This window comes from Cebus imitator, unplaced genomic scaffold (assembly GCF_001604975.1).
Source record: "Cebus imitator isolate Cc_AM_T3 unplaced genomic scaffold, Cebus_imitator-1.0 Scaffold191, whole genome shotgun sequence".
Taxonomy (NCBI): domain Eukaryota; kingdom Metazoa; phylum Chordata; class Mammalia; order Primates; family Cebidae; genus Cebus; species Cebus imitator.
The window spans coordinates 2,339,859-2,411,947 of NW_016107506.1; positions in this window are offsets into that span (position 1 = coordinate 2,339,859).

The following is a 72,089-nucleotide window of genomic DNA, read 5'->3' on the forward strand; positions in this document are numbered from 1 at the left end:
ATTTAAATTGTTCAGATGCCTCAAGACAGTTTCATGATTCTTGCAATGATAACATGGATTGATTCTTTCCTAATATCTTGGGTGAACATGGCAATGGAAAGAGGAAAGTAACGTGGGCATGTAGATTTAATGGATTTTTTTTTTTTTCTGTTGAAGTATGGAACAGCCATGGTCTTTCAACAGTCCCTTCTGTACGACGTTAGAGCACCAGCCATTAAAAGTCTACTGAAAGTGTGGTCCTCATTTTTGGCCTGGTAGCTCCCTGAGTGATTTGAGAGGCCCAAAGGGAAAGAGAGAGGGAGAAAGAGTGCAGACCTCGTGTAGAAGTGCCTTAAGAAATAATCTAAATCATTCCGTTGGCAAATGTTATCTTGAAAATCAATAAGCGCTATTATTTTACTTGTGCCCTTCATAATTATAGCTTTAATACTTATATAAGTGTACTTCAGCTACAGCATCATGATTTTTAACATTTTAATGTGTATCTTCATAAACATGCCCTAAATAGGTTATCAGCTTTCAGGGCATTGCTTTTCTTAGCAGAATTATCTAGTAATCTTTGCCAATAGCTCTGAGTTTCTGAAAAATATAATTTAAAACTCATTAGCAAAATCCTGTAATGTATATAATGCTTCATGGTCTATTTACTTATTGTTTATATCATTATCTGTCTTATTTATCTTACAAAGACAATTTTATCAGGACATTTAAGCACTGTAATGTTAGTTATTCCAAATTCTCCTGTGTGTTTTATCAGATACAATCACAAGAATGTGTTGTCAATGAAATCATTATAATTTTCAATCTTTGATTTTTTATTGAAAACTATTAATTGTATATATTTATAGGGCATATATTTATATATGTTTTGATATCTGTATACATTGTGGAATGATCACTTAATTCAGATATCTATCACTTCAGCTACTTATGTTTTTGTGGTGAGGGTATTTAAAATCTATTCCTGTCAGCAATTTTGAAGTATACAATATACAACTTGGAACTATAGTTATCATGCTGTGCAAGAGATTTCCAGAACCTGTTGTCTGACTGAAACATTTTGCTCTTCAATCAATATTTATCCTTTCCCCATTCCCTCACTGCCCCCCACCTGCCAGACTCTGGTGAACAGACTCTGCCCCCCCACCTTCTACTCTCGATGTCTGTGAGTTCAAATTTTCTAAATTTCACATGTAAGTGACATCATGCAGTATTTGTTTTACTGTGCCTTGCTTATTTCACTTGGCATAAGGTCCTCAAGGTTTATCCTGGTGAGGATATGGAAAAAAGTGAATCCTTTTACATTGTTGGTGGGAATGTAAATTGGTACAGCCATTATGGAAAACTAAAAATAGAATTACCATATCATCCAGCAATCTCACTTCTGGGTATATATATCTAAAGGAATTAAAATCAGTATGTTGAAGAGACAAATTATTACAATTTTATTGAAGACTTTATTTATTGGAAGTTTGACAATGTCTAAAAAATATTGATGAAACTTTCATTATCAAAAGGTAATTTGCTTTTCTGAAAACACTGTATATATTAATTCATTTTGTTTATAAGGTAATTCTTTGAAAAATAAATTGAAATAAGAAGTGCACTATGGCAAAATTGCCTGGTGAAAGAAGGATAATTTTTTTTTTTTTTTTTTTTTTTGAGATAAATTTTCACTCTTGCTACCCAGGCTGGAGTGCAATGGCGCGATCTCGGCTCACCGCAACCTCCGCATCCTGGGTTCAGGCAATTCTCCTGCCTCAACCTCCTGAGTAGCTGGGATTACAGGCACGCACCACCATGCCCAGCTAATGTTTTTTGTACTTTTAGTAGAGACGGGGTTTCACCATGTTGACCAGGATGGTCTCGATCTCTTGACCTCGTGATCCACCTGCCTCAGCCTCCCAAAGTGCTGGGATTACAGGCGTGAGCCACCGCGCCCGGCCTAGAAGGATAAATTTTAACTACACTGTTCTGACATGAATGGTGACTGGTGACAATAGTGAAAATAATATATAATACAGTCAGCCAGAGTAATATGGAGCTTAACATCACTAGGAGATATAAGTTTTCATCAAAAATTTACCTTTAATTAACAGTTGTCTTCAGGCAGGTTATTTAACAACACTAGGCCTCAGTTTCTCTTTTTGATAAAAAGATGGTGTTGAAAAGATTGTTTTTCTGATTCTTTGCACCTCTGTATTACAAGTAAATATAAACAGCTAGATAAATATAAACATGTAGAATATCCATGTTGGTTTGGGGAGAGATTTATTGCTTAGAGAAAGTTTCTCTAAACTATTGGCATTGTGGCAATACAAGGCTGGACACACCTGACATGTAATTTTGTTGCTGATCTGATCTCATTGTTATCAATGAGATGGCTTTATTTATTTTTTTGACAAGTTAGTACATACATTGATTTGTACTAACACATCTTAATTTGTGTTGCACATCTTAATCATCCCCATCCCCCCTAAATTGGTGCATATCTTGAATTGTTTAAACACCTTTGCAATGCCTAGGGAAATGATGAGGATTGAATTTGACTCAAACTGATGATTGTTAATTCTAAAGCTAAGAAAGTTTAAAATACTTCATGTATTAATATAATCAAGTTTGTGCAGAAAGAAGTTGAAGACTGGTTTGTTAAACTATTACTTAAATTATTTTAATTAAAAATTTAATAATTTAAAATTAATTTAACTTAAATTTATTTAAACATCATTTTTTGGTAGTAAATTATAAGAAAACCTTAGAATTTAAGAAGGGAGTTATGTTTGAGTTTTGCTCTGACAATCTATACCAAAATTAATCCTATCTGTACTTCAGTGTCTCTCAAACTGTTATGATAATTTTTCTGATTTTAAAAGTCAAATTTTTAAAAACATGTTGGTGTATAAGTTTGATGGAATTAGATGTTATCTTTGAGCTCTGCATGACAAGCCAATATTTATATTGGGTTAGTAAATCATGATTTACTAATGGAAAAATTTCACTAGGGACACCTGGAGGCCAAACTTTATGTAAAAGAGGAAGATTCAGAGTGCTCACAGGTATTGATGATTTAACTGTCACAATGTAGTTTTCCCAATATGAATGGGCTAGGACAGCAAAAGCAGCACCTCCTATTCATCTAGAGACTATTAATCTTATAGGAATGTATAAGAAATATTATTGGATAAAATTTGCTAGAATTTGGAATAGCTAATATCTGTTACAATAGTAGCAAACTGAATCAATGGGAGTTACATTGACTTAAATGAGAAGGAACTAGAAAAATAATTCTGGTAATATGATAAAACAAGATTCTTTAACACCCCCAAAAAATCACAGTAGCTTGCCAGGAATGGATCCAAACCAAGATGAAATTTCTGAATTGCTAAAAAAATAAATCATAAGCTGAACTATTAAGCCAATCAAGAAAGCACCAGAGAAAGGTGAAATTCAACCTAAAGAAAAAAAATTTTTTTAAGATGGAGTCTCACTCTGTCACCCAGGCTGGAATGCAGTGGTGTGATCTCGGCTTACTGCAACTCTGCCTCCCTGGTTCAGGCAATTCTCCTGCCTCGGCCTCCTGAGTAGCTGGGACTACAGGTGCCCACCACCACACCCAGCTAATTTTTTTGTATTTTTAGTAGAGATGGGGTTTCACCATATTGGGCAGGCTGGTCTCGAACTCCTGACCTTGTGATTCACCTGCCTCAGTCTCCCAAAGAAAGACACTTAAAAAAAAAAAAAAAGATACAGGATGTAAATAGAAAAATTCCCAGAGAAATAAATAGAATAAATTTTTTAAAATCACAACTTCTGGAAATGAAGGATACAGTTCAAAAATTGCAAAATGCACTGAAAAGTCTCAGCAATAGAATCCAACAAATAGAATAAAGAACTTCAGAGCTTGAAGACAAGGCATTTGAATTAACCCAATTCAACAAATACAAAGAAAAAATAATTTTAAAAAATGAACAAAGCCTCCAAGAAGTTTGGGATTATGTTAAATGTCCAAACCTAAGAAAAATTGGTACTCCCAATGAAGAAGAGGAATCTACAGGTTTGGAAAACATGTTTGAGGGAATAATCGAGAAAAACTTCCCTGGCCTTGCTAGAGATCTAGACATCCAAATACAAGAAGCTCATAGAACACCTAAGAAATTAATTGCAAAAAGATCACCTAGGCACACAGTCATCAAGTTATCTAAAGTTAAGACAAAGGAAAAACTCTTAAGAGCTATGAGGCAAAAGCATCAGGTAACCTACAAAGGAACCTACAAGAGTAACAGCAGATTTCTCAACAGAAACCTATAAGCTAGAAAGGATTGGGATCCTATTGGCCTCCTTAAACAAAAACAATTTGCCAAAAATTTTTTACCTGGTAAAACTGAGCTTCACAAATGAAAGAAAGATAGTCTTTTTCAGACAAACAAATGCTGAAAGAATCTGCCACTACCAAGCCAACACTATAAGAACCGCTCAAAGGAGCTCTAAATCTTGAAACAAATTCTCAAAATACACAAAAATAGAATATCCTTAAGGCATAAATCTCACAGGACCTATAAAACAACAACACAATGAAAAAATCCCAAGATATTCAGGCATAAAGAGCATGATGAGTAGAATAGTATCTCACATCTCAATACTAATGTTGAATATAAATGGCCTAAATGCTCCACTTAAAAAATACAGAATGGCAGAATAGATAAGAATTCACCAACCAAGTATGTGCTGTCTTCAACAAACTCTCCTGACACGTTAAGGACTCATGTAAACCTAAGGTAAAGGGGTGGGAAAAGAAATTCCATGGAAATGAACACCAAAAGTGAACAGGAGTAGCTATTCTTATATCAGAAAAAACAAACTTTAAAGCAACAGCAGTTAAAAGAAACAAAGAGGATTTTCATATAATGATAAAAGTATTAGTCCAACAGGAGAATATCACAATCCTAAATATAAATGCATCTAACACTGGAGCTCCCAAATGTATAAAACAATTATTACTAGACCTAAGAAATGAGATAGCAACACAATAAGAGTGGAAGACCTCAATACTCCACTGACAGCCCTATACTGGTTACCAAGATAGAAAGTCAACCAAGAAACAGTGGACTTAAACTATACTTACAACAAATGGACTTAACAGATATTTACAAAATATTCTACCCAAAAAATGCAGAATATACATTCTATTCATGGAACATTTTCCAAGACAGACCATATGATAGGCCCCAAAACAAGTCTCAACAAATTTAAGAAAATCAAAATTATAGCAAGCACTCTCTCAGACCACAGTGGAATAAAATTGGAAATCAACTACAAAAGGAACGTTCAAACCCATGCAAATACGTGGAAATTAAGTAACCTGCTCCTGAATGATCATTGGGTCAAAATTGAAATCAATATAAAAATTAAAAATCTCTTTGAACTGAACAATAAGAGTGACAAAATATATCAAAACCTCTGGGATATGGCAAAGGCAGTGCTAACAGGAAAATTCATTGTCTTAAATGCCTATATCAAAAAGTCTGAAAGAGCACAAATACACAATCTAAGGTGATACCTCAAGGAGCTACAGAAACAAGAATAAACCAAATACAAACCCAGCAAAAGAAAAAAAATTAACCAAGATCAGAACAGAACTCAATAAAACAAAAAGAAATACAAAAGTTTAATGAAACAAAAAGCTGGTTCTTTGAAAAGATAAATAAAATTGATAGATCATTGGTACGATTAACCAAGAAAAGATCCAAATAAGCTTGATTAGAAAATATTTTACAACCAATACCACAGAAATACAAAAGATCATTAAAGGCTACTATGAACAACTTTATGCACAAACTAGAAAACCCAGAGGAGATGGATAACTTCCTGAAAATATACAACCCTCCCAGATTAAACCAGGAAGAAACAAACCCTGAACAGACCAATAACAAGCAGGGAGACTGAAATAATAAAAATATTGCCAACAATAACAAAAAAGTCCTGGACCAAGTGGATTCACAGCTGAATTCTATCAAGCATTCAAAGAAGAATTGGTACTAATCCTATTCACACTGTTTTAAAAGACAGAGAAAGAGGGAATCCTCCCCAAATCATTCTATCCATGCAGTATTACCATAATAACAAAACCAGGAAAGGACATAACAAAAAAGAAAGCTACAAACAAATATCTCTGATTAATATAGATGAAAAAATCCACAACAAAATACTGGCTCACCAAATCCACAGCATATCAAAACGATAATCCACCATGATCAAGTGGGTTTCATATCAGGGATGCAGGGATGATTTAACATACACAAGTCAATAAATGTGACACACCACATAAAGGGAATTAAAAACAAAAATCACACCATAATCTCAATAGACACAGAGAAAGCACTTGACAAAATCCAGCATCCCATTGTGATTAAAATCCTCAGCAAAATTGGTGTACAAGGAACATACAGTACATTAAGGTAATAAAAACCATTTATGACAAACTTACTTCCAGCATTATACTGAGTGGGGAAAAGTTGAACCCATTTCCCTGATAAGTGGAACAAGAGAAGGATGCCCACTCTCACCACTTCTATTCAAATAGTGCTGGAAGCCCTAGCCAGAGCAATGATACAAAAGAAAGAAATCAAGAGCATCCAAATTGGTAAAGAGGAAGTCAAACTGTCACTGTTTGCTTGCGACATGATTATATACCTAGAAAACCCTAAAGACTCTTCCAAAAAGCTCCTAGCCTTGCTGTACATGAACAGTGACCAAGCTGAGAATCAAATCAAGAACTCTACCCCTTTCACAATAGTTGAAAAAAAAAAAATACTTAGAAGTATACCTAACTAAGGAGGTGAAAGGTCTCTACAAGGAAAACTACAAAACATTGCTGAAAGAAATCATAGATGACATAAACAAATGGAAACACATCCCATGCTCATGGATGGGTAGAATTAATATTGTAAAAATGACCTTACTACCAAAGGCAATCTGCAAATTCAATGCAATTCCCATCAAAATACCACCATCAGTCTTCACTGAACTAGAAAAAACAATATGAAATCAAGCAAAAATTCATATGAAACCAAAAAGAATCCACATAGCCAAAGCAAGACTAAGCAAAAAGAACAAATCCAGAGGCATTTCATTATCCATCTTCAAACTACACTATAAGGCCATACTCACCAAAACAGCGTGGTACTGGTATAAAAACAGGCACATATATCAATGGATCAGAATAGAGAACCCAGAAATATAGCCAAATACTTACAGCCAACTGATCTTTGGCAAAGCAAACAAAACATAAAGTGGGGAAAGGACACCCTATTCAACAAATGGGGCTGGGATAATTGGCAAGCCACATGCAGAAGAATGAAACTGGATTCTCATCTCTCATCTTATACAAAAATCAACTTAAGATGGACCAGAGACTTAAATGGTAGGAAAAAAACCTTTCTAGACACTGTCTTAGGCAAAGATTTCATGACAAGAACCCAAAAGCAAACACAACAAAAACAAAGATAAACAGATGGAACCTAATGAAACAAAAAAGCTTCTGCACAGAAAAAGAAATAATCAGAAGAGTAAACAGACAACCTACAGAGTGGGAAAAAATCTTTGCAAGCTATACATCTGACAAAGGACTAATATCCAGAATCTACAAAAAATTCAAACAAATCAGCAAGAAAAAACAAATAGTCCCGTCAAAAAGTGGGCTAAGGACATGAATAAACTATTATAGAAGATATACAAATGGCTAACAAATAAAAAAATATGCTCAATATCATTAATTATCAGGGAAATGCAAATCAAAACCACAATACAATACCTCCTTACTCCTGTAAGAATTGCCATAATCAAAAAAAAAAAAAAAAAAAGTTCACCATGTTGGCATGAATGTGGTGAAAATGAAACACTTTTACACTGCTGGTGGGAATATAAACTTGTGTGGAGATTACTTAAAGAAATAAAGGTAGATCTACCATTTGATCCATTAATCCCACTCCTGGGTATCTACCCAGAGGAAAATAAGTCATTATATGAAAAAGATACTTGCACATGTGTGTTTATAGCAACACAATTCATAATTGCAAAAATATTGAACCAGCCCAAATGTCCATCAATCAAATAAAGAAATTGTGACATTTATATATACCATGTAATACAGCCATAAAAGGTAGCAAAATGATGGCATTCACAGAAACCTGGATGGAGTTGGAGACCATTATTCTAAGTGAAGTAGCTCAGAAATGAAAAACCAAACATCATATGTTCTCACTCTTAAGTGGGAGCTAAACTGTGAGAATGCAAAGGCATAAAAATGATACAGTGGACTTTGGGGACTCAGGGGAAAGGGTGGGAAGGGGTTGAGCAATAGACAACTACATACTGAATACAATGTACACCGCTTAGAATTACAACATCTCAGAAATTACCACTGAAGAACTTATTCATGTAACCAAACACTACCTGTTCTACCAAAAACCTATTGAAATAATAAAAAAAAAATCACAGATGGAAACAGTCTAATTATAAAACATAATATCAATCACCAATTGTGGTAGGACAAATAGTTCCCTACTACCAACAACAACAGATATCCATACCTTAATCCCAGAAACCTTTGAATTATAGCTTATATGGCAAAAAAAAAAAAAAAAAGGTACACAGTATCTTGAGAGGGAGATATCATCCTGGATCATCCCAGTGGGCCCTAAATACAATCACAAGTATCTTTATAAGAGGAAGTCAGAGGGATATTTGACATATATAGAAGATGATGAGGTAATGTGACCATGGAGAAGACATTAGGGTGATGCTGCCACAAGCCATGGAATGCTAGCAGCCACAAAGAGCTAAAAAGGAAAGAAATTGATTATCCTTTAGATCTTTGAGAGGGAGTGCAGTCCTGCTGACACCTTGATTTCAATCCAGTGATACTATTAATAATTTTAGACACCCAGCCCTCAGAACTGAGAGAATAAATTCATGTTGTTTTAAACCACCCAGTTTGTGAAAATTTGTTAGAGAAGTCCCAAGAAACTAATACACCAATATAAACCTCAGTTTTTCATCTAAAAGACTGTGGAACCCCTAATACCAACTTCACGTATCAACAAATTTAGACACTTTGATACTTATCTGATGACATATGAATTATCCCAATTTTATAGTAGAAATAGTTAAAAGAAGTTAATAACTTTACAATATTTTCATAAATTATTTCATGCTTAATAGTTTCATAACATTCTATGGTATAAATTACCATAATTAAGCCATCTCTGATTTGTGGGCATTTGTATTTTCAGTTTATTATTAAAAGTGTATAATTGAAGGATATTCTATTAGCTAAATCCTTGTCTATATCTATCATTATTTTCTAAAGACACATTTAATAGTATTACTAACATTTTTTTTTCCAGAACGAGTGCAATAGGGTACCTTTGGGAAGGCGCAAAAATTTTCAATGAATATTTAACCAAGTGATTTATTACTGTGGTTCTAAATCTGATCCTAGATTAGACTGGATATATTATTTGCATTATGGTAAATTCACATTTGGTATAGAGAATATGTTTTCACTTAAACAGCAGATTATCACTTGAAGCCAAGTACAATATTGATAGTTTCTGTTCTGAGTATATCAGGAAAGTGATTTTCTTTTTCATTGTGGACCTTCAAATCCTCTAGGCTCATACATTAAGTTGAAGTGCAGTTATTCTCAATTAATAGGTTTCTCAAGCATTACTTCAATGCATTTCATATCACAAAATCATTTCCTGTGTTCATTTATAAGCCTGAAAGAATTGATGTACAAAACCTAAAAATATTTTTTTCTCTGCTGCACATTGTTGGGTGGATTAGACTCATCACTGAATGGTGTTTCCTGTCTACTAGTTTCAATTCTATGTAACACTTGTATTTCATAATCAAGTTAATAGATGTGACACTTCTGATTGAGAGGTCTTTTTAAATTTGATAACATTTAATATTAAGTTTTGGGATACATGTTCAGGATGTTCAGATTTGTTACATAGGTAAACGTGTGTCATGGTCGTTTACTGCACCTATCAACCCATCACCTAGATATTAAGACTTTCATGCATTAATTATTTATCCTGATGCTGTCCATCTCCTTGCCCCACTGACAGGTCCCAGTGTGTGTTGTTTCTCCCTACATCCATGTGTTCTCATTGTTCAGCTCTCATTTACAAGTGAGAACTTGTAGTGTATGGTTTCCTGTTCCTGTATTAGTTTGCTGAGGATAATGGCTTCCAGCTTCATCCATGTTACTGCAAAGGACATGATCTCATTCCTTTTTATGTTTGCATAGTATTGCTTGGTGTATATGTACCACATTTTCTATATCTAGTCTATTATTTATGGATATTTAGATTAATTCCATCTCTTTGCCATTGTAAATAGTGCTGCAATGAGCAAATGCATGCATGTATCTCTATAATAGAATGATTTATATTCCTTTGAGTATGTACTCAGTAATGAGTTTGCTGGGTCAAATGGTATTTCTGGCTCTCAATTGTTAAGGAATTACCACACCGTCTTCCACAATGAACTAATTTCATTCTCACCAACAGTGTAAAAGCATTCCTATTTCTCCACAGCCTTGCCAGGATGTGCTGTTTCTTGACTTGTTAATAATCGCCATTCTGACTGGCATGAGGTGGTATCTCATTGTGGTTTTGATTTGCATTTATCTAATGATCAGTGATGTTAAGCTCTTTTTTCATGTTTATTGGCTATATAAATGTATTATTATTATTATTATTATTATTATTATTATTATTATATTATCATTATTCAAGACAGAGTCTCACTCTGTCACCCAGGCTGGAGTGCAAAGGAATGATCTTGGCTCACTGCAACCCCCACCTCCAGGGTTCAAGTGATTCCCCTGCCCTGGCCTCCCAAGTAGCTGAAATTACAGGCACCCACCATCACACCCAGCTAATTTTTGTATTTTTGGTACAGACAAGGTTTTGCATGTTAGCCAGGCTGCTCTTGAGCTCCTGACCTCAGATGATCCTCCTGCCTCAGCTTCCCAAAATGCTGGGATTACAGACGTGAGTCACCATGCCTGGCCAAATGTTTTCTTTTGTGAAGTGTCTGTTCATGTCCTTTGCCTACTTTTAAATGGGGTTGTTTTTTTCTCATAAATTTGTTTAAGTTCCTTGTAGATTCCAGATATTAGACCTTTGTCAGATGGATAGATTGTGAAAATTTTCTCTTCTTCTGTATGTTCTCTGTTCACTCTGATAATAGTTTCTTTTTTTGTGCAGAAGCTGTTTAGTTTAGTTAGGTCTCATTTGTTGATTTTAGCTTTTGTTGCAATTGCTTTTGATATTTTTGTCATGCAATCTTTGTCCATGAATATGTCCTGAATGATAATGCCTAGATTTTTTTCTTAGATTTTTATAGTTTTTGGTTTTACATTTAATTATTTAATCCATCTTGAATTAATTTTTGTATAAGGTGTGAGGAAGGGATCCAGTGTCGATTTTCTGCATATGGATAGCCAATTTTGCCAGCACCATTTATTAAATGGGAATTCTTTGCCCATTGCTTGTTTTTGTCAGGTTTCTTGAAGATCAGATGGTTGTCGATATTTAGTCTTATTTCTGAGATCTCTATTCTTTTCCATTGGTCTATGTGTCTTTTTTGGTACCAGTACCATGTTGTTTTCGGTGACTGTAGCCTTAGAGTATAATTTGAAGTCAAGTAGCATGATGCCTCCAGCTTTGATCTTTTTGCTTTGGATTGTCTTGGATATACATGTTCTTTTTTGGTTCCACATGAATTTTAAAGTAGTTTCTTCTAATGCTGGGAAGAATGTCAATGGTAGTTTAATGGGAATAGCATTTAATCTATAAATTACTTTGGGCAATATGGCTATTTTCACAATATTAGTTATTCCTATCCATGAGGCTGGAATGTTTTTCCTTCTGTTTTGCCCTCTCTTATTTCCTTGAGCATTGGTTTGTAATTCTCCTTGAAGAGATCCTTCTCATCTCTTGTTAGCTGTGTTCCTAGATATTTTACACTCTGTAGTGTGAATGGGAGTTCACTCATGAATTGGCTTTCTGCTTGTCTGTTGTTGATGTAAAGGAATGCTTGTGACTTTTGCACATTGAATTTGTAGTCTGAGACTTTGCGGAAGTTGCTTATCAGATAGATTAAGGAGATTTGGGGCTGAGATGATGGGGTTTTCTAGATACAGGGTTATGTCATCTGAAAATAGAGAAAATTTGACCGCCTCTCTTCCTATTTGAATATCCCCCCCTTTTTTTTTTTACTTTAAGTTCCAGGATACGTGTGCAGAATGTACAGGTTTGTTACATAGGTATACATGTAGCGTGATGGTTTGCTGCAACTATTGATCTGTCCTCTAAGTTCCTTCCCTTTGCTCCCCATTCCCCAGCAGGTCGTAGTGGGTATCGTTCCCCTTCCTGTGTCCATATGTTCTCATTGTTCAACTCCCATTTATGAGTCAGAACATGTGGTGCTGGTTCTCTGTTCCTCTGTTAGTTTTCTAAGGATGATGGCTTCCAGCTTCATCCATGCTCCTACAAAGGACATAATCTCATTCTTTTTATGGCTGCATAGTATTCCATGGTGTATATGTACCAGGTATTTTTTATCCAGTCTATCACTGATGGGCATTTGGTTTGGGTATCATGACTTTGTTATTGTAAATAGTGCTGCAACAAACATACGTGTGCATGTGTCTTTATAGTAGAATGATTTATATTCCTTTGAGTACATACTGAGTAATGGGGTTGTGTAGGGAGCCAGCCCTACATCACCCATGGGTACTCCAAGTTTGGTGACAACAAAGGAATGAGAAAAAGACAGATTAAGGGAAAAGGGGGACCAGGGGTCCATCACTTTATTACCCTGGAGGTGACAGTGAAGGCCCCGAGCTCTGATCAGCCACACTATTTATTGATTACAATCACTTTGATCTATAAGGTAGGGATAGAGTGATGGTGGGGAGTGGGTGACATGATGTTGGAGTGAATCAGTGAGCCGGAAGTGAATCAGTGAGCCAGAATTGGTGTGGCATCCTAAGGATTGATAACAGTAGCAGTTTGGGAGTTTCACAAAACAAGAACATGTGGTTATCTTGAACTTATTATCTATGTGCAGGTGGTGGAACTCGGGCCTTAGAAGGAGCCTACAAATCTAGCTACATCATAGTGCTAAGAAGGGGTTTTACGTCCTTGAGCACAATGTTTGCAGTAACAGAGCCGAGGTCACCCTGCACTGGAACATGAGGCATGAAGAGGCCTTCCTCTTCAGGTGCCTCCTGCAGCCTTCCACAGTTTGTTGTTCCTTGTTTATGTTACTCATAACCAATTTATGTAGGCACTCTGTAAATCTTTTCTCCTTTGAAGACTTTCCCAACAGGATTGCTGGGTCAAATGGTATTCCTGGGTCTAGATCCTTGAGGAATTGTCATGCTGGTTCCATAATGGTTGAAATAATTCACATTGCCATCAACAGTGTGAAAGCATTCCTACTTCTCCACAGCCTCACCAGCATCTATTGTTTCTTGACTTTTTAAGAATCACCATTCTGATTGGCATGAGATGGTATCTCATTGCGGTTTTGATTTTAATTTCCCCAATAATCAGTGATGCTGAGCTTTATTTTTTGATGTTTGTTGGCTGCATAAATGTCTTCTTTTGAAAAGCATCTGTTCAAATCCTTTGCCCACTTTTTGATGGGGTTGTTTCTTCTTACAAATTTCTTTAACTTCCTTGTAAATTCTGGATATTAGACCTTTGTCAAATGGGTAGATTGCAAAAATTTTCTCCCATTCTGTAGGTTGGCTGTTCATGCTGATGATAGTTACTTTTGCTGTACAGAAGCTCTTTAATTTAATTAGATCCTATTTGTCCATTTTGGCTTTTGTTGCAATTATTTTGGGTATTTTCATCATGAAGTCTTTTCCCATGCCTCTATCCTGAATTGTATTACCTAGGTTTTCTTCTAGGATTTTTATAGTTTGGGGTTTTACATTTAAGTCTTTAATCCAACTTGAGTTAATTTTTGTACAAGGTATGAGGAAGGGGTCCAGTTTCAATTTTCCGCCTATGGCTAGCCAGTTTTCTCAGCACCATTTATTGAATAGGAGATCCTTTCCTCATTACGTATTTTTCTCAGATTTGTTGAAAAGCAGAGGGCTGTAGATGTGTGGTGTTATTTCTGGAGTCTCTGCTCTGTTCCATTGGTCTATATGTCTGTTTTGGCACAAGTACTATGCCGTTTTGATTACTGCAGCCTTGCAGTATTGTTTGAAGTCAGGTAGTGTGATGCCTCCAGCTTTGTTCTTTTTGCTTAGGATTGTCTCGGCTAGATGAGGTCTTTGAATCCATATGAAATTTAAAGTCATTTTTTTTTCTAATTATATGAAGGATATCGATGGTAATTTGATGGGAATAGAACTGAATCTATAAACTACTTTGGGCAGTATGGCTATTTTCATGATATTGATTCTTCTTATCCATGAGAATGGAATGTTTTTCATCTGCTGTGTCCTCTCTTATTTCCTTGAGCAATGGTTTGTAGTTCTCCTTGAAGAAGTCCTTGACTTTCTTTGTTAGCTGTATTCCTAGGTGTTTTATTCTCGTTGTGGCAATTGTAAATGGGAGTTCATTCACAATTTGGCTCTCTGCTTGTCTATTGCTAGTGTACAGGAATGCTTGTGATTTTTGTACATTGATTTTGTATCCTGATACTTTGCTCAAATTGCCTATCAGCTTAAGGAGTTTTGGCTGAGATAATGGGGTTTTCTAAATATAGAATCAGGTCAACTGCAAACAGACAATTTGGCTTCCCCTCTTCCTATTTGAATACCCTTTATTTCTTTCTCTTGCCTGATTGTCCTGTCCATAACTTCTAATACTATGTTGAATACAAGTGGTGAGAGAGGTCATCCTTGTCTTGTGCAAGTTTTCAAGCAAAATGCTTTGAGCTTTTGCCCATTTAGTATGATATTGGCTGTGGGTTTGTCATAAATGGCTTTTATTATTTTGAGATATATTCCACCAATACCTAGTGAGAGTTTTTAACATGAAGGATGTTGGATTTTACCAAAGGTCTTTTCTGCATCTATTGAGATAATCATGTGGGTTTTGTCTTTACTTCTGTTTATGTGATGAATTACATTTACTGATTTGTGTATGTTAAATCAGTGTTGCATCCCAAGGATGAAGCTGACTTAATCATGGTGAATAAGTTTTTTGATATGCTGTTGGATTCCATTTGCCAGTATTTTACTGAGATTTTTGCATTGATGCTCCTCAGAGATATCGGCCTGAAGTTTTCCTTTTTGTTGTATCTGCCAGGTTTTGGTAGCACGATGATGCTGGCCTCACAAACTGAGTTTTGGAGGATTCCTTCCTTTTCAATTGTTTAGAATATTTTCAGAAAGAATGGTACCACCTCCTCTTTGTAACTCTGGTATAATTTGGCTATAAATCCATCCGATCCTGGAATTTTTTTTTTTTTTTTGGTTGGTAGACTTTTATTGTTGCTTCAATTTCAGAAGTTGTTATTGGCCTATTCAGGTATTCGGCTCCTTCCTAGTTTAGTCGTAGTAGGGTGTATGTGTCCAGGAATTTATCCATTTATTCTAGATTTTCTAGTTTATTTTTGTAGAGGTATTTATAGTATTCTCTGATGGTTGTTTGTATTTCTGTGAAGTCAGTGGTGATATCCCCTTTATCATATTCTATTGTATCTATTTGATTCTTCCCTCTTTTCTTCTTAATTAGACTAGTTGGTGGTCTATTTTATTAATTTAAAAAAAAAACAGTTCCTGGGATTCAATGATTTTTTTGAAGGTTTTTTTTTTTTAATGTCTCTAGCTCCTTCAGTTCTGCTCTGATCTTACTTATTTCTTGTCTTCTGCTAGCTTTTGGATTTTTTAGTGCATGTTTCTCTAGTTCTTTTAGTTGTGATATTAGGGTATCAATTTGAGATCTTTCTAGCTTTCTGATGTGGGTATTCTGTGCTATAAATTTCCCTCCTAACACTGCTTTAGTTGCATCCCAGAGATTCTGATACATTGTTACTTCATTCTCATTGGTTTCAAAGAACTTCTTGGTTTCTGCCTTAATTTCATATTTACCCAGGAGTCATTCAGGAGCAGGTTATTTCAATTTCCATGTAGTTCTGTGGGTTTTGAGTGAGTTTCTTAATCTTGAGTTCTAATTTGATTGCCCTGTTGTGTGAGAGACTATCTGTTATGATTTCAGTTCTTTTGTATTTGCCAAGGAATCTTCTACTTCCAATTATGTAATTGATTTTAGAGTGAGTGCCATGTGGCACTGAGAAGAATGTATATTCCATTGTTTTGAGGTGAAGAGTTCTGTAGATGTCTGTCAGGTCCACTTGATGTAGAAATGAGTTCAAGTCCTGAATAGCCTTGCTAATTTTTTGTCTTGATGATCTGTCTAATATTGACAGTGGGGTGTTAAAGTCTCAAACTATTATTGTGTGGGAGTCTCTTTGTAGGTCTTTAAGAACTTCTTTTATGAATTTTGGTGCTCCTGTATTGGGTGCATATATATTTAGGATTGCTAGCTCTTCTTGTTGAATGGATCCCTTTACCAGTATGTAATGCCAATCTTTGTCTTTTAAAAAAAAAATCTTTGTTGGTTTAAAGTCTATTTTATTAGAAACTAGGAGTGCAACCCCTGCTTTTTTCTGCTTTCCATTTGCTTGGTAAAATTTCCTCCATCCCTTTATTTTGAGTCTATGTGTCTTTTCATATCAGATGGGTCTCTTAAACACAGCACACTGATGGGTTTTAATCCTTTATCCAGTTTGCCAGTCTGGGTCTTTTAATTGGAGAGTTTAGCCCATTTACATTTAGGGTTAATATTGTTATGTGTGATTTGACCCTCTCATCATAATTTTAGCTGGTTATTTTTCAGACTAGTTGAGGCAGTTTCTTCATAGTGTCATTGGTCTTTGTACTTCAGTGTGTTTTTGAAGTGGCTGGTACCAGTTTTTTCTTTACATATTTAGTGCTTTCTTTAGGAGCTCTTGCAAGACAGGCCTGGTAGTAACAAATTTCCTCAGAATTTGCTTGTGTAAAAATGATTTTATTTCTCCCTCATTTATGATGCTTAGTTTGGCCAGATATAAAATTCTTTTCTTTAAGAATGTTGCATATGGCCTCCACTCTCAAGGCTTCTAGGATTTCTGTTGAGAAGTCCACTATTAGTCTAATGGGTTTCACTTTGTAGGTGACCTGGGCTTTCTCTCTGGCTGCCTTAACATTTTTTCCTTCATTTTGACCTTGGAGAATCTGATAATTATGTGTCTTGGTGTTGATCTCATGGAGTATCTTACTGAGGTTCTCTGTATCTCCTGAATTTGAATGTTGGCCTGTCTTGCTAGGTTAGGGATGTTCTCCTGGATGACATCCTAAAGTATGTTTTCCAACTAGGTTTCATTCTTCCTGTCTCTTTCAGGTACTCCAATCAGTCATAGGTTCAGTCTTTTTATATAGTTCCATAGTTCTTGGATGTTTTGTTCATTCCTTTTTATTCTTTTCTCTCAAATTTTATCTGCCTGCCCTGTTTCAGCAAGATAGTCTTCAAACTCTGATATTCTTTCATCTGCTTGATTAATTTGACTACTGATACTTGTATTTTCATCACCAAGTTCTCATGCTGTGTTTTTCAGCTCTATCAGGTTATTTATGTTCCTCTCTAAACTGGTTATTCTAGTTAACAGCTCCAGTAACTTTCTGTCATTGTTCTTAACTTCTTTTCATTGGGTTAGAACATGCTTCTTTAGCTCAGTGAAGTTTGTTATTACCTACCTTCTGAAGTTTACTTCTGTCAATTCATCCATCTTGGCCTTAGCATCCACCTGTGCCCATGCTGGAGAGGTGTTGTGATCATTTGAAGGAGAATAGGCACTCTGGCCCTTTGAGTTTCCAGCATTTTTTTCATTGATTATTCATCTTCTTGAGTTTGTCCAGTTTTAATCTTTGAGGTTGCTGACCTTTGGATGGGGTTTTTGTTTTCTTTTAAAAGTCAGGCTCCACATCTCTAGGGCTGCTGTGGTTTTTGGGGGGTTCACCTTAGGCCTTATTCACCCAGTTCTCTCCTGGACCTGGAGATGTGTATTAGTCAGGGTTCTCTAGAGGGACAGAACTAATAGGAGGGGTGTGTGTGTTTGTGTGTGTGTGTACATGTCTATGAGTTTATTAAGTAGTATTCACTCCTCACAGGACCACAAGGTCCCACAATAGGCCATATGAAAGCTGAGGAGCAAAAAGAGCCAGTCTGAGTCCCAAAGCTGAAGAATGTGGAGTCCAATGTTTGAGGGCGTGAAGCATCCAGTATAGGACAGAGATGCAGTCTAGGAGGTTAACCCAGTCTAGCCTTTACACACTTTTCTGCCTGCTTTATATTATGGCTGTGCTGGAAGCTGAATAGATGGTACCCACCCAGATTAAGGGTGGGTCTGCCTTTCCCAGCCCACTGACTCAAATGTTAGTCTCCTTTGGCAACACTCTACTAACAGTCATAAGATGTCACCTGAGGAGGCTGAAGATCAGCAAAAATGGGTACCTGCTCCTTCCTCTAGAATTTATGTCCTTGAGGAGCACGGACCTGATGCCAGCAGGAATGCGCCAATATAAGGTGTCTGGCAACCCCTGTTAAAGGGTCTTACCCAGTTATGGGGCATGGGATCCAGGACCCACTTAATGAAGCACTCTGGCTGCCCCTTGGTGGAGGGGGTGTGCTGCACTGGAGGAAAAGCCACTTGTCTGGGCTGCCCACATTCTTCTGAGCCAGCAAGTAGAAAAACTAAGTTTTCTGGTTTTCAGAGACCATGGCATCCCCTCCATCTAGGGGATCAGGGATAGGGAGATCAGAGTTTTGTCCCTAAATCCCAGCTGGAGTTGCTGAAGTTCTTGCAGGGAGGCCCTACCAAGTGAAGAGGGATGGGTCAGCATTTGGCCTAAAGAGGCAGTCTGGCCACGATCTGCCACAAATGGTGTGCTGTGCTGCTGGTAAGACCTCTTGGGTCCAAACCATCCAGTTTCTCTGGCACCAATGGGGGAAAAACAGTGGACTGGAGCTGCAGTGATGGCTGCTGCCCTTTCCCCTGGGGAACTCAGTTGCCTTAGATAGCAGGCAGCTCTAGTGATGGCTGCCACCACTCCCCCAGGAAGCTCAGATGTCTTAGGCAGCAGGCAGCCACAGTGATGATGCTCCTCCCTCCCCCAGGGAAGTCAGTTGTCTCAGGTAGCAGGCAGCTGCAGTGATGGCTACTGCCCCTTCCCTGGGGAGCTCTGTCATTTAGGCAGCAGGCAACTGCAGTGATGATGGCCGAACTTCCCCTCCAGAACTTGGTAATCTTAGGCAGTCTCCAGCCTAGTGGCTGTTGAGGATCTGTGCAGCTCTGTGGTTGGGACACAAGGCCTGGGTGGTGTGGGCTCATGAGTGATCCACAGGTTGCACAGATCCATGGAAAAAGCACAATTTCCCAGGCTGGGTAGCACAATCACTCACCACCTCCCTTGGCTGAGGGTAGAGCTCCCCTTGCCCCATGTGGCTTTCAGGTGGGCCATTGCACGACCCTGCTTTTCCTTGCTCTCTGTGGGTCATGCCAACTGCCTAATCAGTCCTGATGATAGAACCTGGATACCTCCATTACCACTGCAGTATTCTTGATAGTTCCTATAACGTAGTGGAAACTTTTTCCTTCTTCTTCTGAGGTGAATTCTTCTCCATATGTTAATATAATACTTTGAGAGTCTGTACTTCAGAGTTGACTAATAAGTAGGAAGTATAATTTTTGGAGATCAAAGGTTAAACACATAGATTCATGAGAAACAAATTTCTACACCTACTTGTAAATGTAAACATCTACAATTTTGATGCCCAACTCTTCTGTGTAGATATTCTTCCATGTTTTTTTTTTTTAGAACTTTAATCTTCTGATTTATTCTTCTTAAGCCACAACCAACGCTGTCCCAACTGTGGTTGAAACTTGCACAAATCGGGCCGGGCGCGGTGGCTCAAGCCTGTAATCCCAGCACTTTGGGAGGCCGAGGCGGGTGGATCACGAGGTCAAGAGATCGAGACCATCCTGGTCAACACGGTGAAACCCCGTCTCTACTAAAAATACAAAAAATCAGCTGGGCATGGTGGCGCATGCCTGTAATCCCAGCTACTCAGGAGGCTGAGGCAGGAGAATTGCCTGAACCCAGGAGGCGGAGGTTGCGGTGAGCCGAGATCGCGCCATTGCACTCCAGCCTGGGTAGCAAGAGCGAAATCCGTCTCAAAAAAAAAAAAAAAAAAAAAAAAGAAACTTGCACAAATTAACTGGGACTCCAAGTAAAGAGTTGTGAAAAGTCTGCATTATTTATCAATCTCTACATGTAAACATGGACATTATAACTTTTTTACTGTAACAATGAAAAAGTCAGTTTGCCAATTGAACATTTATTTTAAGTGACACATGGAAAGCAGTCATCTTTTACATATAGCAATACTCATTTTAAAGACCATTTTTGTAAGTAAATTCTGCGGTTTCTTTTTACTAGTAAGTCTTATGCTCATATAAACCACTCCCTCCTTTTCTAAAGGTCATTCTAGAAATGAAAAACTAAACAAAAAACAATTGAGTGCTTTTAAAGACTAGTAGTGCTTAACTTTCACTTAACCACATTGAGTAGTTATGGCTATTTTTTCAACTTGCCAAGATTTGTAGATGACACTTTTACCCAGTAGGAAAAATGCAGTGATATATTTTTCAAGATGTTCCTGAAACAAGATGTTCCTGCATTGTCAGCAGATAAACTTAAGGGTTTTTCATGTCTTTGCAATACATCACAATAGGGTTCTTTTTGTGTATTAGTTTTCCCCTGGCTATTTGATTTTGGAATAAAGTGTTTTTTCCTATTCAGGTTCCAAAAGACTTAACTAGTTCATACAAAACTACATTAAAAGGTAAAATTTAATTCTCTGAGATTCTGTGGCCAATTTTCTATGGTAAATTTTCTTACTGAGCACTGTTATGAACCCAAACATGCTTACATATACAAGTATTTATCTTGAAAAGGAAATGATAAATGCAAAGAGAAAAAGAAATACTAGACATTGATACTGAGACACAATACCATTTCAAAAAAATGTCAATACTTTTCTTATTGTAGTCATTCACCTGGTGATTTTTCTTTGAAGTGGAAAAAAAAGTTATCTAATTATACAATAAGCATTTATTGACTCTTGAGGAGTGAAATATTTACAACACTGACAGGCAAATTTTTCTTTACATTTATTCAATATTTTAGCTATAAAATATAAAAAACTCTTTATGAATTATCAAGATTTCACTCCACAGAGTAAATCTGTGTCGTTCTGCAACTTTGTTTTCTCAAAATGTTGAAGGCTCTTAGGTTTTCCTTTATTCTACTCTAGTGTGGGTATCTCTGCAATCAAGTAAGGCAATCACAAAGTTATTTATACTCCACTTATTTTACTTTAAAAAGGAACTAAAATAGTTTCCTGGTAGGAGTAGATAAGAAATGGACTCTGACTGGGAGCCTAAGAAAAATCATTTCACTCAAAGTCAAATGACTCTAAAGTTCAAGTTTGTACAGGCTCAGTAGAAACCATAAAGAACATGCTGTGTTAGGCATTATGAGATATACCCTCCTAAAAGAAACACTGATGAAAAGAAACCAAATCATATGAATGAAGATGATTTTTAAATTATTGTTAAATATAAATTTTAAATTTATTCTTAGTATTAAGTTATGATATGAAGTTTGTGTCCATAGTAGCTGCAAAGTATTCTGAATTATATGACATGTAGAATTGTGTAAAATAAAATATTTTACATTCTGTATGATGCTTATTATACTAACATCATCATACCATTTATGTTTTTCAATTTTTAATCAAGCCAGTTTAAATTCAGCAGTGTTATACTGCAATATATTATTTTTATTTGTGTTTAAGTTTTGTTCTTGGTGGCTTAACATCTGAAAATAGTGCTCTGGTTAACAACAAACTTTTCAGCTTTTATAAATATTTTACCTGTGTGATTTTTTTCAAAGACTTTTAACATTCAACCACCATGCAGTGATTATAGACATAAAAATTATAACTTCCAGCCTCCAAAACCAAATCAGACACTTAGTAAAATGAGTACATAAACATAAAATTAAGTGGGCAACATGTCAGAAAACAGAACAGAGGGCAGCCATGACTAAATATAAACAAATTTCAAATGAGTATCTCAGAAAACCTAAAGTTTAAAATGCCCCGAGTGGAAGATGGCAATTCTGTACCTTTCAACCTAATACTACACTATGTTTAACAATTAACAGTGTTTGAGAGATTAATGACCTGGACTTAATCATATTATTAATTTTGCAAGTCTAGTTCAATTAAAAATCAGAAAAACTCATTTAAGAAAATACATCCGAGACTAATTTGTCAAAATCTTAAGAATAATTTTTGTAGCCTTTATATCAAAACAACCATTCATGGTGTTCTTCAGTCATGGAAATAGCTCCACAATATAATGTGCTGACTCATTTCTTGCAGCATTTTGGTAAATTAAATGGATGATTGGTTTTTATAGTCTCATAAATGCAATTTTCTTTCAAATCATATTATCTTAATCACTAATAAAAGTGCATTTATACACACTCTAAAAGGATGTTATATAGATTATAAGCAACATAGTTTCAAGGACCATGGCTTTTTAATTGTATTGTTTTTACACAGACATAATATATACATTGTTTTCACATATACATATATATATATAATTTTATAAGACAATGAAATTCTAATAAATGTTTGTTGATTGAATAATCCCCCAACCTGTGTGCAGATATTGCATATAATAGGATCAATTTTCCTGCCTATGTTAAACAAATTTAAAGCCTCCTCTGCTCAAGCAGTCTGTCCAATGGCATGAGATAGAAATCTACCAACTTGCACACAGGTCTTCAGTAAACAGTAAATAAATTAATGAATAAGGAAGGAAGAAAGATGAAGAAAATTTCTTTCTAATTTAAGTCAAAAACCAATAATAATTCCCGATTCTTATAGTATTCTAACTGGTTTATATTATATTGCTTTTTCTCAATTTGTATAATCCCTTTCATTCCCAGTATTAATTCCCCTCTTCTCCATACCCTGCTCTGTAACATGGGAAGCTGACCCCTCCAAATTGTTTCAGTTGGGCTCTCTTCCTGCTTGGCTTCCAATTACTGTAGGTTCCACTGATAGTAGCCAGAGGCAAGAGAATAGAAGAGAGAGCTTGGGGCATTTCCTTCTATTCTCTCGCTTCTCTGATGCAGTTACTCTGGCTACAGTTGCATTCCTCTAATCCTACTTCTCTGCTGGACAGCTCCTGCTCTCCCTGGTTTCTGAAAAGACTATTTTCTCTGCTGGTCTCTTAACTGCTAGAAGATTACTGCTATTCCTAGTCTCTGGGTAGCCCAATGACTTACTCAGTTGCAACCGACCTTCAGTAACCTTCACTAAGTAGTTTCATCCTGGAAGTCTTTTTATTGAAGCTATCGGGTTATTATTCCTGCTGGGACTTTGACTGATAAAATAATAAATCACCCATTTCGGTTTTAGGTCATTTAATGATACCTAATCTATTATCAACTGATATAATTGTTTTGAGCCATACTCTGAATTTTAAAAATCAGACAACCCTTAGATTTGAACAAATTGCATTCTTATCTTGGGAATTCGTGTGCTTTACCTTCTTTATTGTTATGGAGAACTATGAGGGAAAAAGTCCAGAATACAGTGATGCTGCAATATACCTGAGATCTTCTTGTCATCTTAACTCCTATTTCTTATTTTTTCTGAATGAAGGGTAGATGGTATATTTTATATGATAATAATAAACAATAAATATTTGGAGAGAATACTTATTGCCAGGCATTTTCAGACATGCATATATCAACAAATATAACAATCATATTTACTACAAATGCTAAACCTATATTAAATAACTTTAATATACTTAGGTAAGTAGATTACATTAACTGATAGCTCTTTAACCCAGCTTTTGGGAATGCAGGAGGGTATAGGTGACAATAACATTTTAACATCATTAAATTACAAAATAGACTAATAAATTAATTTCTTTTTAGCTTTTCATCAATATTTATATTACTTATAACTAAATCTACATCATCGCCATTCCCGTACGCCAATAACAGAGTCAAATCATGAGTGAACTCCAGTTCACAATTGCTACAAAGAAAAAAAAATACCTAGGAATACAACTTACAAGGGATGTGAAGGACCTCTTCAAGGAGACCTACAAACCACTGCTCAAGGAAATAAGAGAGGACACAAACAAATGGAAAAACATTTTATACTCATGGATAGGAAGAATCAGTATTGTGAAAATGGCCATACCGTCCAAAGTAATTTATAGATTCAGTGTTATCCCCATCAAGCTACCATTGACTTTCTTCACAGAATTAGAAAAACCTATGTTAAATTTCACATGAAACCAAAAAAGACCCCATATAGCCAAGACAATCCTAAGGAAAAAGAACAAAGCTGGAGGCATCATGCTACCTGACTTCAAACTATACTACAAGCCTACGGTAACCAAAATAGCATGGTACTGGTGCCAAAACAGTATGTAGACCAATGGAACAGAACAGAGGCCTCAGAAATAACCCCACACATCTACAACCACCTGATCTTTGACAAACCTGAGAAAAACAAGCAATGGGCAAAGGATTCCCTATTTAACAAATGTTGTTGGGAAAACTGGCTGGCCATATGCAGAAAATTGAAACTGGACCCCTACCTTATACCTTTTACAAAAATTAACTCAAGATGGATTAAAGATTTAAATGTAAAACCAATCAAACTGCCCTTCAAAAATGAAAGAGCGATGACAACTTTTCTGGAGAAATGACAGGTCAAGGCAACAGCAGATTCAGTGTCTGAAGAGGGCCCATTTTCCGGTTCATGGAGAACACTATCTCACTGTGTCCTCACTTGATAAAAAGGGTGAAAGGTCTTTCTCAGGCTTCTTTTATTAGGGCACTCATCTCATTCATACGTCTTCCCTCTGATGACTTATCACTTCCTAATACTATCACTTTGGAAATTAAGATTTCAGCCTAAGAATTTTGGGGGAACATGTTTAGGCCATAACACATGTTAAGTGTTCTTTCCTCAATAAATAATAACAACAACAATATTAAACTACTTGGCAGAATCCAAACAGAATATCAGAGAACACACATCTCAAGGACGCACTGCAGGCATTATAAATATTTGAAAGAAAGTAGCAACATTTTAAAATACTATGAGAGCAAATATAAATTTCCCATTGTAAATATTCTTTGCATGTGAGACATTATTTTTCACTAGTTAAGTATTGGACAACTTCTTAGGTCAATCAAAAGAAATCTACACATACTGAAACAGTCAGGATTCTGGTTATGCATACATTTCTGTAATCTTAACCTATCTAAGTATACTACTCCATGTGTTCAGGAATTAAAAGAAAGAATATGCAAAAAAAATATTTTTAAACTCTTATGATAATGCTAATAATTAACTGTCTTCTCATGTCCCTCCATTTAAAAATGTTCTCAATGTTTATAAGAAATTCTTGAACTTACATAAAAAATTTCACTGTATTTCTAACCTTAATATATTTGTACGAAGAATGTGTTTATTTTGCTTTTGCCCAACATAACATGTGAGGCTCAGGTCTGAGTTTGTGAATTAAAGTCAGATTTGCAAACTGGTTTGAAATCCACAGAGTGGTAAAAAAATAGCAAAAGTATAGAAATTTTTATATGACCTCCATTAACTACTTTTATCTATACAGTACTATATCTTCTAAATTGGATTTATTTAAAAATTAAAATATAACTGTTATATTTTATTAAAAACAGATCTAAATTCTGCTAGAGGTCAAGATCTTTTTAAGTATGTTTCTCTAGAAGATGAGATACCTATGAATAATTGGAAGGATTCTTTATTTTATTCTGAATTTCTGCTTCTTTGTACATAGAGATATGATTTATCTCAAATCCCTGGCATGCCATTAGAGCCCTGAAACCAGTAGGTAGTCATATTCTACATTTCAGTCATACAAAAAGGCAGAAATTAGAATAAGGATGGGAATTTATTAAAATGGAAGCAATGGAGACTACATTTACTAAACGTGAATACAGCTAAGGCAGTGTGCTAAATAATAGGAGTTATAGTTACTGCACACTGTGTCACTGAGAGGAGCCACAATGTTTGTGAATGTCTCAGATATGGATTTTATTGAACTATTTCTGTTACTTAATTATCTGTAAGGGTTTGAATGTCAGTCCAGAAAACAATAGCTAAAGCCTTATAGGGACTTTCAAAACCAATTTCACATCCTACTTGTGCTTCTGTTTATTAATCCATGTGATAACATAAATTTTTAAATACAAATACGCTGAAGGTTTGCAAAAATATTTCATCTCCAGCAGCAAGAGCCCATAAAGAAAATGACATATTTGTCTACCTCGTTTATTTAAATTTTTAAGAAATAATTTGAAAGTATATATTTTATTTCAAATAATAACTATTTTAATATAATATGTAACAAAATCCTTTCTTCAGATTACCCAGTAGTTTATTTTTAATATTTAAAAAAGTTAAATATCAACTATCATAAAGAAGACTGATATTTTAACCAGTAGCATTCAAAACTGCTCATTTAATTTTGGCAAAAACATGTACTCATTGCTGACTGACAATGTTAGAACAGTATAGGCTAAACATTAATAGTATGGTGTGAGGTTAACCCACTGTTAGAATGTGTATGATCACAGCATAGCATTCGTTTATTTCTTTCATTTTTTTTTTTACTCCATAAACATTATGGTAGGATTCTTTATGTTACAAGGCACAGGTCATGCCATAGTCACCTGATAAGAATGTATTACCTATATGCCAGAAAGTAACAAAACTCAGCAAGCTTTCTGAGCCTATAGAAAAAATAAAAGACCAGTTGTAACCGTATAAGAACCAATAGCAACCTGGATAAACCAAAAAAAGTTCTGGAAATGGGCATTGCACTGTTCCCTCAGAAGCCAGCTCTCTCTTGTTGGTCAGCCTAGTGACTCCACTCTACTCATAAACCTGTTCCTTGACCATTTCTCCTGCCATTATTTATGTTTACACCTTCCTATTTCTATTGCCCTTTCAAGAAACCAAGATATTCCAAGAAAGAGATCAGAATACATTCTTCAATCACCATCTAACACAGAGCATATCTTATTTAGCAAGAGGTCTCAACCTATGGTGCCTCATAGGTTGCTGGGCTCTAGATCATCCAGCCATGCATCCAGTTACCAAAGAGTCATTCTTGAACAACCCTGAGATTACAGGCAGATATTGAAAACATGCTCATCAAGTTGAAAGGCTACTAGGCAAAAAGGATGGCAACTGTAAAAGTGTGGTTTGCTCCAGGAACATGTTCTGTTCTGAAGATATAACTGCATCTGAGTATGTATGTCACTATGACTAGTGGGCTCCCAAAAACACGAATCTTGCATGCTGAATTAAGTAATATGTCTAGAAAATCTATCTCTAGTCATATTATCTATTCTAGCTTGTTGTAATTCATATAACTTCAGTTTTAAAAAGGAAGTTGATAAATTTTTCAAAATCATTTGAAATAAGAATGGATAAAGAACTACTTTTTATTTTGATAGAGAAATTTATTTCAAAATCTAACATAAGTAACTGACCTGGATACAGCTCCAATCGATCTAACTAGGTTACATCTTTGTTTTGACTTCAATCATTTTAAATAAATAGAACATAAAATTTATTCATTATTCATAAACTTAATTCACTGTTTTCTGCTACTGGGAAAAATATACTCCTTTAATTTGGCAAATTGCTATTACTTATTTAATATTCACAAACATGATATTATTTGCTAGTGAAAAAGAATGAAATCAAAATTAAACTGGAAACTTTACTTACTAGTATTCCACTCTTTTTTATTTGATGATGTTGGTGAAGATGATGATAATGGCAATTTAGCAGCAGGATACTGTGCCCTGTTACATAAGAAATACTAAGGGCAATGGCTTGGACATATCCCCCAAAGTTCATGTGTGGGAAACTTAATCTTCAATGCAACAGTGTTGGAAACTTAATCTTCAATGCAATACTGTTAGAGGATGAGGCCTAATGGGAGATGTTTAGGTCATGAGATCTCCACCCTCATGAATTGATTAATGTGGATTATTAAAGGACTAGAGGCTCTGAGTTTGATTTCTTGCCCTCTCCTCTCACCATGTGATGCCTTCCATTTGGCTATGAGGCAGCAAAAGGCCCTCAGCAGATGTGGTCACTGAGTCTTGGACTTCCCAGTTTCCAGAACCATGAACCAGTAAGTTTCTGTTTCTTATAAATTATCCAATTTCAAGTATTGTGTTATAATAGCATGACATGAACTACGACACTGAGAAATAAAATTTCATATAATATTTATGTAAAAATGTTAATGTAAATCATATACTTTAAGTATAAATAATGAAGTTCATAAATGATATCCAAGCAGGACAAGAAATGTATCCAGGATACATCTCAATGTCCTCTATAGACACAGAAAACATAATCTACTCAATTCTGTCAAAATTGCAGAAAGTCTATTATCATTAACTATGCAACCAAGCATTATAATTCAAAGTGGCTTTGATCACCTGATTATGAAAAATAAGAATATTACTAGTGATATTTGTGCAAACTGATAAACCAAAATGTGTATTTATGCAATTTAAAACCACAATATATTTACTTTCTTTCATCAACACATCATTTCTTTGTAATTGCTTCATAATTCCAAAAAGAAAAATGAATACATCCATGCTATAATGCCAATGATCAAAACATTTTCCTACTGATGACCTAGATTGCCTTGGGCTTATGCTATGATTTACTTACATTTCCTTCTTTCCTTATTGTATTGATTTATTCTTATAGGGGAATGAGACATAGCACTTATTAAAATCCTAGATGAAGAAATTAAGTAATACAAGTGAAATGTCTTAGAAAGAGGTAAAATTGTGAAGAGCAAAATACACTTCAAACACAATAGAATATTGAGTATGAGGTAAATGGATGGTAAGTGCTATTATTCATGACAAGTTAGTTATGAAGCTTTAACTCTTACAATTTTTATTCTTAGTAAAAGTAATAAGACCAATATACAAATATCTGTTTCTCAGCTGCTATAAAAGATTTAACTGTATAAAACTCTAAAATCTCACCTATTTGTCTATCAAGGCTATAATACTGTATAAAATTCCTCACGATGACATTCATCAAACAGCTCCATGCAGAGATATCCTCACAATGCCAAGGACTCAGGAAAATGAGGCAATGCAGCCCAGACATCACTTACCGTGAAGATGGGGATCTGATGCTGAAAAGTAGGTTTAACTTGAGAATCCTTAGTTTTTACTAACAATGGAAATTGCAGTCAGGTTGTGGAAGGTTCAAACTTTTTGTTTTAAACAGTAGGATAATGGACCAAATGAGAAATATGAAGTCAGTTTGTGACAAATGTGAAGAAGTAAGAATGCTTCCGTATTTCTTTAAATCATGTCGGGTTAATAAAATTTCCATATGAGCAAAATGAATCTTCATCTCACTGCTTCATATTGCATGTGGTGATTCTCAAACCAGACTAGGAAGTTTTTACAAAATAAGGATTCCTGAACCTCCATGCCAGGTAAAATTTAAAATGTAGGAGTAAGGTGCAGAAATATCTACATATATTTAGAATTTCCATGTCATTCTTCAATGAAGTTGCCACATTAATTGGAAGAATGAGTAAACTTTAGAGCAGTAGTCTTCAACCGTTTTGGCATCAGGGAATGATTTCGTGGAAAACAATTTTTTCATGGACCAAGTGGTGGGGGCGGGAATGGCTTTGGGGTGAAACTATTCCACCTCAGATCATCAGGCATCAGATTCTCATAAGGAGCACACAGCCTACATCCCTTGCATGCACAGTTCACCACAGGATTCCTGCTTCTATGAGAATCTCATGCTGCAGCTGATCTGACAAGAGGCAGAGTGCAGGAGGTAATGCTGGCCTGGCCACCACTCACCTCCTGCTATGCACCCAGTTCCTAAGAGGCCACAGACTGCTACTGGTTCACGACTCAGGAGTTGGGGTCCCCTGCTTTAAGGAATAGTTCATTTTAGCACCAAGAAATAAAATAGACCTCTTCTTAGACACTTGCAATCATTTGAAACAGTGTCTAGGATAACACATCTAGCCATGTGTTATCTCCTTAATTATTCATCTCTTCAGATCTTTCTCTTAATCATTTATGGGTGACCATTTCCAACCTGGAAACTTTTCTTCCTAGCAGAAAAGGTGGAAAGAGTAATTAATTAATTAATCTTTTCTTTTTATCAGTTCATCAACTAATTTTTCCTTTTGCCTATTCAAAAATGCCTAATGAGTAGCTACTATCTTCCAAACACTCATGTGCTGGGCACAGGCACAAGACAGTCCAGTGAAGGGTGGCAAATGCTAAATAAGTAAGTCCACAAATCTATAAACTCTCACTGCAAGCAGTGCTAACAAGAAGGGGTGCAGCGAATCCTACCCTAGTAAATGGACTCAGAGAATATTTCCTCTGTCTGCTATTGACAACAAATCTCCTTTGAGGCTGCAAAATTGTCAGAATCAAAATGGAGTCACTTGTATTAAAAACTCTGACAAACAGAGCTGCAGAAGGCAATGAAGGGAGGGTTCTCCTACATAAATACTTGATAATAAGAATTACCACAAAAGCTTCTGCAAGAAAACACAATCTTGCACAAAGGCCACCACAAACGTGACACATACACAAAAATAATTCTGTGAGAACATCTGCCAAGCAATTGCCTAACCACAATCGGGTGCCACCTTTGTTATGGATTCTTGTAGCCAAGGATAATTATCTCAAAACAATTATGTAATCCTTCTTGCTTTTCCTTTAAAAACCTTTGTTTTCCATTATCTCCCTGAACACACACATAATTCACTACGGCATGCATATTCTCATTGTTATGCCTATTCCAGAATAAATATCATTTTCTTTTTTAAAAAAAGAGTCTCCCTCCCTGCTATTTAGGCTGACAAGACATAAAATTTATTTACATCATACTTGTTGGTTGTTATCTGAGCTAAACCAATGAAATTAGCCTGGATTTATTCTAAGACTGGAATTCCTAAAAGGTAGCAAGTTTTACTTATTATGTTAGGCTGTAATGAATTATATACTACATTATAGTAAAGGCTAAAATAAATAAAAATGGCTAAAATTTACAGTAAATTTATAATAAATTTTAAATTTATTATAATAATATTTTATAATAAAGGCTAAAATTTACAATAAGGCTAAAATAAAATCATGTGCATTAAGAACATTTACAAACTTTTAAAAAATCAGAAGGGGAGATCCAACATGGCTAAATAGGAACAGCTCTAGAGTGCAGCTCCCAGTGAGAACAGTGCAGAGGGTGAGTGCTTACCGCATTTCCAAACAAGTTTTGACTGCCCACAGACCAGAAGATTCCCAGGCCAGAAAGCGCCACAAGTTTTCAGTGTGGCAGTTTCAGGTGCTGCATTGGCACACAGAAACTCACACAAGTCGGGGAGGCCGTTTCGACTGGTGCCTGGAATGCCTGGGAGACAGAGCTGCACATTCAACTGAAGCGGAGAGGGCTGGGACAGGGAGCCAGGCGATCTGGCTCGGCAGGTACCACCACCACAAAACAAGCAATCTGAAATGCTCTGGATTGAGAGTTTCACAGCAAGTGCAGCTGGACCCAAGACCATCCAGCTCAGTGAGGAGAAGGGTGTCCTGCACTACTGAGGCAGTTCACACAGCAACTGGGCAGAGCCTGTGGCAGCTCAGCAAGACCTCTACTGGCAGACTGTGACTACTCCGTGCTGGGTGGGGCATCTATGAAAAATGGCAGCAGCACGACAGGAACTTATAAATAAAGCTGACCTTCCTAGGACAGAGCACTTGGGAAAAGAGGCAGTTATGAGTTCAGCTGCAGCAGACTTAAATGTACTTGCCCAGCAGTTCTGCATGGAACAGCAGAGCTCCCAACATAGCACTTGAGCTGCTATAAGGGACAGACTGTCTCCACAAGCAACTCCCCAACCCCCGTATACCCAAACAGACACCTCATAAAGGAGAGCTCAGGCCAACATCTGGGGCATGCCCTTCTGGGATGAGGATAGCAGAGGAAGAAACCAGTAGCAATCCTTGCTGTTCTGCAGCCCCCATGGGGAATCCCCAAGCGAGTGGGGTCTGGAGTGGACCTCCAATGGTCCTGCAGCAGAGGAGCCTGACTATTAGAAGGAAAACTAAGAAACGGAAAGAAATAGTTTCAAAATCAACAAAAAGGACGTCCACTCAGAGACCCCATCTGAAAATCACCAACTACAAAGACCAATTAGATGGGAAGAAACCAGCACCAAAAGGATGAAAACATCAAAAACCAGAACACTTTTCCTCCTCCAAGGGATCACAACTGCTCACCAGCTAGAGATCAAAGATGGATGGAGAATGAATCCGATGAATTGACATCAGAAGGCGGGTAATAAACTTCTCTAAGCTAAAAGAACATGTGCTAAACCAATGCAAAAAAAAAAAACTAAGAACCTAGAAAAGTGTTAGATGAGATGCTAACTAGAATAAACAGCTCAGAGAAGAATATAAATGACTTGAAGGAGCTGACAAACACAGCATGAGAACTTCACAAAGCATACGCAAGATTCAACAGCTGAATTGACCAAGTAGAAGAAAAGGATATCAGAGGTCAAAGATCAACTCAATGAAATAAAACAAGAAGGGAAGAATAGTGAAAAAAGAGTGAAAAGAAATGAACAAAGCCTCCAAGAAATATGGGATTATGTGAAAACACCTAATCTACATTTTATAGGTGTACCTGAATGTGACAGAGAGAATGAATCCAAGCTGGAAAACACTCTTCAGGATATGATCCAGGAGAACTTCCCAAACTTAGCAAGGCAGGCCAATATTCAAGCCCAGGAAACACAGAGACCACCACAAAGATATTCCTTAAGAAGAGCAACCCCAAGGCACATAATCATCACATTCATCAGGGTTGAAATGAAGGAAAAAATGCTAAGGGCAGAGAGAAAGGTGAGGTTATCCACAAAGGGAAGCCCATCAGACTCACAGCAGATCTCTCAGCAGAAACCCTACAAGCCAGAAGAGAGTGGGGGCCAATATTCAACATCCTTAAAGAAAAGAACTTTCAACCTAGAATTTCATATCCAGCCAAACTAAGCTTCATAAGTGAAGGAGAAAGAAAATTCTTTTGGACAAGCAATTGCTGAGAGATTTCATCACCACCAGGCCTACATTATAAGACTTGCTCCTGAAAGAAGCATTAAACAAGGAAAGGAACAACCAGCCACTCCAAAAATGTACCAAATGGTAAAGATCATCAACACAATGAAGAAAATGTGTCAACTAACGGGCAAAACATCCAGCTAGCATCAAAATGGCAGTATCAAATTCACACATAACCATATAAACCTTAAATGTAAATGGACTAAATGCCCCAATCAAAAGACACAGACTGGCAAATTGGATAAAAAGTCAAAATCCATTGGTGTGCTGTATTCAGGAAACCCATCTCATGTGCAAGGACACACATAGACTAAAAATAAGGGGATGGAGGAAGATTTATCAAGCAAATGGAGAGCAAAAAAAAGCAGGAGTTATAATTCTAGTCTCTGATCAAATGGACTTTAAACCAACAAATATCAAAAGAGACAAAGAAGGGCATCACATAATGGTAAAAGGATCAATGCATCAGAAACACTAATGATCCTAAATATATACGCACCCAATACAAGAGCACCCAGGTACACAAAGCAAGTTCTTTATGACTTACAAAGAGACTTAGACTTGCACACAATAATAGTGGAAGACTTAAACACTCCACTGTCAATATTATATAGACCAACAAGACAGAAAATTAACAAGGATATCCAGGAATTGAACTCAGATCTGGACCAAGTAGACCTAATAGACATCCACAGAAATCTCCACCCCAAATCCACAGAATATACATTCTTCTCAGCACTGCATGGTACCTATTCTAAATCTGACCACATAATTGGAAGTAAATCACTCCTCAGAAAATGCAAAAGAATGGAAATCATGACAAACAGTCTCTCAGACCACAGTGCAATCAAATTAGAGCTCAGGATTAAGAAACTAATTCAGAATCGCACAACTTCATGGAAACTGGCTCCTGAATGTCAACTGGAAACAATGAAATGAAGACAGAAATAAAGATGCTCTTCAAAACCAATGAGAACGAAGACACAATGTACCAGAATCTCTAGGAAACATTTAAAGCAGTGTGTAGAGGGAAATTTATAGCAATAAATGCCCACCAGAGAAGTGAGGAAAGATTTAGAATCGACACCCTATCATGAAAATTGAAGAAGCTAGAGGAGCAAGATCAAAAAAACTCAAAAGCTAGCAGAAGACAAGAAATAACTAAGATCAGAGCAGAACTAAAGGAGATAGAGACACAAAAAAGCCCTTCAAAAAATCAATAAATCCAGGAGCTGGTTTTTTGAAAAGATCAAGAAAATAGACTGCTAGCCAGATTAATAAAAAAGAAAAGGGAGGAAAATCAAAGAGATGCAATAAAAAACGGTAAAGGGGATATCACCACTGACTCCACAGAAATACAAATTACCATCAGAGATTACTATAAATGACTCTATGTACATAAACCAGTAAACCTGGAAGAAATGGATAAATTCCTGGATACTTGCACCCTCCCAAGCCTAAACCAGGAAGAAGCTGAAAGCTTGAGCAGACCAATAACAAGGGCCGAAGTTGAGGCAGCAATTAATAGCTTACCAACAAAAAAAAGTCCAGGTCCAGACAGGTTCATAGCTGAATTCTATGAGATATACAAAGAGGAGTTGGTACCATTCCTTCTGAAACTATTCCATACAATACAAAAAAAGGGAGTCCTTCCCAAATCATTTTATGAGACCAATATCCTGATACCAAAACCCAGCAGAGACTCAACAATAAAAGAAAACTTCAGGCCAATATCCATGATGAACATAGGTGCAAAAATCTTCAATAAAATACTGGCAAACTAATTGCAACAGCACATCAAAAAACTTATCCACCATGATCAAGTAGGCTTCATCCCAGAGATGCAAGGCTGGCTCAACATACGCAAGTCTATAAACAAAATCCACCACATAAACGGAACCAAGACAAAAATCACATGATTATCTCAATAGATGCAGAGAAGCCCTTCAACAAAATTCAACAGTCTTTTATGCTAAAAACTCTCAATAAACTAGATATCGAATGAACATATCATATCGAAAAAAAATAAGAGCTATTTACGACAAACCTACAGCCAATATCATATCGAATGGGCAAAAACTGGAAGCACTCTCTTTGAAATCTGGCACTAAACAAGGATGCCCTCTCTCACCACTCCTCTTCAAAATAGTATTGGAAGTTCTAGCCAGAGCAATTAGTCAAGAAAAATAAATAAATAAAAGGTATTTGATTAGGAAAAGAGGAAGTCAAATTGTCTCCATTTGCAGACAACATGATTGTATATTTAGAAGACCCTATCATCTCAGCCCAAAATCTCCTGAAACTGATAAGCAACTTCAGCAAAGTCTCAGGATACAAAATCAATGTGCAGAAATCACAAACATTTCTATACACCAATAACAGACTTAAAGGGAGCCAAATCATGAGCGACCTCCCATTCACAATTGCTACAAAGAGTAAAATACCTAGGAATACAACTAACAAAGGATGTAAAGGACCTCTTCAAAAAGAACTACAAACCACTGCTCAACGAAATAAGAGAGGACACAAACAAATGGAAAAACATTCCATGCTCATGGTTAGGAAGAATCAATATCATGAAAAAGGCCATACTGTACAAAGTAATTTATAGATTCAATGCTATCCACATCAAGCTACTAATGACCTTCTTCACAGAACTGGAAAAAACCACCTTAAACTTCATTTGGAACCAAAAAACAGCCCACATAGCCAAGACAATCCTAAGCAAAAAGAACGAAGCTGGAGGCATCACCCTACCTGATTTCAAACTATACTACAAGGCTACAGTAATCAAAACAGCATGGTACTGGTACCAAAACAGAGATATAGACCAATGGAACAGAATAGAGGACTTGGAGGCAACACCACACATCTACAACCATCTGATCTTTGCCAAACCTGACAAAAACAAGCAATGGGGAAAGGATTCCCTGTTTAATAAATGGTGTTGGGAAAACTGGCTAGCCATGTGCAGAAAGCAGAAACTGGACCCCTTCCTGACACCTTACACTAAAACTAACTCCAGATGGACTAAAGACTTAAACAAAAGACCTAACACCATAAAAACCCTAGAAGAAAACCTAGGCAAAACCATTCAGGACGTAGGCATAGGCAAAGACTTCATGACTAAAACACCGAAAGCATTGACAACAAAAGCCAAAATAGGCAAATGGGATCTAATTAAACTCCAGAGCTTCTATACAGCAAAAGAAACAATTATTAGAGTGAACTGGCAACCAACAGAATGGGAAAAATTTTTGCAATCTACCCATCTGACAAAGGGCTAATATCCAGAATCTACAAAGAACTAAAACAGATTTACAAGAAACAAACAAACCAACCCATCCAAAAGTGGGCAAAGGATACGAACAGACACTTTTCAAAAGAAGACATATATGAGGCCAACAAACATATGAAAAACTTCTCATCATCATTGGTCATTAGAGAAATGCAAATCAAAACCACATTGAGATATCACTTCATGCCATTTAGAATGGCGATCATTAAAAAATCTGGAGACAACAGATGCTGGAGAGGATGTGGAGAAATAGGAACATTTTTACACGGTTGGTGGGAGCATAAACTAGTTCAACCATTGTGGAAGACAGTGCGGCACTTCCTCAAGGACCTAGAAATAGAAATTCCATTTGACCTAGCAAATCTCATTACTGGGTATATATCCAAAGGATTATAAAGCATTCTATTATAAAGACACATGCACACGTATGTTCATAGTGGCACTGTTTATAATAGCAAAGACCTGGAACCAATCCAAATTCCCATCAACGAGAGACTGGATGAAGAAAATGTGGCACATATACACCATGGAATACTATGCAACCATAAAAAACGAAGAGTTCGTGCCCTTTGTAGGGACATGGATGAACCTGGAAACCATCATTCTCAGCAAACTGACACAAGAACAGAAAATCAAACACCACATGTTCTCATTCATAGGCAGGTGTTGAACAAGAAGAACACCTGGACACAGGGAGAGGAGCATCACACACTGGCGTCTGTTTGGACCAAGGGGGGACCAAGGGAAGAATATCGGGGAAGTGGGGAGGTCGGGGAGGGATAACAATGGGGAGAAATGTCAGATGTAGGTGACGGGGGAATGGAGGCAGCAAGCCGCATTGCCATGTGTGTACCTATGCAAAAATCCTACATGATCTGCACATGTACCTACCCCAGAACCTAAAGTACAATAACTAATAAATCAAAAGTTACCTTTTATAACCAAGGCTAAAATAATATTATGTGCTTTAATGCTTTAATTTAATAAAATTGTGTGCACTAAAGCACAAATTTTATTTTAGCCTTTGTTATGAAAGGTAGCTTTTGATTTATTAGTTATTTGGAATTTGTTATTAAATTTTATGATGATAGTAGTTTAAAGTATTGTAGGGAGATCATAAATATAATTTCATAGGAGTGAGTCTGAAATGAATTATTTCTGGGATTTATAGTATTGTTATAGTTGGAGGCCAAATACTTTTATGATTTTACTTAATTCTATACACTTCTTAATTCACCTATAGGTATGAAGCTCTCTCTAGAATATAAAGATTGCCTTGATGGTTAATTTAAAATATATTAAAAGTACAAGCATATGTTCTCACATGACACTTAAAAATTAAACTACTGAAAATAGATAAAATGTCTCAAATAAATGTTTAAAGGGAATTCTTTTTCTAGAGATTTTAACCTGTCATAAAATGCCACTTGACATATCTTATTTTTAATTTAATAAAATGTCACTGAAGACAGGACTGTAATACAAAAGCAAAGCATACATTTTCAGTACATGTTGCAAAAGTGATTTTAATTCTGTATCTTAGAATATCCCACATTCAAACACAAGCTATTTAGTTGGTTTGAATAACTTGACAAAGGAAAGCAAGGCTAACAATGTTGATATTTCATTTCTCATTATATTTTATTATGGCATAAAGATAAATAATAGAGAATATGAAATCCAGCTGTCTGCATTTAATTCTTATTCCATCAATTCATGTTGTGTAACTTTAGGTAAGTTATTTAAGCTCTGTGCCTCAGTTTCCTCATCTGTACGATAGGAAGTTGAGAGAAGTTATGTTTGGTGTGAGAACTAAATGAATGAATACATGTAACCAGATTAATTAGCATCATTTCTGTACAGTTAGCACTTAACAGATATTACTTATGATTATTGCTGTTACTATAATTATTTTCTCTAGTTCAGAAAATGTTTGGAAAAATTTAGTTTGATAGCAAAAACAAATTTTGTTAGCTGTCATTCAATGGGTTAAGGGAAATTTTTAAAATTCAGATATTATATATTGCTTACATTACTTTTGTTTGTCATCTATGGTATTTTATGGACATAATCATATAAGTTGATTACTTAGCTTCCATTTTAAAGTTCCAATTTTAATATGACTATAATTTTTCATAGTATTTTGAAATTCTCTCTCTTAAATGTCTTCATAATTAGCCAGGAAATATAATAGGTGTTATAGACTGAATTTTTTTGTCTCCCCAGAACTTATATGCTGTAGCCCCTACCCTCCAATGTGACAGTATTAAGACATAGGCTTTGGGGGAAGTAGTTAATTTTAGATGAGGTCATAAGAGTGGAGCCCTTATGATAGAACTGGTGCCCTTATAACTAAGAGACACCAGAGTGCTCTCTCTGTGATGTAAGAATACAGCAAGAAGATAACCTTATGCAAACCCAGAGAGGGTTCTAATCAGAACCCAACCATGTTGGGACTCAGATCTTAGAATTTCCAGCTTCCAGAACAGTGAAAAATAAATATCTATTGTTCAAGCCACCCAGTATATACCATTTTGTTATAGTAACCTGAGTTGACTAAGACTTAAGGGTACACTAATGTCTTACCCTAAGACATTGATATTAGGGTAGACTAAACCCAAACATCTCAGAGTTATGAACTACATGAATATTTTACTGTACTAGTAAATTGGTGGTTTCAAATTTTGAGTATATAAGGTGCATATCAGGAATGCACTCCCCACATATGACATCAGTTGTTGGGGTCATTGTGAAAGCAGCCCTTCTGCCTTCAACCAGGAATTTCACTCAGATATGTACTAGTCATAAAATGTAAGCAAGGGCAGCACACTTTAGTACAGCTTTTCAACCGACGGAACAAACAACACAATCACATATTCCATGTGTCCTTGGAGAATGTTAACCTTTTCCTTTTTTTTTTTTTTTTTTTGAGAGAGAGAGAGAGTCTTGTTCTTGTTGCCCTGGCTGGAATGCAATGTGGTGATCTCAACTCACTGCAACCTCCACCTCCTGGGTTCAAGAAATTCTCCTGCCCCAGCCTCCCTAGTAGCTGGAAATGCAGGCACCCGCCACCACATCCAGCTAATTTTTGTCGTTTTAGTAGAGACAGGGTTTCACCATGTTGGCCAGGCTGGTCTCAAACTCCTGACCTCAGGTGGTCCTCCTCTCCTCAAAGTGGTGGGATTACAGGCGTGAGCCACCACTCCCGGCCAACTCTTTTTTTCCTTTTACTTTTCTACTTTTTTTAACCATCTACAAAAGTTTATTGAATTTTCAGAGGATATTTAAGTAATTGCATTTTTATTTTAAAACACTTTGGTAATTTAATCATGTTTATTATTAAAATAAATTTTTAATGCATATACAAACAGAAGAAAAGCAAAAGTTATCCACATTCTCATGACCCAGCAATAAACAATTGATCATATCACATACCTGCCCCATAGGCATTTGTTTAAAGACTATAACCCCAATCAGAACCTGAACTATATCCATCTTATTTTTTATAAAGATTTCAGTACAATATATAATTTTTGATATCTCTTCATCTTTTACTAAAAATTTCTTTTTTTTCAAAAATTTTATTGAAAAGTTGTGGTCTGACCAGTTACTTTGTTTGTCACCTTGTGTGCTCTTGTAGATAATTACTGACCTATGCTTTAAAACATGAATGCTTTGTTACAGATGCAATCTGTCCATTTCTGTGATGAGTTTTTGAATAAAGTATTTTCTGTCTTAAATGAGAAAAAAAGGAAGAGAAAAATTTTCACTTTGTTTACATGGTCAATAAGTTTGTTAAAGAACAACAAATAGATCTTTTAAAATACTCTACAATTTTCAAAATCTGACTGTTGTAGTAAAACAATTTAAATGAATTCAAAGCATATTCACTGGGAGCCTACTAGGGCTGCCTAGCTTCAAATTCACACATTTTACTTCTACATGATATTGCTTAAGGAAATGACAGTTTGTATCAAACCCAAGTGTCCAAATCCTTAAACCCAAACTCATTCTACAACAATTATGATAAATAATATTTGTCTCTGCAGGAAAATGAATAGAAAATATTAGCTAATACTCAGTTATAGAATTTTGCAAGCAACGCATTATTTTATATAAAAGCTTAATACCCATGCCATTATGCTGAAACCACATTCTCATTGTATAGCAAATATTCCTTTTCTTTAAAAATTTAACAAAGAATTAGTTACAGCTATCCAATCAAACTTTGGACTTTCTAAAGAAAACCAAGCAATGTTTTAAAGCAAAATAGTAAAATAATATTTCTTACAAATACACAAAATTTCTTATGTTGTATGTATTAACACATATTATCCATAAGTAGTCACATTCTCTACTAAGTATAGGCATATTTTCATAGTTGTTGGTTTTGTTAACATCTACTAATTTGAGGGGATGATAGTTACTTTCCATAAATGACTTTCTAGGTAGAAGTTTCATGTATTATTTATTTGAACAAAGTGAACCATATCTTTGGTTTCATATGTCAGAGATTTCTAGTATTTCAGAGTCTTTCACCCAATTTATGACATGACTTAAGCAAAAATGCCTAATTGTTCAATTTTTCCGCAAAAGGATCACATTATCTTAATATCCAAGATTAAAGATATCTAAACATTTTTGTCTACTTGATATTAACAATCTAGACATTTTTAAACATTTGAAAGAATACATGAATTTTCAGACTATTAAGAGAAATGCTTATTTTCCTTATTTTCATTGAAAAAAAAAATAGCTAAACTCTCTAAGTGGTAAGTAGTAAGAAGCAAACTTTTGCCTTCTTCTCCCATCATCCAACCTATTTCCCTTTAAAAAATTAACATTTGACTTGTCCAATTTAGTGAGGCTGAGAAAAGGAAGTGGATTTGCCTGGTTCCCACTGTTTTATAGCCATCTGTTCCAAGAATGTGGCGCTGCCATACTCCACCTTCTCTCCAGCAATTACAGCTGAGAGAGGACCCAAGTGTTTCTTTCTCAGACATGTCTAAAGGCCTGTCAGTCTCTGTTCTGGCTACAGGCATAAAAGCTAGGAGGCAATGCAATAATTCCCTTCATGGTTTTCTGCTGCATCTGCTCTGTCATTCAGTTTTCAATGGGATTTTCTTAAAAACAGAAATAGGGGAAGTATTAGGTCTTTGAGGGTAGCCACAGAGCCAGGCCAGATTTTATTTGTATGGACAGTTGATCCCAAACACAAGAAGGAAATAATATCATCATTACATCCACAAACTGCAACATAAGTATTTGTTGTTAAGCAGTCTTGTCTCATATAAATACTTTTCTAAAGAATGCCACTATTCTACTCAAAATATTTACTTTAAAATCTTTTCCAATTTCTTGTTATGCCATCAACTTTTAGATTAGAACAAACTGTCAAGACATAGTTCACTACTTTTACAACATTTAGTGTTAACTAACATTTTCAAAGAAATGTGTTTCTTGGAACAGTCTATCCTGGTGAAGATTGAGCAGCAGATTTATAACACACAAAGATGAAACTCTTGCATTAGCAATATGGAACATCTTAAGAATTTGAGATGTTCTAAGCCACTTGGGATAAATGGTCAGGTGGTACAGAAATAGATACAGATATAGATTCCTCACCCTTGAGATTCAGATCATAGATAATTTACTTTCTTTTTAAAAAAATTATGTTCTTATACATTTTTAATTTTTTTCCATAATTATTGGGGTACAGATGGTATTTGGTTACATAAGTTCTTTAGTGGTGATTTGTGAGATTTTAGTGCAGTCATCACCCGAGCAGTATACACTGCGCCATGTTTGTCGTCTTTTAACCCTTGCAACCTTTCCTCTCCTCCCCACGAGTCCCCAGAGTCCCTTGTACCATTCTTACGTCTTTGCATCCTCATAGCTTAGCTCTTGCATATCACTGGGGATATACGACATTCAGTTTTCCATCCATTCCTGCGTTACTTACACAGAATAATAGTCTCCAGTCTCATCCAGGTCACTGTGAATGTCATTAATTCATTCCTTTTTTGGGCTGAGTAGTATTCTATCATATAAATATACCACAGTTTCTTTATCCATTCATAGATTAATGGGCATTTAGGCTGATTCCACGATTTTGCTATTGTGAATTGTGCTGCTATAAACATGAGTATGCAAGTATCTTTTTCATATACTGACCACTTTTCCTCTAGGCAAATACCCAGTAGTGGGATTGTTGGATCAAATGGTAGCTCTACTTTTAGTTCTTTAAGGAATCTCCACACTGTTTTACATAGTGGCTATACTAGTTGACATTCCCACCAGAAGTGTAGAAGTGTTCCCTCCTTACCACATCTATGCCAACATCTACTGTTTTTTGATTTTTTTATTATGGCCATTCTTGCAGGAGTAAAGTGGTATGACATTGTGGTTTTGATTTGCATTTCCCTGATCATTAGTGATGTTGAGCATTTTTTCATGTTTATTAATTATTTGTTAATCTTCTTTTGAGAATTGTCTATTCATGTCCTTAGCCCACTTTTTAATGGGAATGTTTGTTTGTTTGTTTTTTACTGAATTGTTTGAGTTCATTGTAGATTCTGGATATTAGTCCTTTGTCCGAAGTACAGATTTTGAAGATTTTCTCCCACTCTGTGAGTCGTCTGTTTACTCTGCTGACTGTTCCTTTTGCTGTGCAAAAGTTCTTTCATTTAATTAAGTACCAACTCCTTATCTTTGTTTTTATTACATTTGCTTTTGGGATCTTGGTCATGAAATCCTTGTCTAAGCCAATGTCTAGAAGGGTTTTCCGTTGTAATCTTCTAGAATTTTTATAGTTTCAGGTCTTAGATTTAAGTTCTTAATCCACTTTCAGCTGATTTTTTTTATAAGGTGAAAGATGAGGATCCAGTTTAATTCTCCTACATATGGGTAGCCAATTATTTCAGCCCCATTTGTTAAAAAGGGTGTCCTTTCCACACTTTATGTTTTTGCTTGATTTGTCGAATATTAGTTGGCTATAAGTATTTGGGTTACTTTCTTTAATCCATCATTCCCTAAACTTACTTGTCCATAGTACACGTTTTAATTTTTATAAAGCAAAAATTAACAGCCCTTGGAACTTTGATTTAAGTAAAGATTCTTTGGAAAATATTTGTTGAATTGAGTCCATAAAAATGGTCTGCGTGTTTGTAGGATTTCTCTAAATAGTGAAAGGGCAAAAGTAGCTGGTGGGAAAATTGCTTTATAAAAGCAATAGAACTATTTAAAACAACAAGCCTTTGGTTTCCTGTGTTCACTTTAATGTAGCATACCACCTTGACAGAGGTAGAGCTTTTTATAAAACTTTACATCTAATTTTTCCCTACAATAATTTTCAGCTAATTTTTTTCCAATGGTAATTATTCACCCTCCTAGGGAGGTAATGAAGAGAAGTAGCAAGGATAAGCATAGCATGCCACTTTACACTGGGTTAAATCAGGTATTGGTTAAATGGGTTTATGTAGAGAGGTATTATCTGTTAAGTGTTTTTTCTTCCTTTTTTAACCAGAACCTTATCATTATATAGTATTTTATTTAAATCACAAGTTGTTCTTTCTCAACAAAATGTTGCATTTGACTATAGGACAGGAAAAAACACAATACTAAAAACATGGGGGAATGCTCACCTTTTGTGAAATCAACTTGTTTCAAAGACTGCTGGTTGCCTCTAATTGTGAATTATTTTCTGAATGCCTTTTGGTGAGGACTTTTGTACCTGCAAAAAACAGAATGCATTTTCAACTTTGATTTATAGCCTTAATTCTGCATGGATTATAAAAACACTGAAGGATCAAGTAATATCATTTGCCAAGAAAGCATGATAGGGAAAAAATTATACTTGAAGAAAATAAATTTAAAGCATTGGTATATGTGATGTCACTATTGTAATATCAGTTGACTATGAGTCTAAAATTATACACAAACATAAAACACTTAAGTATGGTGAGCTGTATATAACATTCAGACTACAGTTTCAGACTATTTACAGTTTTAGACTTCACAGTGGTGACCAGGTTGTAACATATCCATTAGGAGAAATTACAAATAATTTTGAATTTTATTTGAATTACTTGCTCATTTATTCTTTATATTAGATTAAAGTATAAATAACATGGTAACATAAGAAACATAAATTTATAGATTATATGAAAAAATTTGTAGCACATTGCTTAATAAAGAAAGAGACCAGAAATCTAAAATAATTAAGTCATACATATGTCAAGACAGGAAATGTTCTTTTGTTTTGTTTTGTTTTAGGATGGAGTCTCATTCTGTCATCAGACTGATTCCCCTGCCTCAGCCTCCAAGTAGTTGAACTACAGACACACGCCATCATGCCCAGCTAATTTTTTTTTTTTTTTTTTGTATTTTATTAGAGACAGGGTTTCACCATGTTGGCCAGGATGATCTTGATCTCCTTACCTCATGATCTGCCTGCCTCGGCCTCCAAAGTGCTGGGATTACAGGTGTGAGCCACCATACCTGGGCCCTCAAATACCTTTCTACATGATCCCTAAAGAGCCTCCTTAAAACAGGAAAAGTTTCAAATTCTTCTTCACTCCTCTAACTTTCTATACTTTTTGTCTAAATACCATCATAAACTCAGAGGGCCTCTCTATCTAGATCCCTTACGCTTTAGGGCCTTTTGTCCTCAGAAATATTTGGACATGCCAATTATATTCTAACTTTACTGGTCTATTTGTTTTTTTGTTTTGTTTTGTTTTGTTTTGTTTTTTGAGACGGTGTCTTGCTCTGTCACCAGGCTGGAGTGCAGTGGGGCAATCTCCACTCACTGCAACCTCCGCCTCCTGGGTCCAAGTGATTCTTCCGCCTCAGCCTCCAGAGTAGCTGGGACTACAGGCTCGTGCCACCACACCTGGCTAATTTTTGTATTTTTAGTAGAGACGGGGTTTCATCATGGCCAGGATGGTCTCGATCTCTTGACCTCGTGATCTGCCCACCTCGGCCTCCCAAAGTGCTGGGATTACAGGTGTGAGCCACCACACCTGGCCACTGGTCTATTTGTATTCAGAAACTCTTATTCATTCTTCCCTTTTATCTCTGACTTACCAGGATAATTTAGAGATCCTTCTGATTGTGTATGTCAGGACTCCCCTGCATCGGGCCAAGGCAGATGGAGTTTTGTCTTTACACAGAAAATACTTTAATTGCTGGGTAAAACATATTTTTGGCAATACTCCCTTTGTGAAACCTGAGATGCTTAATGGGTGTGGCCACCCATACCTCCCCACCAAAAATAAAGACAGGATCAATTCAATTATAGACCAACATTCTCATCATATAAAATCAGGCCTATTATTTGTCTTACATGATTCTGAAAGCCTTCTCTTTTCCAAAGCCCCAAAGGCTGCAGATGCTTGGGCAATAAGCACTCGCTTAAGAGTACAGCTACACTATGGACCCTCCATCCAGGAGAAACTAGTCGAGGTGGGTACCCAAGGATGCCTGGGTGCAGGTTGTAAGGCTTGGGAGGGCCAGTATGCCTTGATATCCCTGGCTTGACTGCAGGACTGGCCTCCTACAGAATCCAGGTACCCTGGCATCTTTATGATTTCTTCTCTATCTTTCAGATCATAACAAGGACAAATCTAAATTATAAGCAAAAATCCTAATACCAGGACTTGTAGACTGATCAAAGGACACTCTGTGGAGGTCCCTTCTCTGCACACTCTTGCAGAGGCATGACTACGGGGCCTTTTTAACAGAGTAGAGTCACTAGGAATCCAGATCTCTATACCCCAGGATTCTCCCCATTCTGATGCATCCTTCAAAACTGGAATAAATTTGACCTTCAAACCCTAAAAGTAACAACAGCAAACACACAAACAAAAAACAAATTTTACTTTACAAAATCAGAGGAAGCCTGGCCAAAAGAACTAAAGTACGAATTTTAATACCATCCTCCTGCTGGACCTTTTCTGCTGCTGTCAGGGCATAGTCAGAGGCCCCCTATTTGCAAACCTTCACAACTTTGTGAAAAAAACTTTTAAAAGTTCTTGGAGGACCGCAAAAAGTCGTCTAGGGTTTTCAAAAACTGACCCTTATATTCAGACTACCTTGAAAGGATATAAGTATCTTCATGGACAAGCCCTCTCATGAGAAAAACGACAAACTCTCTATGAGGCAGCACTCCCTTGTGGGGATCGCCTATACCTGGCAGATGTAAACTACCCCAAGGGAGCTACAGCTGTTCCCCAGCAGGACCCCAATTGGGACTACAGACAAAAATATGGTCCAGAACCATATGATCCTGTGTCTAATTAAAAAAAAATTGTAAATAAAGGTCAAGGCTATAAACTATAATAAACTAGCCACAATAGAGCAGAGTAAGACAAGAACAGAGTACTTTCACACTTCCCAATAACAAATTCTGAGTTATTATTTGTTATAACCACGCAGGTTAGATAGAATGGTGCCACATTCTGAGTTCCAATTGTGACTCCTTTATTGCTGGTGACCGAGAGGTGGCTAATGCTCAAAATTCTCTCGGCCCTGAGGAAGGGGCTTGATTTCTTTTTATACCTTGCTTAAGAAAGGGGAGGTTGAGCCTAGCTGAAGTGGAATTTTACAGAAGCAGAACAAGCAAGTTAGGTGGGGAGGCCGGTAACTAGGAGGCAGGAGGATCCCATGATAGTTGATTAACTAAGGAGGGTATACACAACTGGTTCCCATGATTGCTGGTTACCAAGGGTGGGAGGGGTGAGGCAGAGGTTAAGATGGAGTCTGTCTGACTCTCAGCAAAATGGAGTCTGTCTTGCTAACACAGGGTAGGTTAGCACAATTAAATTTATAATTTTCATTTTGTTAAATGTATAACAATATTTACAACATAATCTATCTCATAACTATTCATATCATTATTGCTTCATTAATATATTACCCCTTTGTTGAAATAGTTTTCTAGTGAGAGGTGTTACAGTTTAGTGATTAGGAGCTCAAACTTGGATTAAATCCTAGTTTTATCAACAGCTTGGACAAGTTAATTACTCTATTATTTCCTCAAATTCCTTCCCTGTAAAGCTAGGATGAACATATGATCTGCCCCACTGGGTTCCTGTGAGGATTTCACTGGGTTTAAATATGGCAAAATTTGAGAGACGGTATTTTAGTTACTACTCAGTTTTAGTAACTCTGTAATTTTTATTATAATTCCTTAGATATCTTACTATTCATTTCCAAATACAGGGAATTTCTAATATTATATTAGAATTAGTATTATAGTCAGAGAACATAATATGTATACATTAGCTTCAGTTAAATGTATGCTAAAATATTAATTATTTTTGGATTTATCAATTTATTCCAGTAATTCAGTATATTTACTTCATATATTATATGCCATATTGCTAGATGCTTAAAAGTTTAGGATTACTATATAATGGCACTTTAGTTTCCATAATTATCTAATTAATAAGACTTTCAGCATTCAGACTGACGACAGGTAAGTCTCTGTAATAAATATATTTTATTTGGGTATTAGTGTTAAGATATTTGGAAAATGACTAAGTTTGTATCCTGACTGCTCTACCTCAGGATTTTTTGACAGAAATCCAACAACTTTCACTTAAGCATCAAAGGAGGGAAATAAGACAGAATATGAGCCATCAGAAGTTGGAGAATGGTGACATTTGAGACAGGAGAGCCAATAAAGGAGGCTTCAAGAAAGAGAGTTTGGGTTTTTTTATGACTGTAAAATAAGATGACAATGTTTAAAGAATCACTAAATTTATCGATTAAAATGATAATTTCAGTAGTTATTTTACAAAATCAAAATGTAAGTTGGAGGTAATTTGAGTATACCAGAGCAAGGCCATTTTTGGTTTTCGGAAAGCTTGATCTTGGGAAAAGTCTAGAGAAGGTTGAAGCTTAACTATCAGGATGAATGAACTTTAGACAATGAGAGGACGTAGAGGACTAAAGGGTAACATTGTAGCCTACTGACTTTAGCCTTAAAGGAGGTATATGGTGGGATGTTGCTGAGTTGCTAATATCAGCATGTTAGAGTAGGTAGTTTGGCAGACATGAGGGGGCAGGAGAGGGCCCCCCCCAAGACATGTCATCAGGTGATGGTCAGGCAGTTGTTAAACTGTCTCTCTGAAATGATAATTGGTTGCAGCGAGTGCCTGGGGAAGATAGGATCCCAATATGTAGAAAACACCTGGAGTTACTGATCAGCCACTTCCCGATAATATCTCAGGAGTTGGGTGGGCAGGCTCAAGCATGTGCACTAAGAGGCAAAATGGCAGATGTATGATCTTCCTTTGGGGGTATTAAACCGATAAAGGAAAATTGCCCCTAGAGAGCATGCACACAGCCTCAGTAAATGGAAGATGCATGAAGTCACCCTCCAATGTGCTGACTGATACTGCATATGTGGCTGTTCAGCAGCAGCCTACCCCAAGAGAAGAATCAACAGAGGAGAGAAGAAAACCCTGGAACCATGCCAATGTATAAAACCCCACATCAAGCACTGACCAGGGTACTTGGATCTCTCAAGTCACCCATTTGGCCTTCCAAGTTTACTTTGCTTCTTTTGCTCCCACTGTAAAACTTTTCAATAAACTCGCACTCCTGCTCTAAAACTTACCTCCATCTCCCCCTCAGACTTAAACCTACTTCTGCTCCTTGGCCAAATTGTTTTCTGAGGAGGCAAGGGTTGATATTGGTGCCAACCTTTATGGATTCACCACTGGTAACAAGCTACTGGGCCAGGAAATTAACAAGTTAAAGACTAGGCTTCATCACACATTGAAGAAGACCATACGTTAATGTTTTAAAATTATTAGGCTGAGCACCGTGGCTCATGCCCATAATCCTAGTACTTTGGGAGATGGAGGCAGGCAGATCACTTGAGCTCACGAGTTCGAGACCAGCCTGGGCAACATGGGGAAAGCACATGTCTACAAAAAATACAAAAATTAGCCAGGCATGGCAGTGTGTGTCTATAGTCCTAGCTACTCAGGAGATTGAGGTGGAAGGATGCAGTGAACCAAGATCACGCCACCACACTCCAGCCTGAGCAATAGAGCCAGACCTTGTCTTAAAATTATTTGAAAAGTTCACATTTAAATAAGTTTTCTATCTTTATATCATTTTTAGATAAGACTTATGTTTTCCAAACAAATAATTATAAACTCAGACTTCTAATTGGGTTAAAAAAATAAGTTTTCATCATTTATCTATAGAATTGATGGCTTTGGAGAGCCCAAGCCAAGTACATAATTGAAAAATTTAAAGCAACAAAACTTCTATTTATGAATTATGAGGTTTTCTTTTTGGAAATTATCCTGGTTAAGTTTGTTTATTTTGCTCAACTGGAGAACAAGCAGTTAAGCTGCAAATTTTACATGATCCAAAATTATGGGAGATTTTTTGTTTCCAAATTTGTTGGATGTAATGAACTGTGAAAAGGTGCAATAAACTATTGCTAGAAATTATACTGAAGCTTTATGAACACATTTTCTTTTGTATTTCAGATAAAGTCCCCTTTGTGTCTGTAAAATGCACCCAATGATCTGGAGCTTACAATGTACCAGCAAAAATAAAAGAATCAAAAAGTAATTTTAAAGCAAGCCCAGAAATTATGCTATCTGAATGTTTCCAAGGTTAAACTACCACTGCCTATTTTAATAGAAATAGACCACATACCAACCAGGGTCCAGTCAGCATGCCGCAAACATGGCCACTATTTCAACAGATTGAATTTAATATGAAGAATTGGTAATTGGGTATCGATAGAGAAAAGAAAGGGCAAGAGGAAAACCCAAGGTTGTCACTGAAGTAGTCAGTGCAGGATCCACACCTGAGGCTGGGAGAACAAAAGAGTTTGTGATTCGAAAACAAAAACACTTGGATGAAAATTATCATATAGCTGGGACTCAGACCTCTAAGGAGGGATGCTGATAAGCTCCTTCCTACTGGTGACTTAGAAGCTTAAGGTGAGGCCCCTGGAGCAAAGACCAGACATCTGAGGAGGGGCTGCCAAGACTTGTGCTCTTGTCTTTGAGCATTAGAAAAAGCGTCATTCACTGGATGGAATTGGAGACCATTATTCTAATTGAAATAACTCAGGAATGGAAAACCAAACATCATATATTCTCACTCATAAGAGGGAGCTAAGCTATGAGGATATAAAGGCATAAGAGTGAATTTGGGGAAACTCAGGGGAAAGATGGGAGGGGTTTGAGGGATAAAAGACTACAAATTGGGTAGAGTGTATACTGCCCCAGTGATGAATGCACCAAAATCTCAGAAATCACCACTAAAGAACTTACTCGTGTGACTAAACACCACTTGTTCCCCAAAAACCTATGGAAATTTTTTAAAAAGAAAGAAAGAGCCTCATTCAGGGAGTGTTGGAAAAATGGCAAAATGGAAGCAACTGTTGTTACTAGAAGTGCTTACTCCAGAACAGCTGTGATGCCTCTGACAGGAACAGAAACAAAACGCTAATAGAAAAGACCCTCTTCCCTTCTCTTGGTCAACCTTTGCTTCTCTTACAACTAAAGCCTAATGGACAACCCAACTGAAAGAGAAGAAATGAAAATTTTAGCTCAGCCACATAAGCTGAGTACACAAGTGTGAGATTTGAATCTGAAAGACAATGCTTAGTCATCAGCACAGGATAAAAGAAGAAATTGTGCAGTTTGTAGAACTCTGAAGAAGCAAATAAAAGTGTATGTCAATCAACAAAATGACAAGGCAAATAAAACCTATAGAATGGAAGGCACACAGAGAGAAAGGAGATCTTGATAACATCTAAATGCAAATTTCTTCTTGACAAGTCTCCTGGGATAATGTGGTGCTCACTTATTCAGACAAAGATGGATACAAGGGAAGTTGAAAGCTTGTGTACTGCCAGGACTCAGAAAACAGGTGGATCTGTCACAATAGAGAAGCATCATTTATGCATTCCATTTATTCAAATTGAAGCATCCATTTAGGGGGAGGGAGAAAAAATTAAATCAACATAGGGCACAACATTCTACTCTTTGAGCACACACCTAGGCAGAACAAAAGATGGGTGCTTTGTGTTTGATGTTTCTCTCATTTGTCTTAGTCTGCCTCTCATAGTGTGATCATAAACCCTCTAGAGTGTAGGTCTACTAATTACACAGCCTGTAAATTTAAGACAACATCTTCATTTGGTGCTCAAAAAGAAATCCTGCAATCTGAAGACAAAATTGAATTGGGTTTATTATAACATAGCATATAAGTAAAATGTATTTTCAAAAGTGATTTATGTGATCTTCAAAGGGCATTTTCAACAATCACTTTATAAGTTGAAATTAAAACCAAATCCATGTTTAATTAAGACACAACACCACAATATAACTATAAAGAAAATAAGGTGGGGGTGAAGTAGAATGAGCAAGTTTGAGGCTGAAGCAAATACTTAGAGCATTTAAGGAAAAGGAAGCTAGGATGGTTTTAGCTGAGAATAAAACTGCATTTGCAAAATTATAACTGAGGAAATTATGACAGTGAAAGATATCAGACCTAACTGACTCCATCTTGCTTCTAACCTTTAAGCTGTCCTTGTTCATTCCTAAATGTAGGCAAAACTAACTTTAGGAAGGAATTCAGTTTATGGTTTGACTCTGAAACAAAATTGATAATAGCCCTTTCCCAAAAATACCCCCTTATTGCCTGGGGACCAGGCAATGAGTCTGCCTTTGTAGAACTAACAAGTTAGCTACAAGATTAGAAATTCTGGTTAGGAGTTATGCAGCCCAACAAGTGTCTGAACCTCCCCAAACTTCCTGGGGATAATACCATTATTGTAAGACCTAAGATCAGTGTTTGAGATATTTTGCAGACCCTGCACTTAATGGATCAGCTGACACCACCCAGAGAGGTAATCTGGCTCAACTGGTTCTGCAATCTCATCCAGGAACAAAAGACAGCAAGAAAACCTCACTCAACCCCACTATGATTCCATCTCCAACCTGACCAATCAGCACTTCCCACTTCCCAAGGCCCTACTCGCCAAATGATCTTTAAAACTCCAATCCTCAAATGCTGAAGGGGACCGATTTGAGTAATAATAAAATTCCGGTCTCCCGCACAGCTACCTCTGAAGGAATTACTCTTTCTCCATTGTAATTCTCCTGTCTTGATAAATCAACTCTGTCTAGGCAGCCGGTAAGATGAACCCACTGGGCAGTTACAAGATAGTGAGAAGATTACCAGGAAAGGAGCTCAGAGAGAGAACTGGGGATCAGACCAAGGAAGGGCTGGGAAGCCTACCATTTATTTGAGAGGAAATAGGAGACACTGCAGGATTTTGAGCAGAAGACAGACATTGTCAGACATATTTTAAATGGACCACTCTCTTGTATGTGCGGAATAGAGTGTATGGGATAAAGTGTAGACAGAGGAAGACCATCCAGGAGGCTGCTGATACTATGCAGGGGAGATCTGACAGTGATTTAAACTAGAGTGGTAGTGTTAGAGGTAGTGTAAAAAGTGGTGGCGTTTAAATATAATTCAAAGTTGGAAAGATTTTTTGATAGACTGAATGTGGGGTGTAGAAAACAAAAAAAGAGGAGTGAAGGAAAACTTCAAAGTTTTTTGGCCTGAGAAAGTGGGTTAATTGACTGCCATTTTAAGGGACATGGGGGAAATAAAAAATTTATCACAGGAAATTTTCAGACAGCAAGTGAAGTCTTTGGAATCCAGGAGAGATTTGTGAGTTGGATATGTGAATTTGGGGTCATTAGAGTATCAGTGTTATATTAGCTATGGAAGTGACTGAAGTGATAAAAATCATCTGAAAAATGAGTGTCAAGGGTGAAAAAAAAAAGGATTAATAACCAAGAAACTCCAATATTTAGAGGTCAGATAATGCAGTTATTCCTACCAGCAAAGGAGATTCAAGAGGTGTGGGCAGTAAAATAGAAAGAGAATCATGAAAAATCCTGACCTGGAAGTCAAAATACTATTTCAAAAAATATACGTATTTTAAAGAGGAAGGAATGATACCTTGCATCAATTTTGTCACTGTTGAGTACTTCTACAGGAAAAGCATACAATTAGATGGCTCTTCTTCGATTTCTAAATCTATCTATCATCTTCTCTATAGAATTTTTTAACAATTTTCTTTTTCACTTTGTTTTCAAGTTGAGTACTTAGAATTTCTTCTCCATATAATCTGGTTATGTCAAATAAATTCTACTTTTAACATGGATTTTAAATCTGCCACTTTATCTTTTTATTCTCCTGGGTTATTTTTTATTTCATGCCTTTAGTTGTGATTTTAAAGTAGTTACTTTATGTACTGTGTTTATATCTTAATTTAATGAAATTCTTCCCAATCTTTTACAACTGAAAGCAGGATAAAGCTTAAAATGATCAAAACAATTCTACCTCTTATAGGAGTGTGGTAAGTAGAATAATTCCCCCCACCCCCCTAATTCCCCTAATTAGGACATAGTCCATGTCCTAATTCCCCATACATGTAAACATGATAACTTAGGTAGAAATGGGAATTTTGCCGGTGCGATGAAGTTAAGATCTTTATTTATCTAAAGAACTTATGTAGCCAAATATCACCTATTCCCCCAAAAACCTATGGAAATAAAAAATAAAATAAAGTTGTTATTTTCTTTCCTTTTTGTATCCACTAAACTTCTTGAGTTTTTCTTCTCAAACCCTACCCACATCCCTGGAAACATCTTCACTATATATGTTCCATGTGTTACTGAAAGAAATCAGTATTCATTTTAACGAAGAAATAAAATTAAAATACATTAACATGGCTATAATGAAGTGACAGGATTTAGGACTCTCTACCCCAAAGTATGGCACCTTGGCATTTGAGGAAGGAGAGGAAGCAGGAACATCACTCTCACCTTACCCTGCCCTTCTCTCCTGAAACAAGCCATAAAAGAATGCTCCGAACTTCCTTTAAAGCAGGCCGCAAAGCCTTTACTCCAGCGTTCTCCTTCCTCTCCCTCAAGGAAAGAAATACCCTTATTGACAAAGCCACAGAGAAGCTGAGAAGAACCTAAGCAAATATGCCTTGCTAAGTTCCCCCTCTCCCTAATTTATGACCATTAGATCACACCCTTTGTCCTCTAATCATTTTTCTCCACAACTATTCATTTCTTCATCAAAGTCAACATACTATACAGAGGTTTCCCTATCTTGGAGGGTCTTCTTTTCTGAAAGCTGTGGTGTCATGTAAAATTTACATTAAATACATTTGTAGGTTTTTCTCTTGTTCATCTATTTTTTGTTACAGCTGCTTCTACCATGAACCTTGTGATGAGTAAAGAAAAGGTATTAGGTTTTTTGTTTGTTTGTTTGTTCTACAGAAGACAGAAAGGAAAGAACAAATGAATCTCTCAAGGACTTGTTATGACTATAAGATAAACATTTACGTTAACATTTTAATTTATTTCTATTCACTTCAGGCAAAAATATGAGTCTAAAACCATCAATAGATATATATCCTTTGCAAAATCTCTCCATATGGTTGAACATATAAAACAATTATTTTCTTTTTTAGGATGCAATTAGATGAAAGGATTGATCAACATAATCTGTAAGTGGAAAGAAATTAGATGTGATTATTGGAACAAGTCTATTTAAATATGAATGACCTAATGGGTTCTTAATAAATCTGTATGCCAAAACTAAAAATTTTCTACTAATTAGAAAATGAACAAAGTATACCCAGTAAAATGTACGGAATTTTGAAATATCTTTTAAGGTCTTTCAAAATTTTTATGAAATTAATTATTAGAGGAACACATATATATATATAGATAGATAGATAGATAGATAGATAGATAGATACACATTCATCTAGTAATTATATATATGTATATATAGATATATATATTCATGTGGGAGAAATGGCAAAAACCTGACTTCTTCAATTGTCTCATTAAAAAGGCTACAAAAACATCTTAATTCTTTTGAGATAGTCTAGATAATTGAGTAAAAATAAGAGTTCTTATTTGGACAGAAGTCATATCATCCAGGACAAGAATACAATGAATATAAATTCTACAAACTAAAGTTGAGGTTCTTAATAACAGGATAGGACATGCTGATGAAGGAATGGCGGAAGAATTCCCATCAAACTAATATGACTTTGAAAGATACTTTTTTATCTGATGTCAACTTTCAATGTGTCTTTATTGCAAAAACAAACAAACACAAAGAAAGAAACCTCTAGTGGCTGGGCATGATGGCTCACTTTGGGAGGCTGAAACAGGTGGATCCCATGAGGTCAGGAGTTCAAGATCAGCCTGGCCAACCTGATGAAACCACATCTCTACTAGAAAAATACCAAAAAAAAATTAGCCAGGTGTGGTAGCACACATCCGTAGTCCCAGCTACTTGGGAGGCTGAGACAGAAGAATCACTCGAACCTGGGAGGCAGAGGTTGCCTTGCTCAAACAATCCAGTAATCACATCTTTGACACAAATGAAAAAAAATATATACTCCTGGCTTTAATGTAATCTTTCTATTGTAATTAAAAGAGACTTCAGTGAGTTTGAAATTTAGTTCTTATTTTAGTTTTCTTTCCTTCTCAACTAGAATGGAAAGATAATGAATGGATCTCAGTCAAAACCCTTCATCCTTGTCAAATTATTGCACTAAGGAAAAGTTTATAAAAGGTAACATAATGATAACCCTAGAACAATACATTTCCTGCTCAATAAATAATATGGCCTTGGGTGTTTTCACTGCTTTGTATTTTCTGTTTCTATTTTTCTTATTTAGTATGTCCTTTGGAACTATCATCTTACTGGAAGCTCAGGAGTTCTAGAAAATATTCCTGACAAAAGATAAGATTTTGTTTTCTAAACTCCAAGCTTTGACCATGGCTCAAAATTCCTGGTTCAGATCTGTTAACTTTGATAAACAAATCATTATACAGAATAGTCTCTAGACTACCTTGTTCAAATAATTCCTACCCTCAGCTTGGTTTTAAAAACTCCTAGCAATTTTTAAAAGAGAAAAGAAAACACAAGGAGGAAATGCCTGGGGTTCTGTGGACAAGGAATTTATGGATGTGTCACCAATGATCTTTTCCCCTATTTTCACCCTCAGAAAAGGGCACTTGGTTGGTCCAGGCAGCTCTGTCAAAATGAATATGGCTGCAGATATTTGTGATTTTTCTGATCCTTCTTGGATTCTGAAAGACTGTTTTAGGGGACCGCATAGGGGACTTATTTAGCCTCACTTTACTCTGCATAAGAAAGATTTACATCACAGTAGCTCCTATACCTGGAAAGTGTTCTGTCCTCACTCCATTACCTGACATGCCTCAGACTACAGTCATGCTTACCAGAAGCAGGCCTTCTGAATGTTCCTACACCTTGAGGCTGTTACAGCAAAAGTAGGCACTTGCCTTTTAAACTTCCTTTATTCTTAACATCCAGTCAGAGGAGAACTAATGACCCCAACCACTTTATGTAACATGGGAAATCATACTATCCTTCTAATCTGGCCTCCCTATTTAAAACAATGCACACTCAATGCCTAACCTTGGATATATTCAATACTGGGTTTTAACTTCTTTTCCAAGGGCATGTGTTCATACAAATATTCTGCCAAGAATTCTCCACAGTTTTAGGCTGCCACTGTCTCTCTTTTTTTCATTCTACTAAGAGGAGATAAGCACAGATAGAATTTTATAAGATGCTCTGTGAAATACATCTTCAGAACTAAAGCATTTAGAAGTATACTGAACTCAGAGCTAACCAGATTAACTATATTATGCAAAATATTCTCAAAATTTTTGCCAGTTTCTTTTTTAGGGGAGGGAAGAAAGGCAATTCTGTTTTTTAAAAAATTGACTATTTCATAAAATGATGAATAGCTAATATGTACCATGAAGTATACATAATTCTTAGGTAAATTTCAAGAATTGGTTCTCATCTTCAGAGTCAATACTTTCCTTTTAATTATTCATCTAAATTAAATTAATTTTAAGTTTAAATTTTTAGCTTGAAGGAGAACAAGAATCCTGTGTACTGCTCTAGCTGTGACCAGGCCAATTATGCTAACATCAGCATCTATTGATCACAGCAGGAAACATACTGTCTTCTTTACATGCATGGGCTGACTTAATTCTTACAAGAACTCCATGAAGTAGGCATCACTGTACATTCACATTCCATAGGTGAGAATAATTTGATGTTAATTAACCTGCCCAAAGCTATATAATTCTCTAAGAACTGGATCAAAATTCAAATACAATCTTTCTGACTCCAAAATGAATGTAAAGCATATGTAATGTAGCCCCTTCTAAAGAATATTCTCAGCACTTCAAGGCTGATCTTACAGATCAGACACCTTTGCAGAATATTTCTAAGGCCCATATCCAAAGATATTTCCATAAAGTATCTATGAAAATACCTAAAATTCAACTTTCAAATGGTAATATCTGGTTTAAGGATTGCTTCTTATTCTATATAACCCTTAGTAGGTGTATTCATTTTCATACTGCTATATAAGAAGTACCTGAGACTGTGAAATTTATGAAGAAAAGAGATCTGACTCTGAGATCTGCAGACTTAACAGGAAACATGACTGAAAGGCCTCAGGAAACTTAAATCATGGTGTTATGGAATCTTTGGGGTGTTGCTTTTCCAGCTGAAAACTCTGTGACCGGTGGTACATTTGCCAAAGTATTACTCGGGCCCACTGGGCTCATTCCACCCACTCACCCTGGCAAGCTGCACTCAGCTCTGCTACTGGCCCAGATCCCATGCTTGTCAAGGGCAAGCCAGACATGGAGCAGCAAGGGTTGTGTGAGCAAGTGTGGGGTCTAGCCACTGCACACAGCCAGGCATACGAGCTGCAGCAAGGTGGGCAGCTCCAGGCACCAGCACAGGTGTCGGCTCTGTGCAAGGCTGTGACTGGACCAGGCGTACTACAAGCAGCTTTCACTGTCAGCACCATGAAATCTGTGGCACCTTGATGCTTGGAGACACCAGGAACTGCAGAGCCCCAAAGAGGGTGTCACTGCTCAGGCTCAGAGGGCCCCTAGGTCTGGGCTCCTCAAAGAGCTGCAGCTCTTCTGTCTTTCTCATTACCTACAACATGGTGAGTGGGGTGGCATGTTTTAGTACTGTTTGTGTTAAGCTCTTTAGTCCCACCATTCAGTAGGTCCTGAGTTCTTGCCCTGCATCCAGGAAGAATGAGGTACATGAACAACTGGAGGGTGGGCAAGGTGGAGAGGAGCTTAATTGAGCAGCAGAACAGTTCTCAGGAAACCTGCAGGTCCACATGCAAGTCGATCCAACAAGTGTCCAGTTCTCCTTAGAGAAGAGGCCTGCAGTGGGTAGCTCCTTCCCACAGCTGGTGGTCCCAATGTCTGTCCAAGTCTGGCTGAGTCTGGGGTTCTTATGGGTTCCAAAGGGAGGAAGTGCATGCTGATTGGTATACAGGTAGCCATGGGAAAGTCCAGAAAAAGCACCATAAGATCTCACTGCAGGCTGGAGACTCCACCCAGAACTGGAGGCTAGCCCCCAGGCTTGAAGGTGAGGTTTCACCAGGGACTCCCTCCTTCCCACCCAGAAGCCTGCCTGCCACCATCAACATGCCACCCATGGTTCCCATGCTGCTCATGTTGAAGTTTACCTGTAGGTCTACACTGAGCTGCCCTCAACCAACCCCCTTGGCCTCCATCCCATGTTCTTTGGAGCCCAAAGGCCAGAGGTGACCAAGGTGACAGGGGACTGGTATCTTAGCACTGCCCTGAGCATACACACACCTGACTGGGTTGCAACAGTGCCTGGGCTTGGCTTCCAATTTGCTCCCAAATCAGAATGGGGCACCAGGAGTGGGGAGAGGCCAGGCAGTAGGAGCAGGCATTTCCAAGCCTGTGGGGGAAGGGGGACTTCCCAGGCCCCTGAGAGCACAGGGATGCCCTGGTTCGGCAGCCCCAGCTGGGCAGCTATAGCTGCACCTGGGAGCACAGAAGCAGGCAGGGCTCTCACCAGTTCCCACCTCCTGCTGGTTCTGCATAGTGTGCAGCCCCAGCCTTGCCTTCCCCACTGCAGCTTGTGTCCCTCTCTAACTGCCGTCAATGCAGAAGGTGAAGAGGAAACGAGCACATCTTATCATGATGAACAAGAAGGCTGGAGATGTGCCACACACTTTTAAATTATCAGATCTCATGAGAATGCATTCACTATCAGGAGAACAGCAAGGGAGAAATCCACCCCCATGATCCAATCATGTCCCACCAGGCTCCTCCTCAGACACATGGGGATTACAATTAGAATTTGGGTGGGGACACAGAGCCAAATTATATCAGTGGGAATATATTGAATCTTACTTGTCAATTTGCTTTCTGTTCTCACATACCTCTTTTTCTTTCATCTTGTCCCAGGACATAAATATTCTTTCTTCTTGCTTAGGAGTATTGCCAACCCTTTCTGCTCCCTCCAAGGGCTCCAATAATGCTGCTGAATGCTCATGACTGGGCTGTGACTTCTAAGCCTCTCTTTATGCAGAGGTACTTAGTCTTCCCCTGCTTCTTACATCTGTCTATTTGAGCAACAGGTCTCAAAGCTAAAGAATTATATAAAACACTGCTCTAGCATTTTGCTCTCTCAAATGCCACCATCTCTCTTGCATCTTGAGTCTCTCCCTTTCTCCCTCCTATAAACATAGTGAGCTACCTTGCTTTAAACTCATGCTGTTAGATAAGATCACTGAGCATTTTTGCCTTTTACCTGAAACCATGAGACCCCTCAGTCCTTCAACCAGTCAGGGTATGTAGGTTGCTGCAGTGTTTCTAGAAGCTATGAAGAACTGTATTTTACTCTACAAACCATTTGATGATGAACAAAGTTTGGTTAGCCCCCTTATTTGATAATGTGCTTCTCAAAATTATGTGACAATGTCTAAGATTTCACTTGCAATGTAATGCAAGTGAACTACCTTGCTCTAAATGTGCACTGGTGAAAAAGACCATTCGTGAATAAGAGTTATATGAGTTATATAATAATGCCTAAGATTTCACTAACATACACTCTTTACTATGTATGGCTTTTCTTAAGCTCACTAATCCAAGGGCTAATAATTCTTCTTTGTAATTTATCCTTAAAAAGCTATAATTATGATTGTTTAGTATGTCTTTCATGTAAATACCCAGGCAATCATGTGAAGTACATTTTATAATTCCCATTTTTTAAGTGAGAAAACTAAAAGCCAGTAGGTTTTAGCAATTTTCTTTAGGCCACATATTTTGAACAAACATTCAGGATTACAGAAGTATCTGTACCCATAATCTTTCTAGAACACTATGCTTAAATGTGTTTTTGCAAATAAGAAAATTAAAATGGTTTCTGCAAAAGATTAGTCATTTTCTTCCATTAGCTGTTTGTTCTTTAAACAGGTATATCACTCAGGACCCTTTCAGTTGGAAGTAACAGTAAATACAAATTAGCTAATCAAGAGCATTGACTAATCTGGCTGAAAGTTCTAGTACCAGCTTCTAGAGAAATTTGATACCAAGGTTAAGTATGTCACCTCCAGGCAGGACCCATTGCATCCATGATTTTGTCACCTAAGATCATTGATCTTATTTGGCATAATTCCAGGAATGAAAAAAAGAACCCTTTCCATAAAGCTCAAAAAAGTCCCATAATGGAGTTTTGGGAGCTCTTTCTAGACCTGAAGGATGAGAAACTGGTCATGTTACCTCTGTAGGAGAAAGTTCCAGAAAAAGAAAATAGTATGTGGGAAAGCCCTAAGGTAAAAAAGAGCTTAGGTTCTTCATAGAACTGAGAGAAGCCCATCACAAGAGGAAGATAACTAGGTGAGGAGTGGCAAAAGATGAAGGTGGATTAGTAAATAAATAAATAAATAAATATGGCACATATATATGTATGTGTGTGTGTATGAGCCCACATACATATATATGGGCCACTTGAGCCTCATAAGACATGAAAAAACCTTGCTCTTTCATTTAAGGTTAATGGCAAACTGGTAGGAGATCTTAAAGAAGGATATGATTTGTTCTCATTCAGACTTTGTGAAGATTAATAATTGTGAATGTTGGAAATTGGAAAGTTTTAGAGGATCAGCTAATAGGGAATTTCAGCTACCCATGAGAAAAAAAGATTACAGCTTAGATTAAAGTGGCAAGGGAAGGTTGGAAGAAGTAGAGAGAAGTAAGAAAATCAGGAGGCAGATGATCAGGGCTTAGTAATTACTTGTGTGTGGTGGACCTTTGTCTAACGAGAGAATGTAAAACAGACAAATAGTTTGAAACAAAACTACAGATATTCTTGATCACCTGGGAGACTGTTTACATTTTTCAATATCTCTAAGCGGAGCTTGACTTCCTCAATGCCACAGCCCAGACAACTTTATCTACAATCTCCTGGTTGCTTCATACTTTTATATTACATGCCCAGGACATGAAAATTGTTGAGTTTGGACTTTCCTGAATACAAAGAAAAAAAAGGGCTTAAAACGTAGTCCTTACAATTATCAAAATGTGTCAATTACAAGAGGAGTTACCAACAAAGACTCAGAAGTAGCTGTCAAGAGGATGGAAGGAGAACCAGGAAAGGCTTGTTGTATTTCATTGACCAAATGAAGATAGTGTTTTAAGAAGGAAGAGATTCTCCACAGTGCAGTAGTTTTGCTCAGAAAGAAATCAGCATGAGAGATCAAACATAAAATGAAAGATGTTCAAAATGTCTGATGAAGTGGTAACACAGACGATAAAAACAAAAGTTATTGAAACATATCAATATAAGTATTTGACTTAGCAAATTACTGGTTGTAATGGGCTGAACTATCTCACTCTCAAAAATTCAGATGTTGAACTCCTAACTTACAATATCTCAGAAGGTGACTGTATGTGGAGATAATGATCTTTAAAAAGATAATTATATCAAAACACTGTCATTAGGCTAATCCAATTTGACTTGTGTCTTTATAGGAAGAGAAAATTAGGACACAAACATACATAGAAGAAACACCATGTGAAGACAGGAAGATGGCCACCTACAAGCGTGGAAGAAAGGTTTCAGAAGAAATCAACTCTGCTGGTATCTTGATCTCAGACTTACAGTCTCCTGTGAGAAAATAAATTTATGTTGTGTAAGCCACCCAGTCTGTGATATTTTGTTATGGCAGCACTGGAAAACCAATATACTGGTGATTTTAACAAAAGGAACATCGGTAAAGTGAGGGAAGTGAAAAACGGATTTGAGTGAGTAAAAGAACTAATGGGAAGCAAGAAAACAAGGAAAGCAAGTACTCAGATCTTTCTAGTCATATTTATCATATGAATAACCCAAAGAATAGTCTATTTCTTGGTTTTAAGAGGCTTATATGTAGCATTGAATTACCTCTTACATATTCAAAAATCCTGTTTAAAAATTGAAAATTAAATATGCTATCTACAGAAAATATGCTTTCTACAAAAGATAAAAAGCATTTAATTTTGTTTTTAGAAAATGTTTTATATGTATGGATATTTGAATGTGTACATCTTTACTAGCAAATATTTAATGTTTCCTTAAGATAGTCTAATTTGAGATAAGTAACATTCAGATTGGGGCTCGGATGAAGTTCTTTATACTTCCTATGAGGAATATTATAGTAGATTATGACCAAATTTTGACATTATGTTTTCTAAATCAAAAGTAGGCATACATTTTCTCTCATCTTGCCTGATAGCAGGACATACAGTGGAAATTAGAATGATTCCCAAACATTTGTGCCATGTGGTTATTGTTGTTATTTAGGGAGTTATAAGGATCCATGAATCGGACAGGGCAAGAAGTAAGTAAAAGGTCTTATCCAATGTAAGGGCTATTATAATCAAGGGATAATTCTTTTATAAATAGAAAATGACACTATCACACAAAGTCAAAGTCAAGGCCAAGATGTCAGACAAATAAATGTAAGGATGCAGGCGAGTTCAGCCCACACCAGGGAAGCAAAAAGAATGATATGTGCATTAGGCTTATGCGTACAATTTCCCAGCCAATCAGAAGAGGCTTTGGTAACCTGACAGCCAAGTGTATGGTTTAAGTTAAAATTTGTTTCAAACTTTGCAGAAATGAATGTAGTTTGAATCACACAGGCGTTTTTTAAGACTTGGAACATGCATCTCCAGATCTGGCATATGTGCAAGTAGTCCATATGTTTCAATTCCAGAGAAAATAGTTAGTCCCTTCTTGGGCTTTAGCCAATTTCCTGGAAGGGTGAGAAAGGTGGTTGATGGTGAGGACCACAAAACTAACACAGCTTCCTAAAGGTCTCAGTAGTGACAACAGAAGGCTAGGATGTTGACACTACGTAAGCAAAGAATAATGTGTGAGTCCAAAGTATTCCCCAGAAGCCAACTCCCACACACTTCATAAATGCAAGAGAATGACAGAAGAATTCAGAAGAATCATAATTAGGAGTCTAAATTCTCTGTAAATTTAAAACTTATCATCAAAATTGTATGGCAAATAGGAAATGGAAGAGTAATTGTAAAAGGTAATTAATTAAAGAGAGTACATAATTCTTCTAGAGCTATGATTCATTGTTAGTAAGTCTCTCATGTCAGTTTCATAAGAGCGATCATGACAGGTGGCCAGCTCCTTCAGTGAGTTCCTAAAGATTTAACCAAGTTTTAAACAAAAATAAAGTAAACCAATTTATTTTAATAAGTGATTTTATTTCCAGCCAGGTGTGATGGCTTACACCCGTAATCCCAGAACTCTGGGAGGCCGAGGCAGGTGGATCACCCGAGGTCAGGAGTTTGAGACCAGCCTGGCCAACACAGTGAAATCCTGTCTCTACTAAAAATACAAAAATTGGCCAATGTGGTGGCAGATGCCTGTAATCCTAGCTAGTTGGGAGGCTGAGGCAGAAGAATCGCTTGAACCTGAAGGGTGGAGGTTGCAGTGAGATCGTGCTACTGCTTTCCAGCCTGGGCGACAGAGCAAGAATCTATCTCAAAAAAAAAAAAATGGCTTTATTTCTAAATGGCTAGTCTTTTGTAAGCTTTAAGCAGACATCAGCTCAATATAATATTGAAACAAAAAACCCACATATATCATAGGTCCTTTCAGTAAGGTGAGCACCCAAAATGGCATCTTATAGTTTCTCATAAATTGCAGTTCAACAATGTCAAATATAATAAAAGAGCCATTTTTTTAAAGTTTCCAGATACCTGAGTAGCTAAGTTTATTTCATAAATTGTTATGATGTAACGCTACCAAATCTCCTAAGATTAAATTTAAGGTTTTTTAATGAGTGCTCAGGTTTAAATTAACTTTGTATTTTTCTCTGATGTTAAATCTTTGATTTGTGCCTTGAGAATCTGTAACTCTCATTCCTTTTCATAGGATAAAGTTATCTCATAGAACAAGAACATAAATTCTAAAATTATAAAATCAACATCACCATTTCTTTGAAATTTTATCTGTTAAGGGATTTATGTCATTCTCAAACACAATGATAAAGAAATTAGCAATTTTCAAAAATCATGTGGCTTAAATCCTTTTTGTTACACTAGATTTCTTTCATTTAAGTAAGAACTATCAATTTATTCTTTTTCTCTGAAAAGATTAAACACCTGGATTTTATCATGTACTCACATTTGAAATTCAAATCATTTGTATGTAATGAATTAAATTATTTGAAAAGGCAAATATCACAGATTAGTGTGACATGATAGCATATTCTGTCTGCTATAATATGAAGTGGTTCAGAAGCACGTAATAACTCCCTGAAACATCTGTTCTCACTGTATTTAAAGTGGCTCACTTTTCAGCAAGATCAATGATTCCTTACAAAAATCTGTTAGCAGCTTTTTTATTATAAGAGGATAGACAGTCTTTCTCATGAGTTAGTTTGCAAATATTAGTTTTCCTTTAAAAAGTCTGAATAGAAACTAATAAGCTTCTTTAACTTTTACAATTGTCTAATACAATTTAAATTACATTTATTAACTTAGTTTTGCAGCTTTGGAAAGTACTTGCCCTAGGCATATCCTATCACTCCATTGCCTATCAGCTAATGGCCTCGGCGATCTATTTCCAGTTAGATGTGTGGAGATACAAGATCAGTGCGATATTTTTCGCCCTTTTCAATTCTTGTCATTGTATGCCAAAATTATTTAAGGTGAGATTAGTTGAATGGTGTCTGTCATAGAAAGGGATTGTTGTAGAAACTTTGTTGTCTTTTGCCACTTCTAATTCTCTGCTTTTTAATAGCATATAACACTTAAATCTTCCTTAGAAAGGAGTAATAAATAATTTCTGCCAGCCAAAATAATTCAAGCTGCTGAGAGGGGTAGAAGGCAACATGATTTTGGCAAAGCATAAAAACCATGAAGAATCAAGCGAAAAGAAGAAATTCCCAAGATATGCAGTTTAAAACATTTATAAAAAGATAGGTAAGTGGGGAAATTTTACTTCTTATTGTGGATTTGGAAATTATTTTAGAGACAACATAATTTTCATGCATTCAAAGATAGTATTTTGATTGCATTACATTGCTTACTAATAGATGGGAAAATTGCATACCTGTAAAGTCTTTCAAGTAATTCTAAAAATTGTTAAATATATATGAGAAATGTATGTGCTCAAATAACAAAGGCAAATTTTTGTTTTTATGTCAACTTAGTATCAAACTAGGAGTAAATATATTTAGTAATACATAGGTTTGACATAAGATTTTTAACTAAGATTTTTTTTTCTCATAAAAGAGGGGATAAACTAGATTCCTGTTTTTCATTCTCAGTTTGTGATTGTCCTTAATTATTATTATTATTATTATAAGTTCTGGGGTACATGTGCAGAACATGCAGGTTACATAGGTATACACGTGTCATGGTGATTTGCTGCATCTAACACTCCGTCATCTACATTAGGTATTTATCTTAATGCTATCCTTCCCAATCCCCCTACCCTCTACTATCCCTCTCCTATTCCCCCACCCACTAGCAGGCCCTGGTGTGTGATGTTCCCCTTCCTGTGTCCATGTGTTCTCATTGCCTTTTGATTCTACAGATATATTTGGAGCATCAGGAAAGTTCCAAACATCACATTAGAATGAGTCATACTCTCTGCTCTCAAAGAGTTCTCCATCTAATGGAAAGGCAGTTATCAAACAATAAAATAGCTAACAATAAGGGAAGTAGAGTAGCAAAGTATTTCTGTCTATGTAGGGCTGTCAGAGTTAGGATTCACAAAAATAGTTATGCTATTTCTTATAAGAAAAGAAGACATACATTATCAAGGTATTGAGCTATAGCTCAGAGTATGAGTTCCTGAAAAGGGAACAAGCTGTAAAATGTGTTGAGTATAAGAGAATAAAGCATTCACACATTGTTTCAATGTTTTCTGCTTAGAATAACCCAATCTACCATGGTTTTTATCTCTTGTTTTCATCTAGTCCCACTTAGTTGCTTTATTACTCCTATAAATTAACATTTATTATAGGACAATAAATGAATTAATGGCAGTCAGATTGGTGTGTAGAGACCGAGGACAGCGAGTAATCCTAAAGACCAGAAATAATAAAATTTCAATGTGATGAGAGGCTTATAATTGAGAATCTGTATGTGTCTTCAAAAAGAATTAGGTCTCAAATTATGTCATCTAAAAAGTTATCTTGCAAACACTACTTCAACATTGTGATCTTGCTCTTATTATATCTTAGAATCTGATTTTGTGTCTATATGCTGAAACCACTGCAGGGTAGTAAGTTAGATGTGTGCTAATAATTCTTGAGACCATGAGGATACTATTTCTCAGCAGATAATGCACTAAACTGTTCATTTTCCAGATAAAAAATACTTAAGGTGCAATAGTGCACACTATGAGTTTCAGATTGTTATATTACCATTAAAATAAATTCTAAGAATATACCTGCTTGGAAAATTCTAATTAGTGTGATTACTATGGAACTGGAAATAATTATTTTAAAACTCATAAGAGCTTATTCTGAAAAATAATCAGCAGTAGAATAAGAAACTGCCAAATGAGTCATCTAAAAAGATAAAATATTTTTCCTTTGAATTCTGCCAAATATATCTCAGATTCAAGAACAGTGCATTGAAAATTACTTTGTAGAAATTTTCTAAGAAAAATATAATATGGGCAATTACTGTTAAGCAGGAGAAATAAAAAATTAGGAAATACAGACACATGAACCAATAGGGATTGACTTAAAATATTACTTATAATTCACATTAGCACTAAGCTTCAGTCCAGGAGTTATGACTAATAATAATAAAGAAATCATTATTTTGTAATCCATTAGTTTAGAACTAGTAAATACTAAAAAAATTATTTCTTTTTTGGGGGGTGAGGGGGCAGAGTCTTGCTTTGTCACCCAGGCTGGAGTGCAATGGCACTATCTCCGCTCACCACGACCTCCGCCTCCTGAATTCAAGCAATTCTCCTGCTTTAGCCTCCTGAGGTAGGTGGGATTACAGGCACACGCCACCATATCCAGCTAATTTTTCATATTTTTAGTAGAGACGAGGTTTCGCCATGTGTATCAGGCTGTTCTCGAACCCTTGACCTCGTGATCCACCTGCCTCGGCTTCCCAATACTTACATATGTTACTCAACTCCTCTCATACTAATATGCATATCAGACAACTCTAAAACTCAGTCTGTCCAACAGGAAGCAATTATTTTTTATTTATCTGACTCAAGATCTGCTGAGACTCAGCTGACTTCAGATAAGCTCAAGAGGGCTTGTATTCAAACTGTAAAATTCTTTTGGGTTTGTTTCATGGGCTTCTCATTCTTCTAAGATCTGTAGGCTACCCAGAATACGTTTTTTTCTTGGAAATGACATTAATGCAAGAGAGAAAACCAAGCCATATGACTAACTACTCTTCAACATTCTGCTTGTTTCAGACCCACTAACAGCCCATGGGCCAAACCAAGTCTTGTGGCCACACGCTACAGTAATTGAATGGAAAAGGGTATTCTGGTTCACCATGAAGCTATTGCAAGGCGGGGGATGCAAAATCTGGCTAGTAAGAAATAGCAAATGGAGAATGATAAATAATCTGCCACAACCTTAATATTTGTATATCTATAAAAAGAAAAGTTTACATATATTTTTCTGAAAATTTGGATTTTAAAAAGTGTTTCTGAGAATTAATACATTTGGACAGCAGTAAGTACCCCAAACTAGGAACAGAAGTGCTTAGAGAGAAATAAATGCTTACACATGCATGCATACATATATACTGGCCAGTGAGAAGGAAGAAGAGGGAAAATAAGCAAACTCACTGAGGAAGTACAGGAAAGAAAGCACAGAGAAGAAATTGGAAGAACCTGTACTGAGAGACGGCTCTGGTTCTGCCAGTTTCCAGGTACATACCTATGCACCATTATTGGTTTTGATATACAAGGCTTGCAATTTCAACTCCTATGAGAGAAACTTACATTTTTATCTTCATGCATGCCATACACAATGTGCATAAGTGAAGCAGTTTATCTCAAATGTAAATGAATGCTGTGATCCTCAGAGATATCCTTATGCTTCACTGTTACCTATTAAGAGGAAAAAAGAAGCAGAGTTAAAATTGAAATAACTTACATCTTTCAATTTCCCAGTGACTTTAAGGAAAAAAGGATTTGTTCATTGCTATTTCTATTCCCACCTTCCAATTATTCAAACCAAGTTGCATTCAGAGAATAGCACTGATTGCTGTTTAACATTCTATTTAGTGATGAGTGTTAGTCTCTGGATCATGTGTTTGCTATGATCTTGTTCTAGACATAGAGAGGGAAATAGAGCAAAAATCTGGACCCTTTGTATCACAGATCTCTGGGTTTGAAAGAGACTCTGAGTTGTCCAATCCACAATGGATCTGGCAAGGCTGCGTGGACTGCTATTGGATGAGTTTAATGCTGCTTTCATTTGTGCTAGAAGACACACCACACCCTGGTGGTTAAGAATACACACTTTGAAACCTCACTAGGTTCAAATTGCAGCGTCTTTCTTACTGGCCTCAGCAAGAAATTTTGCAAAAGGGGATGACTTCTAAAACAGGGCATATTCCTCTTATCCTTTAAATGATTATGTCTATAAAGCACTTAGAACACTTCACCATTATTGCTATAATCTTGGAGAACATTCTATTGGAATCTTCAGAATATCACACTTCAATCCCCTCCATCCCACAGATTGTGAGTTCTTTGGGTAATGATTCTTTTTCCCTCCGCCTCCCTGTGGTCACAGGGAAAGAGATGGTTGACCTATGATCTTGGGAGGAATAAGGAGAAGCTAGGAGGAGATACTAAAGTTGTTGCAATTTTAAAGTAACTTAAGTATCAGTGAATATCTTCATCTCCAAGTCAGTATTGCCCTGAAAGTCACACTCGCAACATGGAAATTGACACCTTGGCGACTGGTCTCTTGAGATTCCATGGCAGTCTCTTAAGTATTTATTCGTGTAACTATAGGACTATAAGGGCACACTTGCACAGGGAATGTGTTCTGGTTAGTTTTATCGACTTTAGAACTGATGAAGAGTTAATTTGAGAGTGAATCCTGATTGACTTATTTAACCACTCGTTATTTTGCATAAATACTGTCACTTGTGAGGTAAACTGAATCACTTGACATATTTAATGCAACCAAATTCTGAAACTGATTGTTCTTTGATTTGATATTTTCCTTAAGCAAACCAGCCTAGTGACTCTATTTGAACAGATGCTTTCTTTTGAAAAAATCCCTACCTTCCAATTATCCACTAATATGTCACTATCTTTCACACATAGTGACAATGTGACATTTCAAATAACAATGCCTAATGTGAATAATTCCAGTAACTTTCAAATTTTTCTTCTATGAATAAAAATAAAAGAATATGAATAGAAAAAATATATATACACATACATGTATACCTCATTTTGCTAATAGTTTATTTAGTTCATGAGAGACACAGTGCCAGATGATATTATTACCTACAATTTAATGGAGAAATAGTTTCATTGCATGCTATAACTTCCTTCAGATAGGAGATTATTATAATGCTGTTTTCTGAGGAAAAGGAAATTCCTCAATATAGAAAACCTGAGCCAAAGTACTATAGTGTACCATACCACTCCTATACAATGATCCATTGACTATCATCCATTCTGTCACATGGAACTATAAAGAATTTACAGTTCTATAGCCTAGAGCATAAATCTCACCTTTCTTAAATGTTCTTGTCCAGAATTAGACTTTTTCTAAAATACTTAGCTTTCATCCTACAGTACTTGCTTCGTGTTTACCAAAGAAGAAAAATGAAAACTAAAAGCAAAAAGCAAAACACTCAAAGAGAAAAATGAACTTTAAAATAGATGCACTGAGTACATGTTTAATATTGATAATATCTTGGTTTCACAGCACGAATGAACATGTGTTGTCTTTAAATAAATAGCATTGGTCAAAAAATCTAAATATCTATTATAAATCTTTCAAAATCTTTGCAAAAATCCAAACAAAACACATTTATCACTGACTCTGTGAGTAACAGCAATTTAAAGATGAAAATCAGTATATGAATGATACCCAGAAGTTCTGATGAGACCTAATGTAGTAGCATTTCCTGTTAATCAGGGATTATGCACTGTTTTTACTTTTATCCTCAGAATAATTATGGTTGCTCAAATACTTGTAAAAATATACAATGGGATCTCAGAAACCACAAAGAACACATGTGCAGATTAACTTTAAAGAAAAAGTTAATTACCTATTGTTTTTAAGGATAGTATATTACAGTACACATTAGAAAACACCTTCCCAAATTGTCTTGCCCAAGGTATGAGAAAAATTTTTGCAGTAGCTCAATATTTTATCTCAATGTGATATTGCCCAGTTCTCAATGATGGCTTCAGAAAATAAAAAATTCCAGCCAGTAGGCATCTATGTCCTACATACAGTCTCTCTTGGTTATCTCACTCCTATTCATTCAATAATAAAATCAAAGTTAAGTGGACAGGCTTCATATTCCCACTTTTCGATTCCTACAGCAACTCTATGAGACACACTTAGGAAAATTTCCTTTCAACAAAGCTGTGTGTGTGTGTGTGAGAGAGAGAGAGAGAGAAGGCCAAGAGACAGAGACAAGAGAGACAGAGATAGAGATAAGAAAATAGCTTGTAACTCAAGTACAGTAAGGATGAGAGCATTTCCATTCTGTTAGTATTCTCTGTGGAAGTTGTAGTCATCATTGAATTAGCAGCAACTGTGACCTCAGAGCACCATGAAATACCCTCATAACCTAATGGAAATATTAGGATATATATATGGGAAGGAGAGTATTTCTTCTTTTTGTAACCAGGTATCTACTTTTA